The following is a 72089-nucleotide window of genomic DNA, read 5'->3' on the forward strand; positions in this document are numbered from 1 at the left end:
GGGTTATGAAAAGGCCTCGCCCATAACAGAACATTGGCTAGCCTGTTTCAGCGCTTACATCAGGTCTGCACCAGACCCAATTCCGGAAGCTCAGAAGATTCAGATCCTTACACGTGGCTGAGCTCCAATGTCTTTCCACTTATCCAGGACGCGCCGACCTACGAAGATGCCATGGCGCTACTGAAGGAAAACCACGCTCAGCGGACTAACACGCTCTACGCCAGACACATCCTCTCCACTCGTAGCCAACTTCCTGGTGAGTCAGTGGAAGATTTCTGGCGTGCTCTAATTCCCCTAGTTAGAGACTGTGACTGTCAGGCCGTCACGGCCACGAAACACTCAAACTTGCTCACGAGAGACGCTTTTGTTACGGGGATAGGGTCGGACTACATCCGCCAGCGCCTCTTAGAAGGGGCCACGCTCGACATCGCGGCAACCAAAAAGCTAGCGCTCTCGCTGACGGTCGCTTCGTGCAACATCCAGGACAACACCCCCGGCCGCGCGGCCTACCCCTCCTACGCATCATGGACTCCGCAGACGGCCGCCCCATCGGGGACCCCACTCAGCCAACCCCACTCCTGTGCCACGCGGCAGCCAACCAACCCCTTAGGCCCCAAATGTTACTTCTGTGGGCAGCCAAAACACCCCCGACAACGCTGCCCGGTCCGGAGTGCACTTTGCAAGGCCTGCGGCAAGAAGGGACACTTTGCTGCGGAGTGCCAGGCCGGTGCAGTCACTGCTATTGTTCCGACACCCCCCATGTATGGCCAGTGGGCGCCGCCATCTACCCCTCCCCAGACCACGTGCGGCCCGTGGGCGCCGCCATCTTGTTCGACCCCCACCACGTGCGGCCCGTGGGCGCCGCCATCTTATCCTCCCCAGGATCATCAGGCGCCGCCATCTTATTTCCCCAATGACACGTGCGGCCCGTGGGCGCCGCCATCGTACCAGGATCCATGCCCCCCCCCGGGCACCCCATCGTCTGCCACCATCGACGACCAGCCGCGTCTCGCCTCGGTCACGATTGACCAGTCCCGCCCACGCAACCTAGCAACGGTCTCTACCAATGTGAAAATTGATGGGCATGAGATCTCCTGCCTGCTGGACTCCGGGAGCACGAGAGCTTCATCCATCCCGATGTGATAAGGCAAGCTCCCTCGCGGTACACCCCGCCAACCAGAAAATCTTCCTGGCCTCTGGGTCCCACTCCGTGGCGTCCGGGGGTACTGCATAGCCACTCTCACTGTCCAGGGTGTGGAGTTCAGCGGCTTCCGGCTCTACATCCTCCCCAACTTCTGCGCTGCCTTGCTACTCGGCCTGGACTCCCAGTGCAACCTCCCAAGCCTAACATTGAAATTCGGCGGGCCCCTACCACCCCTTACTGTGTGCGGCCTCGCGACCCTAAAGGTCGACCCACCTTCCCTATTTGCAAACTTAACCCCAGATTGCAAACCCGTCGCCACCAGGAGCAGACGATACAGCGCCCAGGACAGGACCTTCATCAGGTCCGAAGTCCAGCGACTGCTTCGGGAAGGCATCATCGAGGCCAGCAACAGCCCCTGGAGAGCCCAAGTGGTAGTTGTGAAAACTGGGGAGAAACACAGAATGGTCGTGGACTACAGTCAGACCATCAATAGGTACACGCAGCTCGACGCGTACCCCCTCCCACGCATATCTGATATGGTCAATCAGATAACGCAGTACCGGGTCTTCTCAACTGTCGACCTAAAATCCGCCTACCACCAGCTCCCCATCCGTAAGGCGGACCTCCCATACACTGCCTTCGAGGCAGATGGCCGCCTTTACCACTTTCTTAGGGTTCCCTTTGGCGTCACCAACGGGGTCTCGGTTTTCCAACGGGAAATGGACCCAATGGTTGACCGGTACGGGCTGCGGGCCACTTTCCCGTACCTAGACAATGTCACTATCTGCGGCCACGATCAGCAGGACCATGACGCCAACCTTGACAAATTTCTCCACACCGCCACTCTCCTCAACTTAACTTATAACAAGGAGAAGTGCGTATTCAGCACGAACCGCTTAGCCATCCTCGGCTATGCGGTCCAGAATGGAGTTCTGGGGCCCGATCCCGACCGCATGCACCCCCTCATGGAACTCCCCCTCCCCCACTGCCCCAAGGCCCTCAAACGTTGCCTGGGTTTCTTTTCTTACTACGCCCAATGGGTCACAAATTATGCGGACAAGGCCCGCCCACTCATTCAATCCACTCTTTTTCCCCTAACGGCCGGGGCTCACCAGGCCAAGGCCACGATGCACGCAGTCGACGAGACGTTACCATTTCAAGTCGAGAGCGACGCATCAGACGTCGCTCTAGCCGCCACCCTCAACCAGGCAGGCAGGCCCGTGGCATTCTTTTCACGAACCCTTCATGCCTCCGAAATTCGGCATTCCTCCGTCGAAAAAGAGGCCCAAGCCATCGTTGAAGCTGTGCGGCATTGGAGGCATTACCTGGCCGGCAGGAGATTCACTCTCCTCACTGGCCAACGGTCGGTAGCCTTCATGTTTAACAACACACAGCAGGGCAAGATCAAGAACGATAAAATCTTGAGGTGGAGGATCGAGCTCTCCACCTACAACTACAAGATTTTGTATCGCCCCGGTAAGCTCAACGAGCCCCCGATGCCCTATCCCGAGGTACATGTGCCAGCGCACAGGTGCACCGACTCCGGACTCTGCATGACAACATTTGTCACCCGGGAGTCTCACGTTTGTACCACTTCATCAAGGCCCGCAATCTGCCCTACTCCGTCGAGGAAGTCAGGGCAATCACCAGAGACTGCCAGGTCTGCGCGGAGTGCAAACCGCACTTCTACCAGCCAGACCGTGTGCGCCTGATGAAGGCCTCCCGCCCTTTGAATGCCTCAGCATGGACTTCAAAGGGCCCCTCCCCTCCACCGACTGTAACACGTACTTCCTCAGCGTGGTCGATGAATATTCCAGACTCCCCTTCGCCATCCCATGCCCCGACATGACGTCTGCCACCGTCATCAAAGCCTTCAACGCCATCTAAGCTCTGTTCGGCTTCCCCGCCTACATTCACAGCGACAGGGGATCCTCATTCATAAGCGATGAGCTGCGTCAGTTCCTGCTCAACAAGGGTATCGCCTCGAGCAGGATGACCAGCTATAACCCCCGGGGAAACGGGCAGCTGGAGAGGGAGAATGGGACGGTCTGGAGGGCCGTCCAGCTGGCCCTATGGTCCAGAACTCTCCCGGCCTCCCGCTGGCAGGAGGTTCTCCCCGACGCACTGCACTCCATTCGGTCGCTCCTATGCACTGCGACTAATGACACACCTCATGAACGTCTCTTTACCTTCCCCAGAAAGTCCACCTCCGGGGTGTCGCTCCCGACTTGGCTCGCAGCTCCAGGACCCGTACTCCTCCGTAAGCACGTACGACTCCACAAGGCGGACCCGTTGGTTGAGAGGGTACAGCTACTCCACGCCAACCCACAGTACGCCTACGTAGCATACCCCGACGGCCGCCAAGATACTGTCTCCCTCAGGGACCTGGCACCAACTAGTTCCACACACACACACAACCCTCCGGCCCGGCGCCACCCTCCCCTCCCCCGGCGCACCCAGCCGCAACCCCCGCTCCAGGACAATCTGTCCTCCCCCTGCCCACGCCCGAGGATGAAAAGGATTTTGGCACGCTCCCGGAGTCACCGAAGTCCAGACCGACACCGGAATCGCCGCCATCACTGCGGCGCTCCCAACGGCAGATCAAGGCTCCGGACCGACTGAACCTGTAACTTGATCGGGACTCTTAAAAAAACATCATCCTTCTGTATAACTCTCCTCCTCCTCCGCTGGACTCAATTTTTTTCCTGTACTTTAAAACATCTACTTGTATATAATTCTCCATCACCCCCGCCAGACTCAATTTTAACAGGGGGTGAATGTGGTAGTCACCACTGATGTATATATTAGGTGCTTTGTGGTAAGGCCTTGTACTACAGGTATGGGGGTAGTTCCCTGCCTGCTGGGCTCCACCCAGTAGGCAGAGTATAAATATGTGTGCTCCTCGTACAGCAGCCATTTCGCCAGCTGCTGTAGGAGGCCACACATCTTAGTGTAATAAAGCCTCGATTGCATCCAACTCTCATCTTTGTGTAATTGATCGTGCATCAGACTCCCTCTCTTAGGTACTGAAATGCATGCTAGTCCATCATAGTGACTGATGCCCCTGTAGACACTTCCATTTTAAAAGGCTTCCCATTTACCTGGAGCATTACAGTAATAGGCTCTATCTTAACTGTTTGAGATTAAACAGAGGATGACTACCAGAATCACGGGTGCTAGGCTCTTCCACGTTGTATACTTGTAACAAGTTAGTTGATCAATTACTCAGCAATCTTGACTTAGCTCTGCACTGCTTTACCAAATACCTTCTTCTGTGACAATAAAACCACTCAACCTCCTTAAACCGAGATGATTTAGGAGTGTGGTTATCTCCACATCCGTAAATTTCACCTTTAAGCATTATGGACTGATTGCTTATTCTGTACCATTTTGTTTTGCGGGTGTCTGAAATTGTTTTCTGCTTTGTGGCTGTTTCAGTTGGTTGCAGATTCCTGCCCTAACCGGTGAGCGGCATCATTTTGTGCACTCTGCAGCTCTTGTGCACCTTTTCCAGCGCTTTCCATGACCAGTCCTATCTCCATTGCTTGTTTAAAATTGATGTTGACTTCTGCAAGCAATCTGCTTTGAATAGCATTGTTGTTCACACCACAAACTAACCTATCCTGTATCATGTTGTTTAGGGTGGCTCCAAAATTACAATACTCCGATAATTGCTTCAGTTTAGCAACATAAGTCGTGATCGATCTGCCTGGGGTTCACACCCTCAAATTAAATTTGAATCTATGGAGGATGACTGATGGTTGCTGTTGCAATTGAGCTTTCACTAAATCCACGTGCTCACTAAACGGTTTGGAATCGGGCACATTTGGGGTGGATTGATCCTAGACTAAGGTCTGAGTTTCACAACACTTAGAAGAATTGATTTGCGTTTTGCCTCCATCCCTATTTCGTTTGCTTGGAAATAATGCCCAAGGTGCTCGATGTATTGTGTCCAGTGGTCTGTAGAGGAGTGAAATGGGTTTATTCTCCCAAAGAGGGGCATTCTGGTGAGTATCCCTTTACACTTCACTCTCTTCTCTATCTGATTGGATGATTCTTGATTTTTTAAAATTAAAACTAGTACGCAAAAATATTCAAAGAAAATTTCAAAAGTCAATTTGTTGGATGTGCCAATTATATTTTCCTCCTGGGTTTACTCACAGTAACATCCTGGAAATTAATATTTAATTCTTGGACCCCCTGCGCTTTTTGTAAAAAGACTGCAGGGAAAAGACGGGAGAATGGCACTAAGCCATAATGCCCGTTTAGAGAACTGGTGCAGATACCATGCGCCAAATGATCTCCTTCTGCACTGCAAAAATTCTGTTATTCATCATGTAGGAGTGGTTTTAAGACCTGTGTATTGAGTCAGCTTTCACGTGGGATTCTTCCCTGTGGCTCAACTCAGTATAGAGAGCAACAGACACATCAACAACCTGGATGAGACGGTTTTATTTTCTCAAGCTTGAGTTCGTGTACACGGAGATGAGATCTGGATGCTTGCCAAGATCTATCTACTAAACGCTGATAAAAACACATCAATATTATAATTTCCAAAAATCAATAGCCCACCCCAGTTGTACTCGATCCAATCCCTGAAGCTGTCATGTTTAAACTTTATCCAATAAAATTGCGATCAACCCATGATTGAGCCCTATCCTGTCAGCTGTGTTTACAAAAGGCTTGACGTCAATCTCAAGTTGTTTATCCCCATCCTAGCATCCTCATTGTTTAAGAGGGCCAGGACGGCAGAACTGGCATCCTCTTTACTCCATGGATTGTTTCAGAAGGACAGGATATCCAAAGTGGCTTCCTTTTCAATTCATAGATTGTTCCAGAGGATATCGGAGGCCACTGATAAAAACTTGCTTCCTATGTAATCTGCTAACCACACATCTCATGTGTCTCAAAAACATGAGCAAGTTAGCTAGCCTAAATCCTATCATGCATTGTCGTCACTGCTTGTAGCCAGAGCTTACATGATTATCACTGCTATGTCCTAAAATACAGGTTTAATGGTTAATAATGATTACCCAGTACACTTTCTATAATTAATCTCACTCCTTAATAAAATAACTTATGTAAAACTACTCTAGTAGCATCCTAGCTATTCAGTTTTAAGAGGTCTCATCGCTCGACCCCCCCCTTCACATCAGTGTTTCTATGATTTGTGGGCAAAACTTTATATTGTATGTGACAGGAATAGAACAATGTTTTTGATAAGGGGCGAGTTGGACTGAACTGGTGGTCTCTGCTGAGAAGATTTGCTGTAGTTTGGATCACTTTAAATTGGATGAGTCTTATTAAAACAGCATGCAACATGTGCGTCCCACTTCCTGCTCTCTGCCAGTACTTCACACACAGATGGACGGTTTGTGGCACCCTTTCACAGCTTAGAATCACACGGCCCTTTTACATATCCCAGCATTTGAAAACCAGGCAGCTGCCATCTGTAGCTGAGAGTATAACAAACAAAAGTGCTCTTTTTTATTAGAGAAATTTGCATCGCTGCCTATTCTGTAGTATTCCTTCCTTCACATGCTTCAAGTGTTTAACAATCAATCATACCTGTACCTGAATGAATTTGTTTGGTAGATCTTTAACTACTACATGGAAACCAATTGTGTGTTGTGGATCAGCCGCCTGTTATGGAAAGTCTAGATCACCATTTTCCTTCATGTCAAGGTTCTATCCTGAGCAACTCTGATTGCTTGGTACCTCTGACAACCCCTCATCCCCCCAATTCACCCCTCACCCCCAACCCTCCAAATAATAAACAGACAAGGAAAAACAAAAGGCACCCTCACCACTCCCTCTGTCGTAGCTGTCGCCAATTCCCCCACCCTGTGTGCCCATATTTTACACAAAACTCCACTCCAAAGTCCAATGTCCTCACACTCCGCCCCGTCCACGGTCTCATAAAGTCCTTCGCCTTCTCCGGCGAGTCAAAATAAAACTTGCTTCTGGTGCGCAACCCACAAGCGGGCAGGGCACAGAACAACAAATTTCATCCCCTTCTTACAGAGGGCAGCTTTGATCCGGTTATACCCGGCCCTCCGCTTGGCCAACTCTGCTCCCATGTCCTGGTGTTTCCGCAGCTCGCTTTCCTCCCAAGTGCACTTCTTGGTCTGCCTCACCCACCTCAAGATCTTCTCCTTGTCAAGGAAACGATGGAGCCTCACCGCCATCGCCCTTGGCGGCTCTCCACCTGCGGCCTCCTCCACAGCGCCCTGTGCACTCTGTGCATCATGTTCATAATAAAACAGATAAATTGTCAGGTCAAATAAAAATAAATATTCATGATCTGATTGCCATTACAGAGATGGGGGTGTAAGGTGACCAAGGCTTGGACCTGGACATTCAAGTGTACTTGGCATTTCTGAAGGACAGGAAGCTAGGAAAAGGTGGTTGGTTAGCTCTGTTAATCAAGGATGACGTTAGTATAATAGTGAAGGATGATTTTATTTCTAAATATCAAGATGTTGAATTAGTTTTGGGTGAAGATGAGAAATAGTAAAGCTAAGGAGTCACTTGTGGGAGTAGCTTATATGCTCCCTAACAGGAACCACACCTTAGAACGGGGTATACAGGAAGAAAGACACATTAATAATCAGGGGTGATTTTAGTCTCCACATAGATTGGATGAATCAGATCATCAAAGGAACTGCAGGATAACTTTGAGTGATTTTGGGACAACTTCTTGGGGCAGCACATTATAGAGCCAACCGGAGAGCAGGCTATCCGAGACCTGGTAGTATGCATTGAGACAGCATTAATTAATAACCTCAGAGTAAAGGAATCCCTAGGTCTCAGTGACCACACATTTTTCAAAAAAATGTTTTTATTGAAGTTTTTCACTTTGTACACTGTACAATAGACAAGGGTATGTGGATCAGACACAATGTGCAATAACTCTCCATTCGCATTAGCCCACCATCCCCCCCCCCCCCCCCCCCCCCTCCTTGATGCCACCCCACCGCCTGCCCTTTTTAGATCACATATTTTACAGTTGGTGATAGTCATCCATTTACAAATGTGCAGCTCAGTTCACTTTCCAGCTCCCCTCCCTATCTGTTCCCGGCTGTTTTGTTGACTCCCGTGTGCCCCCCCCCCCTCCCCTCGCTCTATTGGCTGTTGGCTTTGAACAGGTTCTGGAACAAATTGGTGAATGGCCTCCATGTTTTGTGGATGCCGACCTCTGACCCTTGGATAGTAAATTTGATTTTCTCCATGTGGAGAAATTTCGACACACCAGCCAGCCAGACTCCAGCTGTGGGTGGTGCTGCTGATTGCCAGCTGAGCAGGATTCGTCGGTGGGTGATTATCATAGAATTTACAGTGCAGAAGGAGGCCATTCAGCCCATCGAGCCTTCACCTGCCCTTGGAAAGAGCTTAATCCCAAATCTCCACCCTTTCCCTGTAACCCAGTAACTCCACCTAACCTTTTTGGACACGAAGAGTAATTTAGCATCGCCGATCCACCTAACCTTTTAGGGCAGCACGGTAGCACAGCTGCTTCACAGCTTCAGGGTCCCAGGTTCGATTCCCGGCTTGGTCACTGTCTGTGTGGCGTCTGCACGTTCTCCCCGTGTCTGCGTGGGTTTCCTCCGGGTGCTCCAATTTCCTCCCACAGTCCAAAGATGTGCAGGTTAGGTGGATTGGCCATGCTAAATTGCCCTTCGTGTCCAAAAGGGTTGGGTGGGGTTACTGGGTTACAGGGATAGAGTACAGATGTGGGTTTAGGTAGGGTGCTCTTTCCAAGGGCCGGTGCAGACTTGATGGGCCGAATGGCCTCCTTCTGCACTGTAAATTTTATAGCCTGCACATCTTTGGACTGTGGGAGGAAACCGGAGAACCCGGAGGAAACCCACGCAGAAATGGGGAGAAAGTGCAACTCCAGGCAGTCACCCAAGACTGGAATCGAACCTGGGTCACAGGCGCTGTGAGCAGCAGTGCTAGCTACTGTGCAGAAGAAACATCATACTTGTGTCGCTGCCATTTCCAAATGAAATGACATTGAAATTACATCGAAACGGTTCATTTGGCGCAAAATGCTCCATGATGTTTACGCACCACTTGAACAGTATCCTTATCTCATTGCTCACCCTGTTCCCCAAGCCCTTTAGTTCCCCTTTCTCTCAACCTCCTATGAAAAATATTCCACCGTGGGTAGCTGTTATAACCTGCCTGCTTACCATTGGCTGGGGACTAATGACAATCCCACAATCCTGTGGGAGTATGAGCTTCCCCAATGAGGGTGGCGGAGAAATCATTAGCAGACTGCCTGTATAAATAAAGTTGGCCAGTTTGGAACCAGCAGGAAGGAGTGAGCAGCAAGCGAAGTTGCTGCTGCTGTTGTATATATATGTTATTGTAAATAAATGTTATTTCTTTGTATCCTTAAAACTCGTGCTGGATTCTTTGTGGCCCTCACAAAACTGGCGACGAGGGTTAACGTGAATAGCTGGCTACACTGCTGAAGCCACCTCCCTGGATTTTTGTTGGATACAGGTTGGTAGTTGTTTGTTATTACACCATGCCTCTGTATGGACGTTTGGATGTTTTTGATGCTGCGCTGGAAAGCTGGAACCAGAACGCACAACGGATGCATTACTATTTCCGGGCAGACAATATCACCGAAGACGAGCACCAGGTGGTCATATTGCTCACCGCCTGCGGCCCGCATACGTTTGGGGTGATTAGGAGCCTTACGAACCCAGCTGCGCCGGACACCAAAACGTTTGATGAACTTGTGAATTTAGTGGGGCAACATTTTCTACGATAGTCCAACGTTACCGGTTTAATACCGCTGAGAGGACCCCAGGAGAATCCCTTGCCGACTTTCTATCCAGGCTACGCAGGATTGCGGAGTACTGTGACTATGGTGAGACCTTGTCAGAAATATTACGTGACCGTTTGGTTTGCGGTATTAACAATGCGGCCACCCAGAGAAAGTTGTTAGCTGAGCCAACATTGACTTTTCAACTGGCCATTCAAATAGTATTGTCCCAAGAGAGCGCAGAACGAGGAGTGCAGGAGCTACAGGGAATGGAGGTGCATGCCTTGGGGCACAACCCCTTCCGTCCGAAAACGTCCCCCCGCACTCCTGCGGTACCTTGGGCGAGGCGATGTCCGGATCGACGGCAGTGGCCGTCGGACATTCCTTCCCGAAGGGAGCCTTCTCCAGAACCAATGGATGAGGAGCCATGTCCGTGTCAGACATGTAGGCGCCGACCCCGTCGTGGACGCCGGTCCTGGGGGCGCCAGAGGCCGTCGTCCCGACCAAAACTGGGACCAGACCAGCCGTACCTTCCATGTGGATGAACCTGCGGCGACTACTCCTGAGGACGTGGAGACGGACGACGACTGCTTGCAGCTGCATTGTGTGGCAGCTCCCCGTGTGGCCCCCATTAAGGTGACAGTACGGGTCAATGGTCAACCTCTTGAGATGGAGTTGGACCATGGTGCAGCGGTCTCCGTGATCGCCCGGAGGACATTCGACCGCGTCTAGCAGGGTATACAGACCCTTACATTAACCGACACACAGGCCAGGTTGGCCACCTACACGGGGGAAACCATTGGACATTGCAGGCACTATGATGACCCCTGTTGTTTATGGACGTCAGGAGGGGCGTTTCCCACTTATCGTGGTGCGCGGCCATTGGCCCAGTCTGTTGGTCAGGACTGGTTGCGCCATTTGCCACTATTTCCGGGCACGCCCGGTGCCTTATGCCTTGCTCGAGAAGGTAGAAGGGGAGCTCACTTGTTTGGAGACTTTGGGTATTACCAGGCCCATCTGTTTTGCAGACTGGGCAGCACCAATTGTACCTGTAATGAAGCTAGATGCCACAGTTCACTTGTGTGGCGACTATAAACTTACAGTGAATACGGCTTCCCGACTCGACCGATATTCAATGCGTCGCATAGAGGGTCTCTACGCGAAGCTTGCAGGCGGACTCTCGTTCACAAAATTAGATATGAGTCACGCCTACCTCCAGTTGGAGCTGGACCCTGCCTCCCGACCACATGTAACAATTAATACACACCGGGGCCTGTATGAATATACACATTTGCCCTTTGGAGTATCCTCTGCCTGTGCTATTTTTCAACGCGTTATGGAGGACATTTTGAGAGGTTTACCGCGTGTCACTGTCTACTTAGATGACGTTTTGATTACAGGGACGTCGGAGCAGGAACATTTGGAAAATCTAGAAGCTGTCCTTAGACGTTTTTCGGAGGCTGGAGTCCATTTACATCGCACAAAGTGCGTATTTCAGGCAAAGGAAGTAGTCTACCTAGCTTAGCGGGTGGACCGCGAAGGTTTGCACCCCCGTCGCAGAGAAGGTGCGCGCGATTCAACAAGCCCCCGCCCCGACTGACACTTTGCATCTTCGTTCTTTTCTCGGCCTCGTAAATTATTACGGGAAGTTCCTCCCCAATTTGGCAACTACGCTGGCCCCGTTGCACCTTCTGCTAAAGAAAAATCACACCTGGGTTTGGGGTCAGCCGCAAGAAACCGCTTTCCGGTGGGTAAAGCAACAATTGTCGTCGTCTGGGTCACTAACTCACTATGATCCTTGAAAGTCTTTGCTCGTCACATGTGATGCATCCCCGTACGGTATTGGAGCCGTCCTGTCCCACAAGATGGAGAACGGGGCCGAGCGGCCGATAGCTTTCGCCTCCCGCACATTGACTGACGCGGAAATAAGTACGCGCAGATCGAGAAGGAGGGCATGGCAGTGGTCTTTGCGGTGAAACGTTTCCACCAGTACGTGTATGGCAGCCACTTCACTATTGTGACTGATCATAAGCCTCTGCTGGGACTTTTCAGAGAGGATAAGCCAATACCGCCCATTGCTTCTGCACGGATCCAGCCCTGGGCTTTGTTGCTCGCTGCATACGAGTATTCTCTGGAGCACAAACCAGGAACGCAGATAGCGAATGCCGTCGCACTGAGGCGATTGCCTTTATCGACCGGCCCCATGTCGACCCCCACGACCAGTGAGGTGGTTGCAACCCTAAATTTTATGGTCACCTTGCCTGTCACGGCATCACAGATCCGTTAGTGGACCCAGACGGAGCCAGTCCTGTCAAAGGTTCGGCATATAGTCCGGTATGGTGGGCAGCATAGACAGCTCCCAGGCGAGTTGCGGGCATTTTCCTCCAAGCTGTAAGCGTGGAAGACGGCATCCTCTTGTGGGGGACGTGTGTGATTGTCCCGGAAAAAGGACAGGAGCTGATACTAAGAGACTTGCATAATGGGCATCCAGGTGTGACCAAAATGAAAATGTTGGCCCGGAGTTATGTCTGGTGGCCAGGCCTCGACACCGACATTGAGAAGGTGGCCCAAAACTGCTCCATTTGCCAGGAGCATCAGAAGCTTCTGCCGGCTGCGCCCCTACATCACTGGGAATGTCCAGGGCGGCCTTGGGCGCGCTTGCATGTGGATTTCGCGTGCCCTTTTCAAGGATCTATGCTCTTTCTATTAATCGAAGCCCAGTGTAAATGGCTGGAGGTGCATAAGATGCGAGGCACAACGTCCTGTGCAACAATTGAGAAGATGCGTTTGTCTTTTAGCACGCATGGCCTCCCCGAGGTGCTGATCACGGATAACGGCACTCCATTCACAAGTGAGGAGTTTGCGAGGTTCATGAAGGTGAACGGCATACGCCATATCCGCACTGCCCCTTACCACCCGGCTTCAAATGGGTTGGCGGAGCGCGCAGTGCGGACATTCAAACGAGGCCGAAAGAAGCAGTCTTCCGGGTCAATGGACACGAGACTGGCTCGCTTTTTGTTTTCGTATAGGATCACCCCCCATGCGGTGACTGGGGTAGCTCCCGCAGAACTCCTAATGGGCCGGAGACTTCGCACCCGCCTTAGCATGGTTTTCCCGGACATTGGCGCAAAAGTATGGCGCACACAAGAACGGCAGGGACATGGTTTTTCTCGGCATCAGCCGATTCGGCAGTTTGCGCCCGGTGACCCAGTGTTCGTTCGGAATTTTGCTGGTGGTGCCCAGTGGGTCCCTGGCGTAATCTTTCACCAAACGGGCCCTATATCTTACCAGGTGCAAGCCCAGGGTTGTCTCCAGCGCAAACATGTAGACCACGCTCGGTCCAGAAGACTATCCCTTCCAAAGATTCTCCGCCCCTGGAACTCATTTCTACAGCCACAGAGACCAGAGACAATGGAAAGTAGTCCTCACAATCTTCCACTGGTGCCTCACTCAAAGCCTGCGCAGGTCGTTACAGAACCGCATGGAGATAGAGACGCCAAGATGACGAAGGCAGCAGACTCTGACTCCGAGATGGAGACACAAGACGTATCAGAGGGGGAATTCTCGGGCCCACGGGCCGTGGATGTACAACCGTTACACCATTCATCACGGAAGCGCCGGTTTCCGTCTCGTTACACGCCGCCCGATCCAGCACCTCGTGCAAATGGTGTCTGGCCTGCGGCACAACGAGTCCGACGCCCTCCTTCGCCAGGGTCTTCGGTGGATTCCTTGGACTTTGGAAGGGAGGGATCTTATAACCTGCCTGCTTACCATTGGCTGGGGACTAATGACAATCCCACAATCCTGTGGGAGTATGAGCTTCCCCAATGAGGGGGGTGGAGAAATCATTAGCAGACTCCCTGTATAAATGAGGCTGGCCAGTTTGGAACCAGCAGGAAGGAGTGAGCAGCAAGGGAAGTTGCTGCTGTTGTATATATATGTTATTGTAAATAAATGTTATTTCATTGTATCCTTAAAACTCGTGTTGGATTCTTCGTGGCCCTCCAAAAGTAGCACAGTTGTTAGCCCTGTTGCTTCACAGCGTCAGGGTCATTGGTTCAAATCTTGCTTGGGTCACTGTCTGTGCGGAATCTGCACGATCTCCCCGTGTCTGCCTGGGTTTCCTCCGGGTGCTCCGGTTTGCTCCCACAAGTCCCGAAAGACGTGCTTGTTAGGTGAATTGTACATTCTGAATTCTCCATCAGTGTACCTGAACAGGCGCCGGAGTGTGGCGACTAAGGGCTTTGCACAGTAACTTCATTGCAGTGTAAACGTAAGCCTACTTGTGACACTAATGAAGATTATTATTATTATATGTTGACATTATGATCTCTGCTTCAACCTTTAACTCCAGTCATACCTTCGACAACTTCATAATCAACTTTGCAAAAATGTTTCTGCTGCTCTTTCCTGAATCTTATCTCTATGGCACCTCATTAGAGTCCTCAACCACAAGAAATTATCTTTTCCCAGCTACTGTGTTGTCACTTCATAATTTTAAACATCTCCCTGGAATCAGCATGCATTAAAGCTATCTACCCTAATGTTGCTCCTTGCATCTTGTATTGTTTGTCTGTTTCCCAAAGACCTGTCTTAATTGGCTCATTGTGTTTTTATTTAGCTAAGGAGCTCAGAAAGACGGGAGGAATGAGTTCCAGTTGTTTAAAAATGAAGGGCGTTGTGAGACATTGCTCTCAGTGTCGTGCAGCATGGCCCGTGAGAGGATTAACCACTTGGAAATAGTGAGGGGAAACAGGTGGGTCAGCACTCAAAGAGTTACAGGAGAGAGCAGAGCAGGACCTGTGAAGCAGCTTGTGTTAGCAAGGGGCAACCTACAGGCACTGTATGTCTTTCTACATTCTTGTAAGTGTTACTGGTGTTCATACTGAAACAACATATTGCAAGTCTCTCACATTTATATCCCATATCACATCTGTTCAATCAGAATGACTGCACAGCGGCAAGACAGGCTGATACCTTCACACAATCACTGCTAGAATCAGTTCTGAGGCATTTCAAACCATCTGCCTTGTTACTGTAACCTTCCCACCCCAGCACGAGTCTCTCAGCTTTGGACCAACAGTAACCCGGATTTAGCTGCTACATTAAGTGAATGTTATTTTTTTAACAGCGTCTGTAGTCAAAACAAGTTTACCCTCACTATTTCAACATCAAAAAGCAATACCAATATGTTTTTTAGTCAGGAATTTACTCAAGGAGTTCTGATGGTTCATGTATAGAATATCAGATACCCAGGAGTGAGGTCCAGGCTGGAATTCAGGGATTGGGGGGGGATTAATGTCTAGAATAAAATATATCTTGGAGTGAGTTACAGGCTGTAATTAATTGAGCGGTTTCGGGGGTTTATATATAGAATAAAATATATCCTGGAGTGAGTTACAAGCTGAAATCTAATCCAGGAGTCCAGGGTGGTTTATATATAAAATTGTAGATGCCCGGGATTGAGTTACAGACCGAAAACTAATCGAATTGCTTGAGAACTTTACATGTAGAATAACAGATACCAGAGAGTGAATTAAAGACTGGAACCTAATCAAGGGGTTTGGATGATCTATATATGGAATAACAATATCCGGGAGTGAGTTATAGAATGGAATATTATTGGGTTTCAGGGGTGTGTTATAATAGTGTTTCATGTATGAGGACAGCCATCTTCTTCTGTGTTTTGTCTCAGTGAGAGCCTTTATTGAACTGCTTTAAGATGTCTGTCTCCAATGGCGGCCTCATGGCATAGTCACATGACTACGGAACACAAGTAGCGGAATTCTCTGTTGGCGAGATCCTCCGGTCTGCCGGCAGCGCACCCATGTTCCTGGGATTCCCGAGGGTGTGAGGTGGCCACAATGGGAAAACCCATTGTCCGGCTGTGGGAATGGAGAATCCTGCTGCTGGCGGGGTTGCACCCCCTTGGAAAACGCTGCTGGCAGACTGGAGAATCCCACCCCAGATGTGTCAAGCAGACTGGTTACATTTCAAAACCCAAACGGCATATAAAAAAGATACAAACATCCCCTTTTTCCTAGTGAACAAAAGACACATTTGCGTGCACAATCCTGTGTGACTGTGAGTTACTCAAGTTACCCCATATACACCCATGGTTCTCATGTATCAACAACTGTTTGTTCTATGTGTTCATACATGTGGTGGGATTTTCCGGTCACTCCCATCCTGAGATCGGAAATACCCACCTGAGGTCAATGGACTTTTAAATGATCCATTTCTGTCACTGTGTCTTTCCAGGGTTCGAACGGGGACCTGTGCAGCATTTCGCAATCTTCAGCCCACAAGTGTACCTGGAAGATGGCGGATGATCTGTATGTCTGGACATTTGATATATCATTTTCAATCTAGACCAGGCCCACCAAGGTGCCCAGGCTGCAGGATTCGCCGCCATCGTCAGGATGTCCCAATCCAAGGGGCCATCGATGTCACTGACATCCCCTCCTGAATCTATTGGCTGTGTCCTTTCATCTGCATCAGCTCTGGGATAGCCTTGTCCAGAGGCTCGGCATCTGACTGGGACTCAGCTGAGTCCTGGGATCCAGCAGACCTCCGAATGCTGTCTCCCTTGGATGTTCCTGCCTCCACCTGATGTCATGCTGCCCGCACCGACAGCTGCTGCCACTCCCTTCCTGGCAGCACTACTGACCCTGCTGAGCGTTTAAAAGCAGATCCCCCTTGTTAGTGGTAAGCAGCTGAGGTGCCAGTCAGTCGAATGAGACACTGAGGGAGTCAGGCATGGCAAGGTTCACGCGTGGGTGAATATAGGTCGCGATCTTGCCATTACAGCTGGCGCAAAACACCCCACCAAACCCACCCAAAACAACACTTAGTTATTTTTAGGGTGAATCACGCCCATAGGGTGAATGATGCCCAAAGTCTATGCTGGGTTGATGACTTCCAGATCATGTCCACATTGAATCTGGAAGATTTCACATTCTGGTGTAATATCCTCAACTTTCCTCATGGGGAGTGCTGCTCTCAACAGCAGGTCACAATGTACATCTGTCTCTCCTGCTTGTGTGTCACATCCAGATCATGGGCGGGATTCTCCGGTCTCCCACACCAAAATTACATTTGGCGATCAGCTGGAGAATCCACATTGGCGCCAAAATCAGGTTCCCATTTGTGGGGACCAACACCAAACGGCGCTTGCCCGAGGTCCCCGAGACCAAGGGATTGAATCACAAAGCCTCACGTACCTGGGGAATCTGCACATTAAAGTAAGGCTTACTGCCTCGCTCTCATATGCAGATTCGCTAAAATGTTTTCCTGCCAATTGTTGGGGGGATTCCCCTTGCAACATCTTGCGAGATTGCATTGAATCATGCAAGCCGGGTAGATCCCAGGAGAGGGGTCACCTGGCTTTCACCGGCCACGCTGCACCACAGCGAGATGCTTTTCCGGCGCAGCGTTGCCGGAAGATCTCGCCCAGTGTTTTTCCAATATTCTTCAAGACACTACCATTTTCAGGACCTGTTACTGTTCTCACAGTCTATTAATTTTTGTTGATGATTCCCCATCAGATACTTTCATGCTTTCATGCTTACTGCTTTGTGAGTCCCGGATCTCGTAGATGACTATCTCTGTCAATCCATCAGTCCCGAGAGTCACCACACTCATAATCACCAAATATGTTTCCCAGTCTATCTTTTCGTACCTATTACTGAGATGAAGAAAGTATATGCTCGGACGTGTCTGGGATGTGTGAGCGGACACACACAAAGTGGCTTTCCTCTGAAGAACTAGAAAACAGGCACTTTTAATCAAAATTAGCCTGCAAACATTGGACAAAAACATCCCCTCACCCTCTACAATGCACAGACAAGGAGAAATGCCAGGAAGCAGTAGCACCAGAGGCTGCAAAAGAGACCAAAAGTGGTGTAAAGGACAGGAGAAGCGAGTGAGCGGATCAGCGGACTCATGAGGTGGGTGTCCCCAACCACACCTGAGAGAGGGAGACCAGCAAACCGTAAAATGAGCTATGCAACTCCCCCCCACCAGAAGATGGATGGAAAGAAGCTCCTCATGAAGGAACTGAAGGAGTTAAAAGATGACATTAAGGTCGAAATCAACGCAGTGGTTAAGGTGGCGGTCACAGAGGCACTGGCCACCATCCAGTTGTTCCTCAACAAGGTGGAAAGGAGATTGGAAGCCCTGGGAAGCACGACCTGGAATAAACTTCAACGGACCAGAGTGACTGGATCGTCGCCCTGGAAGCGAAAATAAAGAGGTTGGTGCCAACCCAGGGGAACCTGAAGGGGAAGATTGAGGACGAGGAAAACCGGTCGAGGCGCCAAAAGCCTCAGGATATTGGGTCTGACAGAGGGAACCAAGGGTAGGGACCCGACAGACTACATGGCTCCGATGCTGAGAAAGCTGGTGGGGACGGACAGCTTCTCCAACCAGCTGGCGACTGATAGGGCCCTTATGTCCCTCCCGCAAAACCCAAGGCTGGGGAGCAGCCGATGGCGATCATCACCTAACTGTACCAGGACCGGGAGAAAATCTTACCCTAGGCCAGATAAATGAAGGCTCGCAACTGGGACGGATAAAAGCTCAGGGTGTACCAGGACATTGGGGCAGACCTGGCAAAGCGCAGGGCAGAATTTTATAATGCGAAGTCGGCCCGGTACAGGAGCGAAGTGAACTTTGGGATGCTGTACCCAACCAGACTTGGGACACGTATCAGGGCAGGAAGCATTATTTCATGACCCATGCGGATGCTGACGCGTTCATCCAAAAGAACGGGCTGGACAAACAGCAGTGGAGACAACGGTCAGCCAGACACCAGAGATGCGGAAAATGGTAAGATAATTTGCGCGGGACTGTACCGCCTCATTCTGAACCTGGGAACCAGTGCACAGAAAGGAGGGGCGAGGACAGCAGAGCGCAGGAGAGGGTGAGGAGGAGACAGAGGGGGAATCAAACCAGCGGGCAAAAGAGGGGGTCAGATCAACCCCAGGACAGGGGCCACCACACTAATGGGAAAGCTAGTACCAGGAGGTACGAGTGAGGGGGGGAGGGGCGCAGGGCATCTCCCACTGGGGAGAGAGTGCCTGGTGATGAGGGGGGGTGCACACCACCATCGGGGGCATAGCTAGGAGGGTAGACGAGGAGGGGGAGATCAGAGGGGGACCACAGTAGGGAAGGGGGGAGCAGAAGGGGAGTGAAGCAGAACCGCAGGGGGAACAAAGAGACAAGGGGGGAAGGGCTCTAGGCTGGCTACAATAGGTCACACGAGGTAACAAGGAACAAAATGGCACTGCAAGTAGCCACTTTGCGGTGGAAAATAGTGGATTTAATGAGTGGGCGGGCCTTGTCCGCATAATTGGGGACCCACTGGGCATAATAGGAAAAGAACCCCGGGCATCTCATCAGGGCCTTGGGGCAGTGGGGGAGTGGAAGTTCCAGAAGGGGGCGCATGTGGTCAGGATCGGTCCCTAGGACCTAGTTTTCCACAACGTAGCCAAGGATGGCTAGGCGGGTTGTGCGGAAACGCATTTCTCCTTATTGTATGTGAGGTTAAGGAGCTTGGCGGTGTGGAGGAAATGTTGGAGGTTAGCGTCGTGGTCCTGCTTGTCATGGCTGCAGATGGTGACATTATGCAGATACGGGAACATGGCCCGCAGCCCCAATTGGTCAACCATTTGGTCCATCTCCCGTTGGAAGACCGAGACCCCATTGGTGATGCCGAAGGGGACCCTGAGGAAGCGGTAGAGGCGGCCATCTGCCTCAGAGGCAGTGTATTGGCGGTCCTCCAGGCGGATAGGGAGCTGGTGGTATGCGGACTTCAAGTCAATAGTGGAGAAGACTCGGTACTCCGCAATCTGATTGACCATGTCAGATATGCGGGGGAGAGGAGGGTATGCATCGAGCTGCGTGTACCGGTTGATGGTCTGACTGTAGTCGATGACCATCCGGTGCTTCTCCCCAGTTTTGACGTCCACCACTTGGGCTCTCCAGGGGCTAGTACTGGCCTCTATGATCCCTTCCTGCAGGAGTCGCTGGACCTCCAACAAGATAAAGGCCTTGTCCCGAGCACTGTCTGCTCCTAGTGGCGACGGGCTTACAGTCGTGAGGTTAGCAAAGAGTGGGGGTGGGGCGACCTTAAAGGTTGAGAGGCTACAGATGGTGAGGGGGGCAGGGGTCCATCGAACTCCAAGGTAAGACTTTTGAGGTGGCATTGGAAATTTAGACCTAGTAGTAGGGCAGTGCAGAGTTGGGGGAGGATGTCGAGCTTGAGATTTTTGTACTAGATGCCCCATACTGTAAGGGTTGCGACACACTACCCACGGACTTCTATGGAATGTGATTCGGAAGCCAGGGAGATTTTCTGGGTCACGGGTAAAATTGGGAGGGAGCAGCGTCATACCGTATCTGGGTGAATGAAACTCTCTGTGCTCCTGGAGTCGAAGAGGCAGGTCGTCTCGTGGCCGTTGATCCGGACGGCCATCATAGATTTAGTGAGGTGATGAGGTCGCGATTGGTCGAGGGTGATGGAGGAGAGCTTCGGAAGGTGGGTGGGCTGATCGAGGGTAGCGGAGGCCAGCATACGATCTGGTGAGCAGGGGTTCTGGGAGGCGGCGGGGTTATTCCAAGATGGAGCGCAGAAATTCAGCTTGCGATTCTCCGGGGCGCTGTCGCCTCGTGGCAAGGAGATGCCTCGCGTACACCTCATTGACTTCCTTAACATACGGGCAGCATGGTAGCATTGTGGATAGCACAATTGCTTCACAGCTCCAGGGTCCCAGGTTCGATTCCGGCTTGGGTCACTGTCTGTGCGGAGTCTGCACATCCTCCCCGTGTGTGCGTGGGTTTCCTCCGGGTGCTCCGGTTTCCTCCCACAGTCCAAAGATGTGCAGGTTAGGTGGATTGGCCATGATAAATTGCCCTTAGTGTCCAAAATTGCCCTTAGTGTTGGGTGGGGTTACTGGGTTATGGGGATAGGGTGGAGGTGTTGACCTTGGGTAGGGTGCTCTTTTCAGGAGCCGGTGCAGACTCGATGGGCCGAATGGCCTCCTTCTGCACTGTAAATTCTATGATAGTCTATGATAATCTATGATACTGCCCCTTCAACAGCGTTATCGCATCCTCGTATGAGGTAGCGTCCCTGATAAGAAGGAAAACCTGCGGGCTCACCCGGGAGTTGAGCACTCTCAGCTTGTGGGTCTCAGCGACGGTGGCGGCGGAGGAATCAATGTAACATTCGAAGCAGCTTAACCAGTGTTCAAACATGGCAGTGGTGTCGGCTGCTTGGGGGTCCAGCTCCAGGCGATCAGGCTTGATGATGGATCCATCTTAAAATTTTAGCTGATTAAATTGATGTACCATCAATGACGACAGACGAGAATCGGAAGAGTAAACTGTGGCTTTAATCAGCTAAAAGACACCTGCTGGCAGCCGGTCCCAGAATGAGGGCAGGGCTGGAGGTTAGCTACCTTTATACTTGAGGCCGAGGGGCGGAGCCAGCAGGGACAAACCCAGACATGTAACAAACAGTAAGAACAGTAAGTACCATAAGTAAGAACAGTAAGTACAATATAATACAGTGGTTTACCACAGTGAGGGAACCGCAACCATTTTGGATGGCCCCTAACAAAGGGAAGCCCCTTTGCAGGGGCATCCACAAGGTAAGTATGGTTGATCCCGGAGTGGAGGAGGGGGGGGGGGGGGGCGGGGGGAGACAAAAGCCCCGATCAGAATAGTCATCTGGAACGTCAGGGGACTTAACGACCCAGTGAGAAGATCCAGTGCCTCTGCCCACCTGAAAAACAGAAAGCCGATCAGGGTTTCCTGCAAGAGACGCACGTGAGGGAGAAGGACTGACTGTGGGTAAGGAAGGGCTGGGTGGGACAAACGTATCATTCCTGCTATGGGACGAGGGCCAGCCGAACTGAAAAAGGTCAACAAAGCATTTGAGGCCTTCGACCAGGGACTATACACCTCTGAAAGAAAAAAGAATCACATCAGCTCTCCTTCCTGGTTTTATTTTTGCTGATCACCTGAACCAAAAGTGATTTTGCTGATCACTTTGTCAGCCATTGACCATCGTGAGTTGTCTTCACGTCCTTTGCTGCAGATGACACTACCACGATCATGTCGTTTGCTAAGTCATTGAGTCTGGAGTTCATAGAATCCCTACCGTGCAGAAGGAGGCCATTCAGCCCATCAAGTTTGCATCGACCCTCTGAAAGACCGGAATTGAACCCAGGACCTGGTACTGTGAGGCAGCAATGCTAACCACCGTGTCACCAGAACTGCTCAGTCATTGCCAAGCCATTGTGCCCACGCCGGTAGATGTGACGGGTACAAGTGGCGGTGAAATCTGAATGGCACCACGTGCCAACACACTTGGCAATCCTTCTCTGCTTCCCCTCATCTGTCCACAGTGAAAATAATTCACAGCATAAATCTGCAGGGACAAGGGGCTGAATTCTGTGGCTTCTGTTAAGAACGTGGCTGCCGCTAAACGCTGGATTATTCCAAATTCCAGAAGGAAAACCTTAAGTAGTAGCCTTCAACTGTATTTTGCAATTTGATATAATGTGAGGGAAGGTTGGAAAACCAGAGAATAATTGCCAATAATAGCCAGCTAGCCCTTCCACCTGATTAAATGAGAGTAAATCGCTAACCCACTTACTGCATTGCATTTCAGCCCATCTCTCCCACACAGCTAGATTATCCTCCAACTCACCATGAACACTGTCATGGGAGGGCCACCAATACGTGTGGAGCTATGGGGTATTGTATGAGAGCAGTGTGTTTATTGCTGCTCGTCCCTGTTCCACTGAATGGTTGGGGAGGGAGAGAGGAAGTGTCTTTCTCAGGATTGTTCTGTGAGGAAGCTCAGACTGCGGCAGCAGATGGAGAGGACCCGATGGGACACGTGGATAACTTGTAAAAAGGCTGACACCAGATATGTGCAATCAGACTGAGGGCAGCAAACAGCAGGGGGGTGCTTTTAGGCTGAACGCTCAACTTTTCTTTCCCCCCTGATTGACAACGAGCTTATCTATCGAGATGAAAGTCAGGGTGAATGAAAGTTCAGCTGAAGTAGGGACGGCCTGCAAGAAGCTCAGCAAAGGAACCTGTGGGGGCTGCGAGTCACTGTCTACTCCACAAACAGCAGCGTGAGGCCACCAGCCGGGATTGAACACACACTGAGACCCTGGGACCCTGCAAACTGCAACCACACTGCTGGGATAATTTACCAACTGGAGATTTCAATTCCTATTCACGTCAACAATATGCAACCAAGACTTGCATTTATTTAGCACCTTTAATGTAGTAGAACATCTCAATGAACTTCACTAGAGACCGACTTTAACAGTCAGCTACATAAGGGGCAGGGTTACACAGCCCTGCCTTGGTGAGTCTCACCCCTGGCGGATGCAGTGAGCCACTTTAATCTCCATTCAATTCAGCGGGACTGTTTTATCCTGGCCAAGGTGATACTAGGACAGGTGACCAAAAGCTTATCGTCAAAGAGGTAGGTTTGGGAGGAGTTTATTAATGGTGGGGAGAGAGGCAAAGATGTTTGGGGCAGGAATTCCAAAGTTTGGAGTCACAACAGTTGAAGGGACAAAGGAAGGATAAGGATATTTAGGATGTACAAGAGGCCAGAATTGATGGAATGCAGGCGTTTCAGAGGATTGTAAAGAGATTACAGAGACGCGGGATGAGGCCATAGAAGAATTTTGAAAGCAGGATGAGAAGTTAACATTTGAAGTGTTGCCGAATCAGAAGCCATTAAAGATCAGTGGGCACTGGGCATGGATGAGTGTAACTTGAGACTAGTTAGCGTCGTGTTAATCACCCAGGGGTAACACGGACTGCAACTGGATGCAGTTGAACTTGAAAGTAGACTCCAAACTTTGGTGTTGGTTCAATACGCTTTATTGAACTTGTTAAGCAGTGCACACAGTTCGCTGTGGGTTTGACACTCTGCTAATCTAAGCGTGCTTATTATAACTAACTAGACCAGACTAGCTCTGAGCCACGTGTAGAAGGTGCTAACTGATATATACACCCTGTCTGTCACTCCAGTTGTCACCAGTTGAAAGAGGCAGAGTGCTGATGCCTCGTGTGTTTTATAGTGGGAAACCCCCTTCTAGTGTTCTGCCTGGTGATTAGTTGTGTTCTGTCCTGTGTGTTGATTGGCTGTACTGGGTGTCTGTCACTGCCTGTCTGTATCTCATTATGTGCATGAGTGCATATTATGACAGTTAGGTTACAGCAACAGATTTTGAATGCGGGCACAGGTTGTGTGCAGGCCAGGAGAGCTTTGGGAGAGTCGATTTAAAAAAAAATTATATATTTTTATTGGAGTTTTGACATTTCATAGCGTACGTTCCACAAGACAAAATCAAAACATGTGCTACATGAATTTACAGCAACTGTATTTTTAGCTATTTTACAATGGAAGTATCTTCCCTGTGGTGATATGCCTGTAAGCAATATCATAGATGGATGGCGTGTGACCTCCAACCAGCAGGTGGTGGTGCAAACACACCATGCTGTCTCAAGACCATGGTCATGTGACCAGGGACTCCCATATAAAGGGAGATACATCTGGCCATCACCAGATGGCTGTCGGAGATGGTAGTAAGATATACAGGTGAACAGTCGTGCTAGGTGTAGTTCCAGAGGAGTACAAAGAAACTCCATGATAACTTGCTCTGTAACAGATCGCTATCTTACCACATGTGATTCAATAAAGATCCTGGTTTGGACAAGTCCAGGTGTTCGGTGTATTCCTTTGCAAGGGATAGAAGACCAAGCACAACATTCTCGATATGTGGAGCTGTCATACTAGCTGTCGTACTAGCTACAGTCATAAGGTAATCGAGCAAGATACAGACAAAGCTAATTTACAAAGAAAATGCTGCTGAGTGTTTGCTGGGCCAGACCATGGTATATGGTGTGCCCACTTGGTTGTGTGGGGCTGGTAACTGGCAGTGCTCCCTGGGAGGAAGCTTTTATATAGTTGTGGGGAGAGGGAGGTCCCTGTTTGGGTGTTCCCAATGGTCAGCCAGTGGTTACTGTTGTGGGGCCTATTGCTGGCCCTGGTTGCCTCCTGACACTTAGCCAAGCTGGAGGGAGGGACGTGCGGCGTTGGGCGGGGGGGGGGGGGGTTCCGCTGGGTGCACTCTTTCTTTTGCTGCCCTGTGTTCCTTGTGGCTCTCTCCTCTTCTACCTGCTCTGCCTTTTCCTTTGGTGCTTTTATTTCCTCCCCTCTTCTGACCTAGCTTTCCCCCCGCCCCCCCCCCTTTCTCTTCCTTATTTTGTGGCCTGCCCTGGGTCTCCCGCACCCCTCGTCCCCCACCTCGCCTCCCTCTCTACTTTACTGGACACTGGTTACAAACAGGTCCTGGAACAAGTTGGTGAACAAAGTCTTTCCCTTATCTCCCTGCCTAGTTTTTCCTCCCATTTCTCCCTTGTTTCGTCCAGATGTGAGCGTGTTTCTTCCAATAGTAATTTGAAAGTGAGGCAGCTTGATCCCGCGCAATTGTTCATTTGAGTCCGTTCTCACAGCTGCTGTTGCTCTCCCGGTCCACGTTTGCATATTAACCCGTCTGCCTTGCCCGATGCAGTAAACTAATGTTCCTTTCCCTGGAAGGTTACTCACAGCTTGGCTGGGTACAGCTTCCCGAACCGTAGCATACTTTTGTATAGCGCTGTCTTAGCTGTGTTAGATTTGGCCAGGTTTGCCCTAATGTCCTGATACATGCGGATTGTGTGCTCTTCCCACTTGCAAGACCCGCATGTGTCTGGCCCAGTTCAGGATTTGTTTTTCATCTTGGAACTGGTGGAGCTTGGCGATGATGGCCCGCAATTTGGTTACCCTGGTCAGTAGCTGCCTTTTCGAGCTTCCACACCATCACTTACTGCTCCTCCAGTCGCTGCCCTGTCTTCTCCAGCGTCTCCTTGAAGGGGGCCAGGGCATCTGCGACTGCCTCCTTCACCGCCGCCATCATCTCCTTTATCATGTCCCTGTGTTCAAGGAGCTCCTGTGATTTATTGACGGGTACTGCGGTGTGGGCGTCGGCAACCCGGCTCGTCCAGCTACGTCTGGCTCCACCTCGCTCCGCGTGCCCGCAGCCGCAATCTTTCTCTCCTGGTTCTTACTTGGTTTACCTCCCTTTCGGCCTCCTTGGTTGATTTGGGGGGCATCTTCTTTGTGTCTGTGACATTTGTGGAGGAGGGTGGTGGAATGTGGGGGTAGGTGTGTGAAGGGGGGGGGAGGGGGGGCGGTTCTGGTTCAGTGGCCTATTTCCGGGATAAGTATGCCAAAATCCAAATTTCTAGGAGGAGAGCCACCTTTCCTGCAACTGTTCGGCACATCCCCGTCACTGGAGATCAGCCATAGCCGATTCTAAAGGTAACCAATGCATGGATGAGTGTTTCAGCAACAGATGGACACAGTGATAAATAATGTTAAATGGTCTTAGTGATGAAAAGGATATGGGCCACTCCGGGATCACACAGGATGCTGAGCTGGTGCGTGGCTGGATTCACTCTCAGAGCGATGCCAGGGACAGGGATGGATTTGATGGTTGGAGAATGGAGTTTGTGACTGGAACCCAAGAAAATGGGCGGGATTCTCTGTAAATGGGGTTATGTCCCCGCTCCAAAACCGGCGCCAACCACTCCGGCATCAACAGCCCCCGAAAGTGAGGAATTCTCCAATTTCTCGGGGGCTAGGTTGACGCCGGAGTGGTTGGCGGCGTTCCAGCCGGCGGCGAATGGGTGGCGCGAGTTCGCGCATGCGCGGAACGGCCGATGTATTTCCGTGCATGTGCGGGGGTTCCCTTTTCCCGGCTTGCCCCCGGGGAATACAGCTGCCCGGCGTGGAGTAAAGAAGGCCCCCCACGGAACCAAAGACAATGCTGAGCTGGAAAAGCAGTTCTCCGCGGCACAGTATGGCCGAAGAAAGCCGGAAGACCCCGCTCCCGGGGTCTACCCAGCTTGCAACTCCTCGCAAGATGCAATGCGATTTTGCAAGACGTTATGATGTAACTCCCACCTATTGTGGGTAGGATCACATTTTGGTAAATTTGCATATTAGAGTGAGACAGCTCATCTGAGTCTAAAGTGCGGATTCCAGAGGTACCTGAGGCTGCGGGATTCATCCCTTTTGCCTCAGAACTTTGGGCAAGCGCTGTTGAGCACTGGTCCCCACAAGCGCCCTGGAGCACTGGGGGCCAGATGGGACGGCATTCGTGAGGGTCTCCCAGGGTATCGGAGGTGCCAGCTACATGCCCTTTTGGCAGGATGGTGCCCTGGCACTGCTGGTGCCTGGTGGCAGGGGCACTCCCAAGGTGCCAAGCTGACATTTTTTGTGTGTGATTGGGCTGGGGGTGCCCGATGGGTGTTGGGGGTGGGTGGGGATTGTTTGGGCGGGGGGGGGGGGGGATGTCAGAATCGTTTTGTGATCCTCGGAGATTGGGATGCCATTTAACAATGCTCCCAACTGTACAAAACGGGGCTATGTTCAGGCCCTTATCCAACGGCAGTTGCGTTGAATAGCCATGTGTTTCTTGGCACTGCGAACGCTGGGAAAGACAAGGTTAAAAGCGCACACGAGGGGACATTGTTCCCTTTTGGGAGAATCACACCCAACGGCTTCACTATTCCTGATGTCTAATTAACTAAAATTTCTGACAAGAAATATTGTGGACAAGCAGTCTGATTAATCAGCAATGGTGGAGAGAGGTGGTGAGGTGGAGAAGTGGCTTGTCAGCGTACATGTTAAACCTGCCGTTGTGCTTTCAGATGGTGTCACTGAGGAGCTGATAAATGGGATGATACTTGGGGGCACGCGTAACTTTATGGGGATGGGAAGAGAAGATGTTATAGGTGATTCTCTCGCTGTGGTGGAAAACCACATGTGGTCGTCCAGTAACGAGTAATCAAGAGGCCTGGACTATTCATTCAGGGACATGGGGCGGGATTCTCCCCTACCCGGCAGGACGGGGTGTCCCGGCGGCGAGGAATGGCGTGAACCACTCTGACATCGGGCCGCCCCAAAGGTGCGAAGTCCTCCCACCTTTGCGCCCCGCCGGCCGGCAGGGAAGAGGCTTGGCGCCACGCCAACCGGTGCCGAAGGGCCTCCGCCGGCTGACGCGAGTTGGCGCATGCGCGGGAGCACCAGCGTGTGCTGGCGTCAACCCCGTGCATGCGCAGAGGGCTTTGTTTCCGCACCGGCAATGGCGGACCGCTATAGCTGCCGGGGCAGAAGAATAGAGTGCCCTCACGGCACACGCGCGCCCGCGGATCGGTGGGCCCCGATCGCGGGTCAGGCCACCATGGGGGCACCTCCGGGGCCAGATCCCCCCGCGCCCCCCCCAAGAACCCCGGAACCACCCATGCCACCAGGTCCCGCCGGTAAGGACCTACACCAATTGACGCCGGCGGGACCGGCAAAAAAATGGGTGGCCACTCGGCCCATCATGGACCGGAGAATTGCTGAGGGGGCTGCTGCCAGCGGCCGCCGACCAGCGCGTCGCGATTCCCGCCCCCGCCAAATTCCCGGCGCCGGAGAATTCGGCAGCCGGCGGGAGAGGGATTCACGCCGCCCCCCCGGTGATTATTCGACCCTGCGGGAGGGTCGAAGAATCATCGGGGGGCGGCGTGAATCCCTCTCCCGCCGGCTGCCGAATTCTCCGGCGCCGGGAATTTGGCGGGGGTGGGAATCACGACGCGCTGGTCGGCGGCTGCTGGCAGCAGTCCCCTGCAGCCTCTTCAAGGAGGCCCACTGTACCAATCTTCAATCCGGCAGAGGTGAAGCCAGCAGCGGGCCTTCCACTTGAATCAAGACCCCATGCCTGGCAGAAACCTTGCCTACTAAGTGGTACCAACCAATCAGAGGCTGGCAACTCTCGTGCTCAGCACTGTCACTGCCCAGGTGTAACTGCAAGCTTGCAGTTACACTGGCATTTTTTGCAAGCGCGTGATTGGGCTGGGATGTCATGTGTGGGTGAGGGAATGGGGAAGGTGGGGGGGGCCGGGGTCCTTCTCATAGTACGTTCGGGCTGGGGACGTCAGGATCACTTTGGAGCCTCGGAGATCGGGATGCCATTTAAAAATGGGATCCTGATCTCTTGTTACTCTGAGGAGTTCAGGCAAGCGGGACTATGTGCGGCCTTGGCCATGCGTTCCCCACTGAGGACCCTTATACAACGCGGCTCGTGATGGACAGCCATGTGTTTCTGGTGCTGTGAGTCCTGGGTACATGCTGCTGAACGCGCTCGTTATGGGGCTGATATGCCATCAATAACGACAGAGGACGAGTTGAGAGTGAAACTGTGGCTTTAATTAGCTTAAACATACCTGCTGGCAGCCGGCCCCAGACTGAAGGCAGGGCAGGTGGTTGGCCACCTTTATACCCGAGCCCGAGAGGAGGAGCCACAGGCGGAGCCAGCAGGGGCAAGCCCAGGCATGTTCCATACAGCAGGTATAATACAATACAATACAATACAGTGGTTTACCACATTCACCCCCTGTTAAAAAAAGGAGTCCGGAGGGGGTGAAGTGGACAGGTGAATTATATATAGGGTCAGTTGAGGGCTTTGACTTTCCACTGTGACCGCCGCAGTCCCGGCTGTGGTGTCGGATGAAGTGTTGAGGCCTGTGTGTCCAGGAGCGTGTCGCCTTCTGCGTCACCAAGTGGATGAATGCCTGGCAATGGACCCTGAGGGTCTGGCGTGCCATGCACTGGGACTAGCGGAGTATGCCGTGGCCCTGGTGCACCATGGGTAGCAATGGAGGGAGAAGGTGTAGGGTCGGGGGTAGTGGTGATGGTCGCTGGGGAACCTGCGGGTGCCAAGTCCCGAAGGGAGACTGTGTCCACCCGCCCATCATGGTGTGCCACGTAGGCATATTGGGGGTTAGCATGGAGGAGACGGACCGTTTTGACCAGGGGATCCGACTTATGACTCCTCGCATGCTGCCAGAGGAGGACGGGCCCTGGGACCGTTAGCCAGGACGGGAGCGAGACCCCTGAGGTGGACTTCCTGGGACAAACATTCTCTCATGAGGGGTCACATTGGTGGCGGTACACAGGAGCGACCGGATGGAGTGGAGGGCATCGGAAGGACCTCCTGCCAGCGGGAGACAGGGAGACTTCTAGACTGTAGAGCAAGAAGGACGGCCTTCCAGACCGTCGCGTTCTCCCTCTCCACCTGTCCGTTCCCCCGGGGGTTGTAGCTGGTAGTACTGCTTGAGGCGATGCCCTTGGTAAGCAGGTACTGACGCAGCTCATCTCTCATGAAGGAGGAACCCCCCGATCACTATGGATAGAGTTGGGGAAACCGAATAAGGTGAAGAGGCCTTGCAGGGCCTTGATGACTGGCAGAGGTCATGTCAGGGCATGGGATGGTGAAAGGGAAACGTGAGTACTCATCAATGATGTTGAGGAAGTACACGTTACGGTCAGTGGAGGGGTGTGGCCCTTTGAAATCGACGCTGAGGCGCTCAAAGGTGCGGGAGGCCTTTACCAGGTGTGCTCTGTCTGGCTGATAGAAGTGTGGTTTGCACTCCATGCAGACCTGGCAGTCCCTGGTCATGGTCCTGACCTCCTCGGTGGAGTAAGGCAGGTTGCGGGCCTTGATAAAGTGGAAAAAAACGGGTGGCCCCCGGGTGACAGAGGTCATTGTGGAGGGCCTGAAGTCGGTCTACTTGTGCGCTGGCACATGTACCGCGGGAGAGGGCATCAGGGGGCTCATTGAGCTTCCCAGGTCGATACAAGATATCATAATTATAGGTGGAGCGTTCGATCCTCCACCTTAGGATCTTGTCATTCTTGATCTTGCCCCGCTGTGTGTTATTGAACATGTTGGCAACCGATTGTTGGTCAGTGAGGAGAGTGAATCGCCTGCCGGCCAGGTAATGCCTCCAATGCCGCACAGCCGCCACAATAGCCTTGGCTTCCTTTTCGATGGAGGTGTGTCGAATTTCGGAGGCATGGAGGATACGGGAGAAGAAAGCCACGGGCCTGCCCGCCTGGCTGAGGGTAGCGGCCAGAGCAAAGTCAGACACATCGCTCTCCACCTGGAACGGAATGGACTTGTCCACAGCGTGCATCGTGGCCTTGGCGATGTCTGCCTTGATGCGGTTGAAGGCCAGTCGGGCCTCAGCCGCCAGGGGAAAAACGGTGGATTTAATAAGTAGACGGGCCTTGTCTGCATAATTGGGGACCCACTGGGCATAGTAGGAGAAGAACCCCCAGTATCTCTTCAGGGCCTTGGGGCAGTGGGGGGAGGGGAAATTCCAGGAGGGGGCGCATGCGGTCGGGGTCAGGCCCAAGGACTCCGTTTTCCACAACCTAGCCAAGGATTGCTAGGCGGGTTGTGCGGAAAACGCATTTTTCTTTATTATAGGTGAGGTTCAGGAGTTTAGCGGTGTGGAGGAAGTGCCGGAGGCTTTTGTCATGGTCCTGCTGGTCACGGCCGCAGATGGTGACATTATCTAAGTACGGGAATGTGGCCCACAGCCCATACTGGTCAACCATTCGGTCCATTTCTCGTTGGAAGACCGAGACCCCATTGGTGACGCCGAAGGGAACCCTGAGGAAGTGGTAGAGGCGGCCATCTGCCTCGAAGGCTGTGTATTGGCGGTCCTCTGGGCAGATAGGGAGCTGGTGGTACGCGGACTTCAAATCAACTGTGGAGAAGACTCGATACTGCGCAATCTGATTGACCATGTCAGATATGCGGGGGAGGGGGTACACATCGTGCTGCGTGTACTGGTTCATGGTCTGACTGTAGTCGATGACCATCCGGTGCTTCTCCCCAGTCTTGACGACCACCACTTGGGCTCTCCAGGGGCTGGTACTAGCCTCAATGATCCCCTCTCTTAGGAGTCGCTGGACCTCCGACCTGATAAAGGCCCTGTCCCGGGCACTGTATCGTCTGCTCCTGGTAGCGACAGGCTTACAGTCCGGGGTGACGTTAGCAAAGAGTGAGGGTGGGACGACCTTAAGGGTCGCGAGGCTACAGATGGTGAGGGGAGGCAGCAGTCCACCGAACATTAATGTTAGGCTTTGGAGGTGGCACTGAAATTCGAGCCCCAGTAATAGGGCAGCGCAGAGATGGGGAAGGACGTAGAGCTTAAAGTTAGTGTACTCTACGCCTTGTACTGTAAGGGTCATGACACAGTACCCCCGGATTGCTACTGAATGTGATCTGGAAGCCAGGGAGACTTTCTGGGTCGCGGGTAAAATTGGGAGGGAGCAGCGCCTTACCGTATCTGGGTGTATGAAGCTGTCTGTGCTCCCGGAGTCGAAAAGGCAGGCTGTCTTGTGCCCGTTGTTCCGGACGGTCATCGTGGACTTCGCGAGGTGATGAGGCTGGGACTGGTCGAGCGTGAGGGAGGCGAGCTTCGGAAGTTGATGGGTAGGCCGGTCGGAGGTAGTGGCGGCCAGTGTACGACCGGATGAGCAGGGCTCCCGGGAGGCTGCGGAGTGGTCCCAAGATGGCGGCCCCCATGGGTCACACATGGCGGGTAGGATCGGGGATGGCATCAAAGATGGCAGCCCCCATGGGTTGCGCGTGGCGGGTGGAGTGCAAGATGGCATCAAAGATGGCAGCTCCCATGGGTCGCACGTGGGGGGCGAAATAGAAGATGGCAGCGAATATAGCGGTGCCCACGGGTCGCACATGGCGGGTGGCGCGGCAGCTGGAGGCTGCCCTGACAGACAGCAGGCAGCGCTGTTGGGCCTAGGAGTTTTCGGCAGAGATCGGGCCTGGCAGACTTTTGCAAAGTGGCCCTTCCTCCCACACCCCTTGCAAGTCGCGTTCCGTGCAGGGAAGCGTTGTCTTGGATGCTTCCCCTGGCTGCAAAAATAGCACCTCGGGCTTCCGGCATTGGCGGGCTGCTGCGCGGCACAGGCTTGCGCCGCACTCGAGTCGGATGATGGCGGCGCCCTGCGAGGTCCACGAGGGTGCCGCGCGGTCGGAGGTGTAGGCCTCCATGTTCTGGAAGGCCACCTCCAGTGAGTTGGAGAGCTGCACTGTCTCTGGGAGGCCGAGTGTACCCCCTTCTAGCAATCGCTGGCGGATGTAGTTTGATTTCATGCCTGCGACATAAGCGTCCCTGGCCAACAGCTCCGCGGGTTGGGCAGCCGATTTCACCTGGCAGTCACAGTTCCGGCAGAGTACCCGCAAGGCACGCAGGAATTCTGCTAGTGATTCCCCAGGGCATTGTCGTCTCGTGGCAAGAAGATGTCTAGCACACACCTTGTTCGCAGACTTAACATATTGTCCCTTCAGCAGCATTATCGCCGCCGTATACGAGGGGGCGTCCCTGATGAGAAGAAAGACTTGCGGGCTCACCCGTGCGTGGAGGATCTGCTTCTTTTGGAGGTCGGTGAAGTCTTCGGTGAAGGATCCGAGGTACGCTTCGAAGCAGCTTAGCCAGTGCTCGAATGTTGCAGTGGCATCAGCTGCCTGTGGGTCTAGCTCCAGGCGATCAAGCTTGAGTGATGAATTCATCTTAGATGTTTAGTTTATTAAATTGATATGCCATCAATGAACACACGTCGAGTGGTGAATGTAACTGAGGCATTAATAAACTAAACAGAAAACCTCCTGGCCTCGGATCCCGAACTGGGGCAGCGGCGGAGACTAGCCACCTTTATACCGGGCCCGGGGGGCGGCAGAGCCACCAGGCAGTAGTCCACCACATTACATATAATACAGTGGCAGTTTACCACAATACACAGATTATATACGACAGTGGTTCGGACCCAGCAGGGACAAGCCCAGACATGTAACAGTACAACAGTACAATACAGTGGTTTACCACAATGGTGTTGTATCGGAACCCTGCTGCCTTCCTACCTCCACCAGGATTAAGTTCTGAGTGGGAAGGCCCATGGTCAAACTCCCAACCTGCCATCTTTAAAAAGCCAATTAAGAGGCCAATTAATGACCACTTTGGGGCCTAATCCTGCTGCAACTGGGATGAACCCTATTTCAGGCAGGCCTGTCACCACACGGTATGCACAGCAGCTGAAATCGTGCAGCCAGCTTGCCACCTGTGGGTTGGAGGGAGTGGGGAAGGTGGGAGGGGGGGTTCCCTTGATGAATGGCACTCAGTGTCTGATTGAGTGACTGGACATTTGGAAGGGGTGGAGATCTGCTGAGAGCTAAGCCCATGCTCGTGCTGCTTATCCACCCTAAATCCCTCTTCCCATGATCCCCACCCCCTTAACATCCCTTACCAATAGCCTGGGTCACTCCATAATCCTGGGACTCCTGTGCCTGTTCTTGTGGCAGCAGCCATGTCCTTCCTAGTGGCGCTGCTGAGCATATGAGTTGCCAGCCCCTGATTGGCCAGCAACTCTGGGTAGGCGAGACTTCATCCCCAGAATCTTAGTTCCAGGGAAAGGCCCATAGGTTGCCTCACCACTCACTGCCTGATTGGCTTGTGATTTGACGGGCTGTCCCAAAAAGAGGCAGTGTGGATCTCTCGCTGGCTCTCCAGCTGTGGGCAAGACCCCCGACATCCCAACAGGATCCTGCTGGATGTTACATGTCGATGGCTTGTTTGGATAGATATAAGAATCTCACCAGGCGTGGCCAACCCCATTCACCCAGATAAAGGAAAAAATGTATTGGACAAAAATGATGTGGTCGACTGGCCATAGACTTGTCACTAAAGACTAGGAGGGATAGTGTAACGCGGTTACAAGTTTTGTAGAATTCAATTTGTGAGATTGATAAAGACCGTTAAAGAGCTGTGATGATAACAACAACTTATATTTAGGGGGCACACATTTTTATATTTATTTACGGAGTAAAACCTCCCAAGGTGCTTCACAGGTGAGTTAAAAGGTAAAGTATGATACCGAGCCTCATATTAGGTCAAATTATGGTCGGCGTGATGAAAATTCAGCTAGAAAGTCACAAGACATAAATGATAGGTAAAGTCACCATAGTCCCAGATGACCATAGGCTGCTTTTCCCTTTTGGGGGCAGAGCTGACTGGTGAATATTTAACCTGAGGATCACCACACCTCAGGCGAGGGACAAGGTCGAGAAGGTGAGGCCTTCATGTATAGCCTCAGCCATAGGAATTGAACCTGCGCCTTGCTCTGCACCACAAACTAGCTGGCTAGCCAACTGACCTAAACTAGCCCCTTTTATTATTTTTTTAAAAATTCCGATTATGGGGAAATTTAGTGTGACCAATCCACTTACCCTGCACCTGTTTGGGTTGTGGGGGTGAGACCCACACAGACACAGGGAGAATGTGCATTCTCCTGCCTTCTCCCTATAACCTCTGATTCCCTTATCAATCAAGAACCTATCGATCTCTGTTTTAAAGACACTCAGTGATTTGGCCTCCACAGCCTTCTGCGGCAAAGAGTTCCACAGATTCACCATCCACTGGCTGAAGAAATTCCTCCTCATCTCTGTTTTAAAGGATTGTCCCTTTAGTCTGAGATTGTGTCCTCTGTTTCTAGTTTTTCCGAGAAGTGGAAACAGCCTCTCCACGTCCACGCTATCCAGGCCTCGGAGTATCTTGTAAGTTTCAATAGGATCCCCCCTCATTCTTCTAAACTCCAACGAGTACGGACCCAGAATCCTCAACCGTTCCTCATACGACAAGCTCTTCATTCCAGGGATCATTCTTGTGAACCTCCACGGGACCCTTTCCAAGGCCAGCACATCCGATGGGCCGTGTTCCCAAGGCCGCAGGTCACCCTGTACCTTTACGCCATGAGGCCCTTCCAGGCGCCGAGTGGGGACCTGTCCGGCATCTCACCGACCTCGGTGCACAGGTGCATCCGCGCCGTACCGGAGGGCCTATATGCCCAGTTGGCTCAATATATCCATTTCAATGTGGACCGAGCCCACCAGGGTGCCCGGGTAGTGACGTTCGGCGCCATGCCCCGAGTCCAGGGGGTGATCGACGGGATGCACTTCCCCCTACGAGCACCTGCAGATGACAGGCCGCTCTACACCAACCGAAAAGGGTACCACTCAATGAACATGCAGCTGATATGTGATCATCAGCTGTGCATCTAGCATGTCTGCGCCTGATACCCAGGCAATGTGCACAAAGTCTTCATCCTGGCACACTCGACCATTCCTGACATTGTTGAGATGCCCCCCCTGGCTGGGGGGGTTGGCTCCTGGGTGACATGAGTTATCCACTGCGGTCATGGCTGATTTTGCCTATCCGGAGGCCTCGGACCGACGCGGAGACCCGTTACAACGGCGCTGAGACAGTGACTAGGAGCGTGATCGAGCGGTGCTTCGGCCTCCTGAAGATGCTGGTCAGGTGCCTGGACCGCTCTCGAGGGGCCTCCAGTATGATGCAGAGAGGGTCGCCCGCATCGTGGTGGCCTGTTGCATCTTCCACAACATCGCTCAGCCGGGGGGGGGGGCAACATGCTGGAGGAGGAGAAAGAACACCAGTTCTCGTCCGACGAGGAGAATGCGGGGGAGGGGGAGGATGGGCAACAAATGGGGCCCAGGCAGACACAGGAGGCCGCACGACGTGTGTACCAGGCCCAATGCACACGGGACGCTCTGACCGCCTCCAGATTCATTGACTGGGGGAAACTGGTCAGGGGCACGGACACCGCACCCCACCCCCCGTCCCCTCCCCCCATACACCCCCCGACTGCAACTCCCTCCGTGATACATACCTGCCGCACTACAGGGTGGGGGCCCTGGGTTGGCAGTAATACCGGGTCTGGTCCATGGGATGGAGGATGATGACATCCCACTCTGCGATGAGCTCTGGTGCTCCACATTGTTTGACAATGTCTGACTCCTGCCCACGGTAGCACTTTCCATTGAACACCTGGGTGATCCTTGCTTGCGAGCTGGTCATTCCATCACATGGTCCTACCAGATCCCTGGGGCGATGGTGGTGGGGACGATCGGGGGGGGGGGGGGGGGAGAGGTGGCCCAGGCCACCCACAATATCTGCCCATTCCCCGCCCATCCTGCAAACCCGCTCTCTTGCTGGCCCAGAGCAGCTCACCCCTCACACCCTTCTGATAGAGCACCGAGGCAGGTCGTAACAGTGTGAACAGGTGTTTAATGTGACAACATATATACAGAATTGTGCTCTAGCCCCTATAACTAAACTGTGACCTGCACCCGTGCCAACTTAACTAGTGTCTAACTTTCTGGCTTACGGGCCCTCACAGTACGTCTAGGTAGTTCCCCAGATGGCACAGCAGGAGTGGAGGTGGCCGGCTGCGATTCCCGCCATGTGACCTGGGCCTGGCTGCTGTTCGTTGTCCAAGGTCGCGTGGTGCCGCCCTATTCTGTCCGCTGCCCACCCTGTTCGGCAGCGATGGGGGGGTGGGGGGTGGGGACTCCGAGGTGCTGCAGTGTTGTGGCACCTCCACTGTGGGAGTCACTGGCGCGGGACCATCAATTCTTCCTCCCTCAGGGTGCCTGGTGGCCCCGGGTTACTCCATTGGACAGGGGGTGCAAGCGGAACTATCCCCTGAGGCTCCCCCGCCACCTGTCGCTGCCACTCCTGGAGGCCCGCTCTGGTCACGACCTGGGTCTGCTTACACGGAGCAGATCATTGCCGCCTGGGACTACGACTCTTCACCCATTGACTGTGCCACCACCTTCTGGGTCTGTGCCACATCAGCTAGTGATTGCGCCATCTTGCTCTGGGATTGGCCACCTCCCTCAGTGTCGGCACCACGTCGACCAGCACCTGGGCAATGCCGCCGACCTTCTCAGCCATGGCCTGCGGTGACTGGCCCACGCTCAGAAGCGCTACTGCAATTTCCAGATGACTCTCGTACATGGCTGCCTGTGAGGTGGAAACCCTGTCCTGGACCTCGGCCAGTGCCTGCACAGAATGCCCCAGGCCTGTGACATGGTGATCCATAATGAAACCTAACCCATGTGGGTAGGCCTGGGTGGCACGCATGGTCGGCACCACTTCTGCTGCTGCACACGGTTGGACTCCTCTAACTGCACCTGCAGGTGCTGGATGCTCGCCGACAACCCGTCATGTAGTCCCTAGCTCTGCGACTGCATCTCCACTATGGATGGGACTGTCTATTCCAGAAACCCGAATCTTGTCTGGACAGCAGCTAGTTCCTGGGGTCGACCTGCCCTCCGACCGTCTGCCCCACCTGATGCTCCTACCTCCACCTGCTGTACACGCTCAGCTATGTGGTGCGCACCAGCAAGTGTCCCAGAAGCCTCTTCACTAAAGTGCCCAACCAAGGTGAGGGTCTCTGGGATGGTGGAGGGTGTTGGAGATAGCTATGGCGGAAAGTCACTGTCATCCTCCGACCCGAGCTCCGGGGTGTCCTGAGTCTCGGGTGGGGGCTGCCGTCTGGGCTGCTCTCCCCGTCACTGCTCGGCTCATAAGGGGGCTCCGGCTGTGACACTGGGGATAAGGGTGATGTGGGGGTGGTGTTGGGGGGAGTTTGACTCATGTATCATGGGGAACCGCAACTCAGCAGGGCCTCACTTCCTTGCCCGTAGCCAACCTCCACTCCGGTGACCTCCCGTTCCTCCAGGCTGTCGACTCTGCTCTGCCACGGTGAGGGGCAGCAGGTCAGGCGATCCCCCTCCTGTCTTCTCACGCTCCTGGCAATTGTGCGCAGCCTTCTCCATTGGGTAAACAGGCCGATGCATGCAGCCCCGGGTGTGGGGTGCTGGTGGCCTCAGTGGTCAGGGCACCCGGCCATGGCGGCTGGTATGGGTGCTGGCATGTGGTGCGGGGGGGGGGGGGGGGGTTCGGCCACCTTCTGGGGGTGCGGGAAGTGGTTGGGTTATGGGGTTATGGGTGTGTGGCACGCGGGTTAATGCCAGGGGCACAGTATTGCCTGTTCACCCTGGCCCGCCCTGAGGAGGTTGTGCAGTGTTTTCTGGCACTGCTGGCTGGTCCAGACGGTATGGCTGACGGTGCTGGCCACCTCTGCCACCTGCGCCCAGGCACAGTGAATGGCGGCGGCTGGCACTCTCCTTCCTGGGCCAGGGTACAGGATAAACCGTCTCTCCTCCACCTCGTCCAGGAAGGCCTTCAGCATCAGTGAATCTTGGGGCTGCTCTCCTGGCTGCCATCTTGTTCATAGATTATCATAGAATTTACAGTGCAGAGGGAGGCCACCCGGCCCATCGAGTCTGCACCGGCTCTTGGAAAGAGCACCCTACCCAAGGTCAGCACCTCCGCCCTATCCCCACCCAGCAACCCCACCCAACACTATGGGCAATTTTGGACACTAAGGGCAATTTATCATGGCCAATCCACCTAACCTGCACATCTTTGGACTGTGGTTGGAAACCGGAGCACCCAGAGGAAACCCACGCAGACACTGGGAGGATGTGCAGACTCCGCACAGACAGAGACCCAAGCCGGAATCGAACCTGGGACCCTGGAGCTGTGAAGCAATTGTGCTAACCACTATGCTACCGTGCTGCCCACGGTAGCATTGTTGGCTGGGATGGTGTGTGTGGGGAGTGAAGTGTGTATTTGCGGCTGCAGCTTGTCAGCCTCCTGAGTGTCAATGCTCAAAACTGGCAAATCTTGCACCGTTTCTCATTGGAATCGATTGTGTTCCATGTGGCACCGGTGCTAGCCCCTCAACAGTAGCGGAATCAGTCCAGGTACGGCGGCAGTTTTGTAGTTGTGGAAGTCCACAAATCCTGTGCCGGCGTCAACACTTAGTCACAGGAATGGAGAATTCCGCCCCCCCCCCGCACCACCACCAGATCCTGTCACAATAACAATAACCTCATCATGCCCGGTGGTGCATAGATTTTGACTTTAATTTTTTTGCCAGACAGTGACTCCTGAACCTGAATGTGCTTCTGTCTGATTTTTCCAGTCTGAAGGATTTTTCATTAGTGACATGGAGCATGCTGTGATTGAGAAACCTTTGTCTGGAGTCTGTTGTGCAGGCGACAAACATCTCTTCGGTTAAAATAAACTCCTGCTCGCAGATGGGGTGAGCAACAGGGCAGAGGAAGAAAATATTTCAAAAGATCCAAATTGCTGCAATAATGTCCATGTACAAATTAACCCTTGCAGCACCCAGGGAAAGTGTGAAAGCTGAAATCACTGATCTGGGCAGACATGGGATGCGGACGATCTGTGGCCTTTTACGTGAAAAAAATCAGCAGCCCCCCTTTACCTATCCTGCGACCGGTGAGGGACTAGCAGCTGCGCCGCACAAAACTCACAGCTCCCAAGGTATAAACTGCCGGAGAATGGCCTGGTCCGTGGCCGCGCACTTGCACGACGACGACCTGCAGCGGCCGTCCCCCACCAGTCCCCCCAGCCTCCCGGAAGCCCTCTCGGCCAGCAGCACGACTCCCGCCCGACTGTGCCAGTGCTGGACATTGTCTGCAGCCCCAAGCCAGCTTCCCGACCACTGAGACCACATGCCAACCACGCAGTTGGCATCTCAGCCCATCGGGGGTGGAGCATCGGGGGAGGGCCTTCAGGTGACGCACCAATGCCGTCCCAAGGGTGTGCGGTGCGCGACACAATGATGCCATTTTGGAGGGGGCGGACCATACAAAACCTGAAAAAGAGCCGGCCCTGAGATGGGCAAAGGAGCATCGCGACTACAAATGAGAAAGCCTGGTCATCTGGCTTACAGGATTTGGTGGAGGTGGCAAAGAAGTGGGCAGCACGGTAGCACAGTGGTTAGTGTGGTGTACCACGTATTGCTACTATATATATATTTACCGTTATTCGTTATTCGTCCTACTGTTATCTACCACTGTATATATGTTCACTGTTGTTATTATTCACTGTTACTTACTGTTGTTGTGTTGATGCTTCTGTTGGCCCCGCCTGTGGCTCCGCCCCTCGGGGGAGGTATATAATTGGCAGACTTGTGGCCAGCTCTCAGTGCGGGAACAGCAGCAGGCTGGAATACTTCTTAGCTTACTAAAACCACTGTTCTCTTTTACAACTCAACTTGTGTGAATTGATGGTCCATCAATTTAATAAGCTAAAATATCACAATGGACACCGCTCTTAAGCCTGGCCGACTTGAACTCGACCTGCAGGCAGCTGAAGCCACTGCAATCTTTGAGCATTGGCTAAGTTGTTTCGAGGCCTACCTCGACTCCTCGACCGATGACGCCTCCGGGGCGCACAAGCTACGTCTCCTCAATGCTCGGGTGAGCCCAAAATCTTCCTATTAATCAGAGACGTGGCCTCGTACGAAGAGGCGGTTGCACTATTGAAAGGACAGTTCGTGAGGCCGGTGAATGAGATGTTCGCTCGACATCTTCTTACCACGCGGCGTCAGCGCCCTGGTGAATTGCTGGCAGAATTCCTGCGTGACCTGAGAGGACTCGCCAGGAATTTTAACTGCCAGGCAGTTACGGCAGTGCAACACACGGAATTCATGATCCGGGACACCTATGTGGCCGGAGTCTGGTCCAGTTATATCCTGCAACGACTGCTCAAAAGGGGTGCCCTCGACCTGAAGGACACGGTACAGCTATCTACCTCATTAGAGGTAGCATTCCAGAGTTTGGATGTCTTCACGCCTGACCACGCGGCATCCTCGTGGACGTCGGAGGCGCGGCCATCACCCGACCCGGGCGTGTCCCATGCCTGTGCCGTGCGGCTGCCCGCCAACTCTGGGGGGCCATTCCGCTACCTCTGCGGTCAGGGCCAGCACCCCAGGCACGTTGTCCAGCTCGGAACGCGACCTGCAACGAGTGCGGTAAGAAGGGGCATTTTGCCAAAGTCTGCCTGGCCCGACCTAAAGTTCCTAAATCGAAAGCCTGCCAGGCCCGACCTGAAGCTCACAGATCCCGCAGTGTGGCATCGTGCCTGCCAGTACCGCCCCCTTCTGACGCGTCACCCACCTCCTGCAGTCTGTGGGGCCGCCATTTTGTCCGCCATCTTTAACGCCGCCCGACATGTGCGACTTGTGGGGGCTGCCATCTTGGCTGCCATCTTTGACGCCGCCCGTCACGTGTGACTCATGGAGGCCGCCATTTTGGGACCACCCCGCTACCGCTGACTGGACCAGTCATCCGCAGCTCGGCTCTGTTACACTCGACCAGTCCCGGCCCCATCACCTCAAGAACTCTGTGATGGCCGTCCGGGTCAATGGGCATGAGACATCCTGCCTCTTCAATTCCGGGAGCACGGATAGCTTTGTCCATCCGGATACGGTAAGACGCTGCTCCCTCCAGATTTTCCCCGTGTCCCAAACGATATCCCTTGCTTCCGGATCACATTCCGTGCAGATCCGGGGGTACTGTGTCACAAACCTCATGATACAGTGCGTCGAGTACGCCAAATTTAAACTTTACGTCCTCCCCCATCTCTGCGCTCCCCTCTTATTAGGACTGGATTTCCAGTGTAACCTCCGAAGCCTGACCTTGAAGTTCGGTGGACCAGCGCCAGGGTTCCAGATTTGATTCCCCGCAGGGTCACTGTCTGTGCGGAGTCTGCACGTTCTCCCCGTGTCTGTGCGGGTTTCCTCCGGGTGCTCCAGTTTCCTCCCACAGTCCAAAGACTTGCAGGTTAGGTGGATTGGCCATGATAAATTGCCCTTAGTGTCCAAAAATGGTTAGGAGAGGTTATTGAGTTAGGGGGATAGGGTGGAAGTGAGGGCTTAAAGTGGGTCGTGCAGACTCGATGGGCCGAATGGCCTCCTTCTGCACTGTATGTTCTATGTATGTTCAACAAGGCCAAAACCCTGTTTAAAACTGGAGTCTGACTTGGGAGGTGTACCTGCCGTCCCCAACTGTGGTGGCGCTGGACGCAATCCGCAGCCGCCACGGAGGTTGACAAAGACTCAGAGCACACATGTCCCACGCCGTCGGGATGTCAGCCCATCGGGGGAGGGCCTTCAGGTGCCGTCCTGAGGCTGTTCCAACGGCGTGCGGTGTACTCACCAAAAACAGGCGCCGTCCCCGATTCTGCGTTAAAAGGGATTCTCTACCCGATCGCCGAATACGATTTTGGCGTTATCAAGTGGAGAATCCCGGCCTATTACCCGGCCTATGTCCCAGAGGTGTTGGATTGGTTTGTAAAAAAGCTTGGGATGGGTGCAGGTTGATTGAGGATTTTGAGGCTTTGTTGGTTTTTGGGGGTGGGGTATGCGGACATGGGGAGTTCTTGGGGTTCCTGGTTCATGTTCATGTTTGTATTTCTTTGTTCTAGCGTGGGTTGAATTTTTCTCTCGTTGTACTTGAGTGGTCAATTTATTTGGTCATCTGGAATATCAGGGAGTTGAATGGTCCACTTAAATTTATGGGGTTTTTGATCTATTTGTTATAAATATATTAATAGTGTAAACATATAGCTTCCTGTTGGAGTGCTATGTTTTAAGGGTTTTTTATACTTTGTGTCCTTTTTCTGTTAGCATTTTTCTTCACTCTGGGAGCAACCCTGCTAGCCGCAGCGCTAGCTAACGGAAGTGGTGCAGTGATGGTGACTGCAGCTCATTATATTAATTTTGTTTTAGATAATGAGCTTAGTGTTTTTGCTTTGTTTGAGGTTGGGTTTATTGGAAGTAGATTTGAATGGGTTTTGCTCACCTCACTGTTTTTTGTATGTATATTTGGGTGTGGTATTGTTTGAGGGTGGGTGGGGGGCAGGGGTAGTTTGCTGACAGTGACTGCAGATCTTTCTTTCTTTAGTCTTCCTAGTGGGTTTGGTGGCCATCTGGGTGGGCCTGGTTGCTGTACTTTCTCTGAAACTGTTGGATAATCCCTCTTGGTGGAAATGGTTGACTCTGGATTGAGAGGGGGTGGGAGGCCCACAATTTATCTGGTCACCTGGAATGTCAGGGAGTTGAATGGTCCAGTGAAAAAGTCGAGGGTATTTGCTCGCCTTAAAAGTCTGAAAGCTGATGTAGTTTTTCTGCAGGAAACTAATTTGCGGTGTCATGAGAATGTCGCTTTAAGAAATGGTTGGCTGCTCATGTTACTGCAGTGATGTCAGAGTGTGGGTGGAGCTGAGCTCTGGTTCTGCTTTTTAGTTTCACTTTGAGAAAAGCTTGGTTGTGTCTGTCTTTTGGGTTTCGTTTTTCAGTGTGTTGCAGCTGAAGTCAGCCAAAGCAGCTGTACTGTTGAGCTCTCTGCCATGAAGGACTATCTCTTAATCATATGGTGAATTCAGAATTATAAATGTTTTCAGTATTGAATGTAAATCCTGATGTGCTTCTGTTTAAAGGTTGTTAAGTCTTTTGGATGTTAAAAGGACAGCTTAAAGGATTACTTAGTGTTGTATTCTTTGGGGGTTATCTTTGAATTGATGGTTGCTAAGATATTCACTGTTTGTTTTAAAAAGGTTAACTTGAGTTCATAGAATAAACATTGTTTTGCTTTGAAACGAACGTTTCCATTTCTGCTGTACCATGCTTGTAGAGTGGGCCGTGTGCTTCCCATACCACAATCTATTAAACGTTGTGGGTCAGGTGAACTCCATGATACACTTTGGGGTTCTCTAAACCCTGACCCATAACAGCGGGTCAGACAAGACAAGTGTGGCCATCTAAAATGGCCGCCCGCAAAGGACGATGGGAATTGTGGTCAGGTTGGGACACACAGGCCACAACCTGTATATTGCAAACAACAACTCAGACTTATACAGAAACTCACACCTGCTAGAGACCACTCACAGGTCTTCCCGGGATAATGGGCTCCAGATTGAAACTTACCATAAGTGGCAGACTCGGGGGCGCCTGTTTACCTTATTTGGGTATGCCTACATGCCTTGGACAATAATGGCCATGACTGACTAGGACCCGCCCAGCCATCAAGGTACCCGCCCCTCATTGGCCAGCATCGATTAGGGTGATCGAAATCCTAACGATCCATTGGATCCCTACCTGGGACTGTCCAAAAGAGCGCAAAAGATCGGAGGATAAGAAGAACTGCGCAACCAATATTCTGCCTCTTTTGGACTGGCTCTGTCCACCACCTGCAGCACACCGACCAGCCAAGTTCAAGGACCTGGAAATTCCAGCTAGCCAGGGGGAACGAGCTAAGGTACCTGCAACTCAAAAACGTCCTATGAAGGGAGACAAGGACGTACCACAACCGCCACGACAGACATTACTGGAAGAGTTACTGGACGCAAGCATCCTGGATAAAGGGAACTGTAGCGACATGTATGAACGACTGGTAGAAAGGGCCGACACCGCAACAAGAAAGAAATGGGAGTAAGACCTGGGGATTGAAATAGGGTGGGGACTCTGGAGCGAAGCACTGCATAGGGTCAACTCCACCTCCACGTGCGCAAGGCTCAGCCTGACGCAACTAAAAGGGGTACATAGAGCCCACTTAACAAGAACTCGTATGAGCAGGTTCTTGCCAGAGGTGGAGGATAGATGTGAACGGTGCCAAGGAGGCCCGGCCAACCACGCCCACATGTTCTGGTCTTGCCCCAGACTTGTGGGGTACTGGACAGCCTTCTTTGAGGCAATGTCTAAAGTGGTGGGGTTGGGGGTGGATCCATGCCCGAAAGTGGCGGTCTTCAGGGTATCAGACCAGTCAGATCTATTCCTGGGAAGGAGGGCGGACACCCTTGCCTTTGCCTCCCTGATCGCCCGCCGTAGAATCCTGTTCAGCTGGCGGTCAGCAACACCACCCAAAGCTGCAGACTGGCTGTCCGACCTCTCAGAATCTCTCCAAATGGAGAAAATCAAATTTGCCATCCGAGGGTCAGACGACGGCTTCCACAGAACGTGGGAGCCATTCATCCAATTGTTCCGGGACCTGTTTGTGGCCAACAAACAAGCAGAAGAATAGCTAGGTAGCCAAGAATCAGGGGAGAGTAGCCAAGGCATGAGAGGGAGGGATAGACCGGGGGGGGGGGGGACGGCAGCTAAACCTAAGAGAAAAGACAGACTAACCACAGGAGAAGGGAGGCGGGAAGGGGGGCAGAAGGGGGGGGGAGGGGGGAAAGAGGGAAGAGGGAGGAGACAGGGAACTATAGAGGGGAACCAGAGAGGGGGGGTGGGGGGGCGGGGTGGCGAGGGAATGATAGCCAGAAGGAGAGCACGGGAAACGACAACAAACTTGGCAAATACAGTAACAGAATAAAGAACAAAGAAAAATACAGCACAGGAACAGGCCTTTCGGCCCTCCAAGCCTGTACCGACCATGCTGCCCGTCTAAACTAAAATCGTCTACATTTCTGGAGTCCGTATCCCTCTATTCCCATCTTATTCATGTATTTGTCAAGCCGCCCCTTAAATGTCACTATCATCCCTGCTTCCACCACCTCCTCCGGCAGCGTGTTCCAGGCACCCACTACCCTCAATGTGTAAAAATTGCCTCGGACATCTCCTCTAAACCTTGCCCCTCGCACCTTAAACCTATGCCCCCTAGTAATTGACCCCTCTACCCTGGGGAAAAGTCTCTAACTATCCACTCTGTCTAGGCCCCTCATAATTTTGTAGACTTCTATCAGGTCGCCCCTCAACCTCCGTCATTCCAGTGAGAACAAACCGAGTTTATTCAACCTCTCCTCATAGCTAATGCCCTCCATACCAGGCAACATCCTGGTAAATCTCTTCTGCACCTTCTCTAAAGCCTCCACATCCTTTTGGCAGTGTGGCGACCAGAATTGAACACTATACTCCAAGTGTGACCTAACTAAGGTTCTATACAGCTGCAACATGACTTGCCAATTCTTATATTCAATGCCCCGGCCAATGAAGGCAAGCATGCCGAATGCCTTCTTGACTACCTTCTCCACCTGTGTTGCCCCTTTCAGTGACTTGTGGACCTGCACACCTAGATCTCTCTGACTGTCAATACTCTTGAGGGTTCTACCATTCACTGTATATTCCCTACTTGTATTAGACCTTCCAAAATGCATTACCTCACATTTGTCCGGATTAAACTCCATCTGCCATCTCTCCGCCCAAGTCTCCAAACGATCTGAATCCTGCTCTATCCTCTGACAATCTTCATCGCTATCCGCAATTCCACCAACCTTTGTGTCGTCCGCAAACTTACTAATCAGACCAGTTGCATTTTTCTCCAAATCATTTTTCTATACTACGAACAGCAAAGGTCCCAGCACTGATCCCTGCGGAACACCACTGGTCACAGCCCTCCAATTAGAAAAGCACCCTTCCATTGTTACTCCCTGCCTTCTATGACCTAGCCAGTTCGGTATCCATCTTGCCAGCTCAGCTCTGATCCCGTGTGTCTTCACCTTTTGTACCAGTCTGCCATGAGGGACCTTGTCAAAGGCCTTACTGAAGTCCATATAGACAACATCCACTGCCCTACCTGCATCAGTGATCTTTGTGACCTCCTCGAAAAACTCTATCAAGTTAGTGAGACATGAACTCCCCTTCACAAAACCGTGCTGCCTCTCGCTAATACGACCATTTGCTTCCAAATGGGAGTAGATCCTGTCTTGAAGAATTCTCTCCAGTAATTTCCCTACCACTGACGTAAAGCTCACCGGCCTGTAGTTCCCTGGATTATCCTTGCTACCCTTCTTAAACAGGGGAACAACATTGGCTATTCTCCAGTCCTCCGGGACATCACCTGAAGACAGTGAGGATCCAAAGATTTCTGTCAAGGCTTCAGCAATTTCCTCTCTAGCTTCCTTCAGTATTCTGGGGTAGATCTCATCAGGCCCTGGGGACTTATCCACCTTAATATTTTTCAAGGCGCCCAACACCTCATCTTTTTAGATCTCAATGTGACCCAGGCTATCTACACACCCTTCAGCAGACTGAACATCCACCAATTCCTTATCTTTGGTGAATACTGATGCAAAGTGTTCATTTAGTACCTCGCCCATTTCCTCTGGCTCCACACATAGGTTCCCTCGCCTGTCCTTTAGTGGGCCAACCCTTTCCCTGGCTACCCTCTTGCTTTTTATGTACGTGTAAAAAACCTTGGGATTTTCCTTAACCCTATTTGCCAATTACTTTTTGTGACTCCTTTTAGCCCTCCTTGCTTAAGTTCCTTCCTACTTTCCTCATCTTGCACACAGGCTTCGTCTGTTCCCAGCCTTCTAGCCTGCCAAATGCCTCCTTTTTCTTTTTGACGAGGCCTACAATATCTCTCGTTATCCAAGGTTCCCGAAATTTGCCATATTTATCCTTCTTCCGCACAGGAACATGACGGTCCTGATTTCCTTTCAACTGACATTTGAAAGCCTCCCACATGTCAGATGTTGATTTACCCTCAAACATCTGCCCCCAATCTAGGTTCTTCAGTTCCCGCCTAATATTGTTATAATTAGCCTTCCCCCAATTTAGCACATTCACCCTAGGACCACTCTTATCCTTGTCCACCAGCACTTTAAAACTTACTGAATTGTGGTCACTGTTCCCAAAATGCTCCCCTACTCAAACTTCTACCATCTGGCCGGGCTCATTCCCCAATACCAGGTCCAGTACAGCCCCTTCGCTCATTGGACTATCTACATGCTCCTGGATGCTCCTTACAAACTCTGCCCCGTCCAAGCCCCTAGCACTAAGTGAATCCCAGTCAATATTGGGGAAGTTAAAGTCTCCCCTCACAACAACCCTGTTGCTTTTACTCCTTTCCAAAATCTGTCTACCTTTCTACTCCTCTATCTCCCGCTGGCTGTTGGGAGGCCTGTAGTAAACCCCCAACATTGTGACTGCACCCTTATTCCTGATCTCTATCCATATAGCCTCGCTGCCCTCTGAGGTGTCCTCCCTCAGTACAGCTGTGATATTCTCCCCAACCAGTAGCACAACTCCTCCACCCCTTTTATATCCCCCTCTATCCCACCTGAAACATCTAAATCCTGGAGCGTTTAGCTGCCAATCATGTTCTCCCCTCAACCAGGTCTCTGTAATGGCAACAACATCATAGTTCCAAGTACTAACACAAGCTTTAATTTCACCTGCGTTACCTGTTGCGTTAAAACATATGCACTTCAGGCCACCAGTCATGCTGTTTTCAGCAACATCTCCCAGCCTGCTCTTCCTCAGAGCCATATTGGCCCAATCTCCTAGTTCTCCCTCAATCTTTTCACCTTCTGACCTATTGCGCCGGTACCCACCCCGCTGCCATACTAGTTTAAACCCTCCCGTGTGACACTAGCAAACCTCGCGGCCAGGATATTTATGCCTCTCCAGTTTGGATGCAACCCGTCCTTATAGAGGTCACACCTGCCCGGAAGAGCTCCCAGTGGTCCAGATAACTGAAACCCTCCCTCCTACACCAGCTGTTTAGCCACGTGTTTAGCTGCTCTATCTTCCTATTTATAGCCTCACTGACACGTGGCACAGGCAGTAATCCCGAGACTACAACCCTCGAGGTCCTGTCTTTTAACTTTCTGCCTAGCTCCCTGAACTCCTGCTGCAGGACCTCATGCCCCTTCCTGCCTATGTCGTTCGTACCCAATATGGACCACGACCTCTGCCTATTTGCCCTCCCCCTTCAGGATGCCCGCTACCCGTTCTGTGACATCCTGGACCCTGGCACCAGGGAGGCAACATACCATCCTGGAGTCTCTTTCACGTCCACAGAAGCGCCTATCTGTGCCCCTGACTATAGAGTCCCCTATGACTATTGCTCTTCTGTGCTTTGACCCTCCATGCTGAACATCAGAGACGGCCGTGGTGCCACTGCTCTGGCTGCTGCTGTTTTCCCCTGATAGGCTATTCCCCCAACAGTATCCAAAGCGGTATATCTGTTTGAGAGGGATCAACCACAGAGGATTCCTGCACTGACTGCCTGCCCCTTCTGGTGGTCACCCATTTCTCTGCCTGCACCTTCTCTGCCTGCACCTTTGGTGTGACCACATCTATATAACTGCTATTTATGATGCTTTCCGCCACCTGCATACTCCTAAGTGCATCCAACTGTTTCTCCAACCGAACCATGTGGTCAATGAAGAGCCCCAGTTGGATGCACTTTCTGCAGATGTAGCCATCCGGGAGCTGGAAGCCTCCCGGACCTGCCACATCTCACAGTCAGAGCACTGTTCCCTTGAATTGACATTGCGTTAACTAATTAATAAATTTTTTAAAATTTAAATTAATAAATAAATAAATTTTAAAAAAAGTTACTGTTAACTATATGTTTCCTAGCACTAGAGTTCTAGTAGAAATGTAAATGTTAAATACAGTACTCTCCGGTCTCTGGCTTAGATAGCCCTCTAATTTATGATTAAGTAATTAATTAATTATGTTTAATTAGTTTAACAATGTTTAATTTTGAAATTTAGTGCAGATTCCCTACCAGCCAATCAGGTCACATCTTTCCTGTGACGTCACTTTTCAGTTTTTCCCCCCTCCCAGTCGGATCACTCAGAATAGCAGAATATCTATTACTTACCTGTTCCCAAGCTGCTCCCCGGCTCTCTCTCTCTCCCACTCCCGAAAATGAAGGCCGCTGGAACCTGGGGGGTAAGATTTTATGTCACCTACCTTCCCAGGGTGTTCCTTGGTTTTCTCACTGCTTCCCAGAATGCACTCTGGATCTCTCCCTGCAGATTACCAGTTACAAAGCGAAATGAAGAAAACAGAACAAAAAGGGAAACCCCACCTCCTCCTACTCCGCGCCAAATTACCACACTGTCCCAAATTACCAAGGTCCAATTCCCACTCTGGCTGTGTCTCCTTCATGTGCGCAGCTTACTGAGTGTGCCCTTGATTCCTATCTTATATAGAACTCAGCTAAACCAAGGTGTCTCACACTACTTAAGCTTCAAACAGAAGAATACAATGTACACCCTTGTGCCACTAAGCAGGCTTCAGGTGACTGACAGATAACTGCCTCTCAGCAATTAGGGGGTAGCTTCAGCCAATCAGATACTTAAGCTAGACACTGAACTTTTAACCGAAAAACAGGAAGATTTAAATTCACCACTTATCTCTTTAATTAACACACTGCCCCAAATTACCAATTTCCAATTCCCACTTTCGCTGTGTCTCACTTAGGATGTGTCACCTTCACGTGCGCAAGCTTACGTGACCAAGGAAAATACGGACAAAAGACGGGACGAATGGCCGAAGCGGAGGTGAACGCGCGACGACAACGGCAGCGAAAACCGTCCGGGAGAAGCAAGTGACAACACCAGCACCAGATCCATTCTCGTATTGCCCTCTCTGTACTGGACATAACTAATGTAATTGTTTCTCCGGCACCCAAATGTATATGTACCTCCCCAGTTCCACCCCCCCGACACACACACACACACACACAAACAGGGGGCCTACTTATTTGTTAAACATAATATTGCTAACTGTACAGAGTTGCTGTTTTTGAGCTAGTGCACAACATCATATCAGGGGTTTTTTCTCTTCTATATATATATTTTAATCTGTGTACATAACTGTAAATATACTATGTTCTAAAACCCAATAAAAACATTTATTTTAAAAAAGTTCAAGGACCCGCGACCTCCACCTGAAGACGACATTCAGCTAGATGAGCCAGCTAACCTCCAGCCGCTACACGTGAGGAACCAGATAAAGGCCTTATCTAACCTGCACAGAACCGGTCACTTGGACGTTAAGTAAAGGTCATTTAAACTGCTAGGTATAGTCTAATGTGTAGTAGCTTGTGATTTATTAAGCTTAGAACTAATCCTATGTTCAATAATAAACTATGATTATACTCAATACTTGTTATGTGGTCATTTGTCCAATACACAGAGCACACTGTGATTATTATTAATAGTAATAAAGATAGAAGACAACACAAGGGGCTGGATTCTCCGTTTCTGAGGCTAAGTGCCGGTGCCAATAGGGAAATTGGTTTGAATCCCTCACCAATTCCGCTACCGTTGAGGGGCTAGCACCGGTGCCGCATGGAACACCCGTGGCTCGTGCAGAGAACGGCCGGCGACTCGCTGGATCCTGGGCCACGCATGCGCAGGCCTGACAAGCACTGGTTGTGCCGGGAAACATGACGCTGGCCATGCTGGACCCCGCACCCGCCCACGCCAACCCCACAGCCCATCCCCCACCGCTCCCCCCAGCCCAAGCAGAAGCCAGCAGCACGTATCCCGGTCGACTGTGGCGGAGCTGGACACTACGCAGCTGGCATGCCAGGTTCCCAACCGCTGGGACCACACGTGGCCTGCGCCGTCAGGAACTAGGCCCACCTGGGGGCGGAGCATCACGGGTGGGCCAGCTGATGACGCACCAACGGTGTTGCGACTCCGCGCCATGCATATCTTGGCGGATCTCAATGGTAGACATGTTATTGTTCGTGGGTCTCTGTTGAGCACCTCAATAGTCGAGGTTGAATGTCTACGCTCCAAACTGGGATGGTGCAGATTTTATTTACAAGCTGCCGGCCTCCATTCCTGATTTGGATTTGCATCAGCTTATCTTGGTTGGTGACTTAAACTGTGTTCTGGACCCAGGATGTATCTATCCATGCCCAAATCTCCGACTCCATCGGGGTGGCAAAGGCATTGTTGGGTTTCATGGAGCAGATGGGGTGCAGATCCGGAGTGCTTTTTGCACCCTGGTGATAAAATGTTTCTTTTTCCTTCTATGTGTATTCATGTATTGACTTTTTGTGGTAGATAGGTCTCTCCTCCCTTCAGTGGAGAGGGCAGGTTACTCGCCGATTGTGATTTCAGACCATGCCCCCCTGGTTGTGGATTTGGCACTCATCTCTGGACCTCCCCCAACATCTGCCATGGAGATTGGATACGGCATTGTTAGAAAAAAGAATTTGCGAACGCTTGTCCAACTCCATTGGGGAATATATTAAATTTAATAAAAGTGAGTCTATCTCACCTTCTATGGTGTGGGAAGTTCTTAAGGTGGTTATCAGGGGCGAAACTGAGGGTGGAGTGTCAGAGGCTGGTGCAATCCATCCTTGAGGTGGACCATAAGACATAGGAGCGGAAGTAAGGCCATTTGGCCCATCGAGTCCACTCCACCATTCAATCATGGCTGATTTCAACTCCATTTACCCGCTCTCTCTCCACCAGTACCCATTTGCCCCAACCCCAGAGTTGCTGGCAGGCAGGCAAAAGCTGCAGACACAATTTGAATTACTATCAACGGGTAAGACAGTGGGCCAGCTGCGACGTTTGGGGGGTGTATTTTGTTAACAAGGTGAGAAGGCCAGTCGCCTTTTACCTCATCAGCAAAGGTGGCAGGCAGCTTCCCAGGAGATTGTGCAGATAAGGGACTCGAGTGGCAGTCTGGTTTCCATCCTGCCTAGGGTCAATGCGGCTTTTGAAACATTTAATTGGGATCTCTATAGATCTGAGATAGGTGGAGAGTTTGGCCATGACGGATGTTTTAGATGGGTTATCCATCTCAGTGGTGGGAGGGAGAGGTGGGAAGAGTTGGGAACAGTTGGAATCCCCATTGGGTCCAGAGAAAATTCAGAAATGTACTGGGTTGATGCAGACAGTTAAGGCTCCTGGCTCCCCCATAGAGTTTTATCCGAAGTTTGCAAATTGATCCCTCTAATTTTATGTATGTTTAATGACTCTGTCCTGGGTTTGTCATGTTACACTTGCGCAAGCCTCTATTTCCCTGATCTTTAAGAAGGACAATGACTCTCCGGAATGTGGGCCATGTCAACCTATTTTGCTTTTGAACCTGGACGCTAAGTTACTCGCAGAATTGCTGGCACTGTGGTTGGAGTCCTGCCTCCCAGAGGCGATCTCGGAAGACGAGACAGGCTTCGTCAAGGGTCGGCAATTATTGGCCAATATATTTTGGCTACTAAATGTTGTCCTCTTCCCCTCTTCAGTACCAGAATCAGAGGTCTTCCTGGATGTGGAAAAGGCATTTGATAGGGTGGAGTGGGGATATCTCTGAGATTCTTGGGAGGTTTGGATTTGAGCATAAGTTTATATTCTGGATTTGTTTCTTGTATGGGGACCCCGTACTGCTGGTGTTTGTGCAAATGCTTTGAACTCAGTCTGCTTTCTGCTGAATAGGGGCACGAGGCAGGGATGTCCATTGTCTCCGCTCCCATTTGATTTCGCAATATAACCACTTGCCTTGGCGCTGAGATCTTCTAACAAGTGGAGGTGGATAAATCGGGGGGAGGGGTGAAGCATGGTGTATACTTGTACACAGATGATCTGTTTCTTTATGTTACGGACCCAATTTTCACTATGGATGAGATAATGAAGCTACTTAGGAGCTTTGGCTTCTTCTCTGGGTATAAGTTGAATTTGGATAAGTGGGAATACTTCCCGGTTAACTCCGCGGGGAGGAGAGCGCATCTGGGGATGTTACCTTTTCCTTGCCAGATTAACTTTCGTTATCTGGGAATCCGAGTGGCCCATGATTGGGCCTCACTTCATAAATTAAGTTATACCAGTCTGGTCAATGGGGTCAAATCTGACTTACAGAAGTGGGACAACCTTTGCCGGGCCTTGGCGGTCAATGTTTAGGCGATTCAAATGAATGTGTTCCCAAAATTATCATTTCTTTTTCAGTGTCTCTCCACTTTTCTCCCCAAATTCTTCTTTGTCAGAATTAACAAATTAGCGCCCTCTTTCATTTGGGTGGGTAAGGCCCCAAGGATCTGCAGAGCATTCCTCCAGAGAGATAGACAGTGAGGAGGTTTAGCTTTATCCAATCTATTATTTCATTATTGGGCGGCCAATATTGAGAAAGTACTGGGGTGGTTTAATGATCCGGGTTCCATGTGGGGCCAAATGGAGGTGAGCCCTTAGAGAGGTTCCAGCTTCGGGGCATTAGTGACGGCATCACTGTCCTTCCCTCCGGCAAGATTTTCCTAGAATCCGGTAGAGAGTTCCACCCTGAAAATCGGGCAACACTCTTGGATTCTTAAAAACTACCTCAGTTGTGTCACATTTTGAGGACATGGTGCTTCTAAGATCACTGTCACCTTCTTCGGCTCCTTGTACAAGCCAATAATGTGGCCCAGATAATTTATGGTTTTGCAGACATTTCAGAGTAGCTTCCATTTTCTTAGAGTGTCCCTGTTCACTGGAACCAGTGATGAGAATGTCATCTGAATAACATTGCACCTCATTTAGCCCACTTAGATTTTGATCCATGAACCTCTGAAAAAGAACAGGCGCAGATGTTAATCCAAAAGGAAGACTTCTGTAAGTCTTGTGTGAAACAGGCCTTTGTGTATGTCCTGGGATAATCCAGGGAACTACAGGCCGGTGAGCCTTACGTCAGTGGTAGGGAAATTACTGGAGAGAATTCTTCGAGACAGGATCTACTCCCATTTGGAAGCAAATGGATGTATTAGTGAGAGGCAGCATGGTTTTGTGAAGGGGAGGTGTAGCCACCTAAAATGGCTGATACCCGAGTAAAATGGTCAAACCCCGATCTAAAATGGTGAATGAAAGAGGCTGATGGGAAAATCAGCCAACAGGACTCAAACGGACGGCTGCAGGCAAAACAGTGTATTCGGCTCTGAGGAAGTCGGCCCAGACCGATACCTGCAACCATTAACAGCACATCAACCCAGCCATCTGCATAGTAAGCAGCCATCCCCGGGAACAATTGCTACACATTAGCAACATAAAGCCGATCCAGACTTTTCGGCGCCAGCAGTGGCTGAGACAAAGAAAGGTGGACGACCTCCCCCCGATCAAGGAATCGCTCCATTATTGGACCCAATCGAACCAAGTGATTGGGACCAAGTCCAATCACTTGGAACCAGGTTCAAGGTCCACCCCGAGAGGCGGGAAGCCCCTAGGGACTATAAAAATAGGGGCCAAGTTCAGATCGTCCCTTCTTCTCCTACTCGCAACCTTCGAGACCCTTCGACGAAGAAACCAGTAAGTGTTACTCCAGCGATCGCTACCAGATAGGTGTTCCAGACTATCGACTCGTACCAGCCTTTTTGAATCCCACAGGCCAGACCCAATTCGATAGACCATTCGTTTCCCTGACCTGGTGGGCCATCACCAAAGTTAAGTATTGGCCTTTAGTGGTAGGTAATAGTCTAGAAGTAGGATTATTGTATAAGTATTTATTGCTGTATATAATAAATGATCGTTGATTTAACTTTTACTAAGCTGTGTGCTGCATTATTAATCATGACTTGAGCTTGAACCACGTGGCGGTATCAGAAAGATACCTGGCGACTCGTGAGCAAAGGTGACAGAATTAGAGCTAATAAGACTAAGGCTAATAAGAGCAACATTTTGGCGACATCCTGACGGGACCCGATCTAGAAGTGGAAAACCACTCCGGGAGGACCCAAGAAATGTTGAATTAGAATCCAATTGGAAACAAAAAACCACAAGTGTTCAAGCGGTTCTGATTAATAATTCATAATTCGGAAGTGTGTGTATGCATGCGAAACTAACAGGGCTATAAGGTAAAACTGATAGATTTTTGTTGCGTCAAAACTGTCGGAAGTCTGTATTTTTGGAAATTAGCGCAAGCCGTACCCGCATCTACGACACCACCTTAGCCCCCTGTTCCAAATTTAACCGAAGCAAGCGAATAGGAAAAATGCCCATGCAATGCAGCGCCTCATGAACCCCGAGGAATTTGCGGTCGCAGCGACCAGCAGCAGTAGAGTGGGACAGTGCCCCACTTGGGAAGAGGAAATTTGGAAATACCTCAAGGGCAAAGGATGGCCCATGTGGAATGATTTCTGTAATAATGAAGAATCAGGTCCCGGAAGTATAGGGCGTACTTGGTGGGAGAACATGAGTGAGATACATAAAAAGAACTTAGCAAAAGCTCGCAAGCCGATGGCAATTGTGTCCTGTCTGGCACAATTGCGAGGCACAGAGGAGGTCGTCAGGACGCTCCGCAAAGAAGTAGAGGGCATACATCGTATGAGTAAAGTCGATGTATGCGAGGTGGAGAAAGAGAATCTGGAATTACGGCGAAAATTAGCAGCAAAGGACGAAGAGGTGGCTGACGCCAAACGGGGTCACCAGTCTTGTCTGGCGCATTTGAGTAGTTTCCAGTCCCAGTACGAAAAGGCTTATCAGGGCACGCAGCGTGCAGTCCTGGTAAAGAAAGAAACAGAGAAGCAGGTGGAGACGCCACAGAAACAATGTAGTGATCTCAAGGCAGCCTTGAGAGCGCTCCACGCTGCAACCACGGAACAAAGACAGAGCACCATAGACCATGCAAAGTGCTGGAAGCAAATTGCAGACCTGCAGTCACTGCTTTCTGTCCAAAAGGGATTTCAAGAAACCTTTGGGAAAAAATTAGACCAGGAAGACAGCCCTGATTGGGAAGAATTACAGGAAACAGCGCAGAGATATGTTCAGGGAACATGTGCGCAGGGAAAGCCCCAAAGGAGAAAAGCACCCCCACCCCCCCACACAGCAGGTAGTTCACATAGAATGATACAGCGCAGTACAGGCCCTTCGGCCCACGATGTTGCACCGAAACAAAAGCCATCTAACCTACACTATGCCATTATCATCCATATGTTTATCCAATAAACTTTTAAATGCCCTCAATGTTGGCGAGTTCACTACTGTTGCAGGTAGGGCATTCCACGGCCTCACTACTCTTTGCGTAAAGAACCTACCTCTGACCTCTGTCCTATATCTATTACCCCTCAGTTTAAAGCTATGTCCCCTCGTGCCAGCCATTTCCATCCGCGGGAGAAGGCTCTCACTGTCCACCCTATCTAACCCCCTGATCATTTTGTATGCCTCTATTAAGTCTCCTCTTAACCTTCTTCTCTCCAACGAAAACAACCTCAAGTCCATCAGCCTTTCCTCATAAGATTTTCCCTCCATACCAGGCAACATCCTGGTAAATCTCCTCTGCACCCGCTCCAAAGCCTCCACGTCCTTCCTATAATGCGGTGACCAGAACTGTACGCAATACTCCAAATGCGGCCGTACCAGAGTTCTGTAAAGCTGCAACATGACCTCCTGACTCCGGAACTCAATCCCTCTACCAATAAAGGCCAACACTCCATCGGCCTTCTTCACAACCCTATCAACCTGGGTGGCAACTTTCAGGGATCTATGTACATGGACACCTAGATCCCTCTGCTCATCCACACTTCCAAGAACTTTACCATTAGCCAAATATTCCGCATTCCTGTTATTCCTTCCAAAGTGAATCACCTCACACTTCTCTACATTAAACTCCATTTGCAACCTCTCAGCCCAGCTCTGCAGCTTATCTATATCCCTCTGTAACCTGCTACATCCTTCCACACTATCGACAACACCACCGACTTTAGTATCGTCTGCAAATTTACTCACCCACCCTTCTGCGCCTTCCTCTAGGTCATTGATAAAAATGACAAACAGCAACGGCCCCAGAACAGATCCTTGTGGTACTCCACTTGTAACTGAACTCCATTCTGAACATTTCCCATCAACCACCACCCTCTGTCTTCTTTCAGCTAGCCTATTTCTGATACACATCTCTAAATCACCCTCAATCCCCAGCCTCCGTATTTTCTGCAATAGCCTACCGTGGGGAACCTTATCAAACGCTTTGCTGAAATCCATAATCACCACATCAACTGCTCTACCCTCGTCTACCTGTTCAGTCACCTTCTCAAAGAACTCGATAAGGTTTGTGAGGCATGACCTACCCTTCACAAAGCCATGCTGACTATCCCTGATCATATTATTCCTATCTAGATGATGATAAATCTTGTCTCTTATAATCCCCTCCAAGACTTTACCCACTACAGACGTGAGGCTCACCGGTCTATGGTTGCCGGGGTTGTCTCTGCTCCCCTTTTTGAACAAAGGGACCACATTTGCTATCCTCCAGTCCTCTGGCACTATTCCTGTAGCCAATGATGACATAAAAATCAAAGCCAAAGGTCCAGCAATCTCTTCCCTGGCCTCCCAGAGAATCCTAGGATAAATCCCATCAGGACCCGGGGACTTATCTATTTTCAGCCTGTCCAGAATTGCCAACACCTCTTCCCTACGTACCTCAATGCCATCTATTCTATTAGCCTGGGTCTCAGCATTCTCCTACACAACATTATCTTTTTCCTGAGTGAATACTGACGAAAAATATTCATTTAGTACCTCGCCTATCTCTTCAGACTCCACACACAACTTCCCATCCCTGTCCTTGACTGGTCCTACTCTTTCCCTAGTCATTCGCTTATTCCTGACATACCTATAGAAAGCTTTTGGGTTTTCCTTGATCCTACCTGCCAAATACTTCTCATGTCCCCTCCTTGCTCGTCTTATCTCTCTCTTTAGATCCTTCCTCGCTACCTTGTAACTATCCATCGCCCCAACTGAAACTTCACACCTCATCTTCACATAGGCCTCCTTCTTCCTCTTAACAAGAGATTCCACTTCTTTGGTAAACCACGGTTCCCTCGCTCGACGCCTTCCTCCTTGCCTGACCGGTACATACTTATCAAGAACACGCAGTAGCTGTTCCTTGAACAAGCTCCACTTATCCAGTGTGCCCAACACTTGCAGCCTACTTCTCCACCTTATCCCCCCCAAGTCACGTCTAATTGCCCTTCCCCCAGCTATAACTCTTGCCCTGCGGTGTATACTTATCCCTTTCCATCATTAACGTAAACGTCACCGAATTGTGGTCACTGTCCCCAAAGTGCTCTCCTACCTCCAAATCCAACACCTGGCCTGGTTCATTACCCAAAACCAAATCCAACGTGGCCTCGCCTCTTGTTGGCCTGTCAACATATTGTGTCACGAAACCCTCCTGCACACACTGTACAAAAAACGACCCATCTAATGTACTCGAACTATATCTTTTCCAGTCAATATTTGGAAAGTTAAAGTCTCCCATAATAACTACACTGTTACTTTCGCTCTTATCCAGGATTATCCTCGCCATCCTTTCCTCTACATCCTTAGAACTATTTGGAGGCCTATAGAAGACTCCCAACAGGGTGACCTCTCCTTTCATGTTTCTAACCTCAGCCCATACTACCTCGGAAGATGAGTCCCCATCTAGTATCCTCTCCGCCACCGTAATACTGCTCTTGACTAGCAGCGCCACACCTCCCCCTCTTTTGCCTCCTTCTCTGAGCTTACTAAAACACCTAAACCCCGGAACCTGCAACATCCATTCCTGTCCCTGCTCTATCCATGTCTCCGAAATGGCCACAACATCGAAGTCCCAGGTACCAACCCATGCTGCCAGTTCCCCTACCTTATTTCGTATACTCCTGGCATTGAAGTAGACACACTTCAAACCACCTACCTGAACACTGGCCCCCTCCTGCGACGTCAAATCTGTGCTCCTGACCTCTATACTCTCATTCTCCCTTACCCTAAAACTACAATCCAGGTTCCCATGCCCCTGCTGCATTAGTTTAAACCCCCCCAAAGAGCACTAACAAATCTCCCCCCCAGGATATTTGTGCCCCTCAGGTTCAGATGTAGACCATCCTGTCTGTAGAGGTCCCACCTTCCCCAGAAAGAGCCCCAGTTATCCAGAAATCTGAATCCCTCCCGCCTGCACCATCCCTGTAGCCACATGTTTAATTGCTCTCTCTCCCTATTCCTCATCTCACTATCACGTGGCACGGGCAACAACCCAGAGATAACAACTCTGTTTGTTCTAGTTCTGAGCTTCCATCCTAGCTCCCTGAAAGCCTGCCTGACATCCTTGTCCCCTTTCCTACCTATGTCGTTAGTGCCAATGGGGACCACGACTTGGGGCTGCTCCCCCTCCCCCTAAGGACCCGGAAAACGCAGGCTCCCATGAACCCTGTAACAACCCACCGCACAGCCACATCAGACGAGGCGGAATTCCTATATTCCACCCCCCTCACAGTGACCCAATTACGGGACGCGTGTGCAAAAATCACACCGTTCCTCCCCGCTTCAGACCCACACCATTTCTTTGCCACCGTCAAACATCAGGCGACCATGTACGGCCTGGATGAGAGAGAGCATGTAAAGCTCATGGTTCTAAGTTTGGATCCATCGGTAGCAGCAGCCCTTCCCGACCCACAGAACGTAGGAGGAGGCACCCTTGCAGAAATGCATACCGCGATCCTGGATGCGATCGGGTATAACCGGGGTGACCCCGTAGATGGCCTAAATAAGTGTAGGCAGAAGAAGTCTGAGCACCCCACAGCGTTTGCAGGACGCCTGTGGATTCACTTTGGAGCTGTTTTTGGAGACGTAGACCATGCCCATTTGTCCCCAGACAATATGGCCAAATGGACCCGCACCCTTATCTCTCATGCCACAGAGGCAGGACAGAATGCCTGCAATAGTTCTGATCCCTCGGAGGAGGCTCATAACGAGAAGTGGGTGGTTAAAAGATTGTCCCGCGTTTGGGAGCAGTCTGTTCACAACAGACCCGCCGCTAAAACCACCGAGGAAAAGCAAGCCGCCGCAGACATGCAGGCAGTAAAAGCCACACCTTACAACCCCGCCTGGGTAAATGAGGGAAAGAACAGCCCCCCCAACAAAATCACAAGAATGTTACAACTGCAGACAGTTGGGACATTTTGCAAAAGAGTGCAATGGCCCTAAAAAGCCACCGAGAGCCCAGCAAACAGGCACTCTGAGTAAGAAAAAGGCAGAGCCCATACATAGTGTTAGCGCCCGTTCAGATCAGACGGACCTGACCGGAACGGACTGACGGTGTATGGGCTCCCCCAGTTGGGTCTGCAATACCCTTTGGGATAGGTCAGGACGACCCGTAGTCGCAGCGAAAATTCGGGGACAGCCTATCGAGTTTCTTTGGGACACATGAGGGTCCCGCACCACCAGATATTCCTCCACCCTTTTTCAGGATACGTGGCCCACTACAGCCACTATCACCCTCAGCAGCTTTACAGGCCACTCACAGCACGGACACATCACAGCCCCTGTACCCATTCAAATAGGAAACATAACCACAAAACACCCCGTAGTTTTAGTAGACCTGCCCCACACAGCAGAACACATTCTGGGAATCGACTTTATGAATTCCCACCACCTATCCTTCGATCCAGTCAACCAGTGTGTCTGGAAGATGGCGAAATCCGCGAGAGCCCCTGCAACGCTCAACATAGGGGACTATATGAACAAAATTAGCGCAGTAGGCGAGTTTTGGTTCAACCCCACCACACTCATCACGGACAGGCAGGTTAGGGCAGTCCTGCAAAAGAACAGGGCAGCATTCGTGACCCACAAGCACGACTGTGGACGGATGACTGGCTCCGTGCAAGAAACAGGACCGGACCCTAGACCCCCAAAACAGTACGGATTCCCCCTAGAAGCAGAGGGAGAAATCCTAAAAGTTATAGAGAGCTTATTAGAGCAGGGTGTACTAAGACCGGTAGCCTCTACTAATAATGCCCCGATTTGGCCAGTGAGAAAGCCTGACGGATCATGGCACTTGACCATTGATTATCGGGAACTCAATAAAGTCACCCCCGCAGCAGCCCCCACCGTAGTAACAAGTCCCGAGACCATGCTCAAACAGGGACTCAATTCCCGATATTTCACGGTTTTGGACGTCAGTAATGGATTCTGGTCCATTCCATTGGAAAAGGCGTGCCAGTATAAATTTGCCTTCACTTTTAAAGCGCAGCAGTACACGTGGACATGCCTGCCACAAGGCTTCCACAACTCCCCCTCCATTTTCCACCGACAGCTGGCAAATAGACTAACAAAGTTTCCTCGCCCCGAATGTCTGGTACAGTATGTAGATGATCTACTACTGCAGACAGACACAAAGGAAGAACACATTGAGCTTCTGTCCAAACTCCTGGAATTGTTACATTCCATTGGCTGTAAAGTCAACCCCAAAAAGGCCCAGATATTGGAAGAAAAGGTGGTATATTTGGGTACAGTTATCACACACGGCAAACGCGAGATCGAGCATAAAAGAATTGGCCCGATCGCTAAATTGCCCCTTCCCCAGAACGTTTCAGCCCTCCGGTCGTTTTTAGGACTGGTTGGCTACTAACGAAACCACATCGACGGTTTCGCCAGCAAGGCAGCGCCCCTCTCAGACCTCCTAAAGAAAGGAGCCCCCTGGGAGTGGCTTCCGCAGCATACGGATGCTGTGGAATCATTAAAACAGGCGCTCATAGCCGCCCCCGCACTACAAGTTCCAGACCCGCTTTCCCCTTACGCAATAGAGGTAGCGACCACAGACCGCACCCTTTCAGCTGTGCTCCTGCAGGAACGGCACGACCAGTTAAGACCCGTGGCTTCTGCCTCCCGAATTTTAGATGCTGTGGAGCAGGGATTTTCAGCCTGTAAGAGGCACCTGCTCGCAGTTTTCTGGGCAGTCCAGTACTTTTCCAATATTACCAGACTGAACCCCATCACCATTCTGACCGAGCACACCCCCACCCAACTTTTACTGGACGGACGACTTAAGCACGGTACCGTCAACCAAATACGCGCAGCTAGGTGGACCCTTCTCTTGCAGGGACGGGACATCACAGTAAAACGGACCAAGACACACACATACTTAGCGGACAATTTACAGTACCCGGGAACCCCCCATGAGTGTGAAATCATCTCTCCACACCACAACACAGGCCCCTTTATCGCTAAAACACCCCCCAGGAAAATAGGTAATCCATCTCTGAGCCCCCCTCACCCGGACAATTGTGACGCCATTAAGATTTATATGGATGGATCTTCCACAGTCTTAGATGGGCAACGCATAACAGGTTGCGGGATTTATGTTGCGGACGCACAGGGACGCGCTCTCGAGGAGATAGCATTAAAATTCCCCTGACACTTAGGCGCGCAGGCAGCAGAGCTTGCGGCCATCGCGTACATAGTAGAGCACCCAGATTCCTTCCCCAGCCCAGCAGACATATACTCAGACAGCCTATATGTCTGCAACAGCCTTACAGAATTTCTGCCCCTGTGGGAAACACGAGGATTTGTTTCCGCGGATGGGAAACCCCTCCCCTCAGCCCCATTACTCCGCCATATTTTACAAAAAGCCCTGAACAGGATATTTGGCATCATAAAAGTCTGCAGCCACCATCGTTCCTCCCCCCCTGGAAATGTAAAAGCCGACGCACTGGCTAAGGCAGGATCCAGACATGGGTACTTTTGGAAACCCCCCGAAAGCGCCCCAGTGAGTGCGCCAGTGAGTGCAGTTCAGGTCACGCAGACTAGGATCGAGGATCTAGTAAAGGCCCAGAAGCAGGATAGCGCTCTCACTGAGATTGTGAAAGGGAAGTTTCCAGCCTCCTACGAGAAGTTCAGAAATACACTGACCACACATGACGGTGTGGTGCTAAAGGACACCCTTTATATAGTTCCTGAGCAGGATAGGAACCAATTAATTTGTTTATTCCACGATGGTCATGGACACCAGGGAATCGATCCCACTACAGCCCACCTCAAACAGCTTTGTTGGTGGCCAAATCTCAAGGAAGATGTATCCCATTACATTGAGAATTGCCTTATATGCGTGCAGAACAACCCCGATAGATATGCCAAAAAGGCCCAACTCAGCCACACCCGACCTGTTAACGGCCCCTGGACTAACCTCCAGATTGATTTTATAGGTCCATTGCCCCCTTGCAGGAATGGCTATAAATATGTTCTGGTGGTCATAGACACTTTTACAAAGTGGGTGGAAGCATTTCCAGCCCGCACCAACACCGTGAAAACCACAGCCAAGGTCCTAACCCACCACATCTTTACAAGATGGGGACTCCCCCGCAGTATTGAGTCGGACCAAGGTTCTCACTTTACGGGACGGGTCATGCAGAACGTCCTCACGATATTTGGCATTACCCAAAAATTCCACATTGCGTACCACCCACAGTCGAGTGGTATAGTGGAGCGCATGAATCGGACCCTAAAAACCACCCTCAGAAAAATGGTCCAGCAGAACAACACCACTTGGGACTCAGTCCTCCCTTTTGCGCTGATGTTTTTGCGTAACACTGTTTCCACCTCCACAGGTTACATCACACACACTCTTATGACCGGACGCCCCATGAAAGGGACAGAATACTTGTTAGGTTTAGACCTGACCAGCCCTGAAGTTACGGCCCTCACCCATGTGGCGCACAAAGACTCCGTGAGACAAATAGAGTGAAGTCGATGAGGCTTTATTAAGCGTGTCTGTTCCCCAGCAGCCCGATAGTAAACTGGCCTGCGGGGGAAGGCACCGGCTTCTTATACTTCGCCTTCAGGGCGGAGTATGAGGTCAACGGCCAACCAGGACCCGGGATCTGTCAGCCAATGACATTAGGGCTTCCAGTCCCACATGACCCCCAATACATACTACCACAACCCACGAGAAAGCCGTGGAGCAATTAGTTGCTAATGTAAAAACGACTCAGTTAGCAGCCGCAGTTAAATTGGGCACCAAAAAGAAACAGAGCAAGGCCTGTTTTGATAAGGCAGTGCATGCAACGGAGTATGATATAGGACAGCAAGTGATGTTGTCTGTATATAACCCCAGCACATTCCTGTCTCCAAAATACTCGGGTCCGTACTCCATTACGGATAAAGTAAGCCCATCGGTATACAAAATAAAATACTCAAATGGTAAGACTGCGTGGTTTCATATAAACCAGTTAAAGGCTTTTGGAACACAGTCAAACCACGCCCACCACGTCATGCTTGACGTAGCAGACCACACCCCGCCCACAGCCAACGTAACCAGACCAACCCCCACCACGTCCAGCCCAGCCACAGACTCGCCCTCGACTCCACCCCCAAAACCTGCACTCCGCCCCGGAACGCCCACAGACTGCAGCAGCAGAGACAGCGACTGTGACTCGGACGATAGCCACAGCAAGCCTCCCTGCTATCCCCAGACAACCGGACCCACACCCAGCGACTCCGATTTCGACTCCAGTGATCCCTTCATGATCACTTTTGTAAACAAATCCCACCACCGACCACCGAACCACATGGACGACCCGGACTTTGTCCCCACACAACTCGACACAACTCATTGGCACCGCGACAACTCCTACAGACTCGTTCGCAACGACGAAAGCAACCCCAACTCACACCAAGCAGCCCTTTCAGCCTTAATTCACTCCAGAGTTTGGCACCCGGGAGAAGGGGACGACCTCGAGTCTGACTCCCAAGCCGCCAACCCCTTTGCGACCCTGTTCACAACAGAGAACTGAGGTGTCCACATGATGTTTAAAGGAAACGCTTGGGAGAAGTGTTGTCCTTCCTGATGGAACCTGCAGGATGTATTATGCTGTTCGTATGTTTGTTTTGTGTTGTTCGTCCGACAGGAGAATTTTTTCTCACTGCCACACGCCCATACACCTGAAACCTCTGAGCACTTTCCCTCAGAGACCCACCGTGACCAGACGCTTGTTCAGCGGAACTAGCTTGTCTGCAGACACTTCAGCTGATACCGGTTCGGGTATCAGACGCCCGATCATAACTGCTCTTCTGATTCAAGGATAGAATCACTATAGCAACCCCACCACGATGACTACATTTTTGCCCGTTCTTGTCGGTTGCTCAGGCAGCGGAGAAACGGCGTGAGATCCGCCCTGCCTGGGGACCCCCCTGTTGGTCAAACACACTCGGGTAGGGGAGATACGGCATTGGTAGCCGTCCTACCCGGGGACTCCATCCAAATCTTACCCGTCGTGGCCCATATGCACCTCATTTGGCATTTTTCATTTCAAAAAGTTTTTATTTGTTTCGGCGACCTTTAGGTTGCTGCCAACTGCTATTTACATCCTGGAACATTCGGATGGTAAATCAGCACTGGTCCGTCATTGGGAAGTGTGCCGTGTCCTAAAATTTGTTTTTGGAAAAACAAAATGAGGGAGTCACACATAGTGACCAATTATAAGGGAATAATTGGCCCCAAAAGGACAGACACACTAACATACCGGATATTAAACCAAGGTAGCTACAGATACTATGCTTGTTTTTACAGAACTCCAGAGACTCCAGGACCGGAGAAAACAAAAAAACACAAGAAGGAAAAGGAAAGAGGACAGCCAGGACAGCCATGAGGACTTCTTTCATCGTGCTCAACACTCTTTTTATGGACATTTGGTTGTGCTGGAACGCGGACCCCATTACTTCAAACCTCCCTGCCGTTAATGTTTCACTGCCCCGCAGTACCCAAAGCTCAGTCACCAGCGACACTGCATCTTCCTGGTGTGCCAGGTTCATAACCTGGTACTCCCTGTCCTACGTGATCGAAGCACTGTTAGCGTTGCGATACTCTGCTGTGTAGTGCAGATTATGCGCGTCCGCAAATGGAGAAGGAGAGCGTACCGCGCTCGAACCCCGGTATATCGGATCAGATCCCCTATATTCGGTTATGACCAGACCCCCGACCCCCACGACCTATAACAAAATAATAAAGAACATGCACTTGCGTTATTACTGTAAATAAAAAGATGTACAAAACTTTTCATGAACAAAAAAAGTTGTATGATCCTGAGCTTGACTGCCAAGCCAGGAAAAAGTACATTAAATGTTGTGATTGTTTTGTATGTTTTAGGAAGATAGGGTAATGCAATGTTTAGTGAGTGTAGTGTATTTAGGTAAAATTAGAGGTTCCAAGTTCGTTATTTTGTAAATGCATGCCCCTGCCTGACATAGCGCCCTTACAATTGTTTAGGTAAAAATGTTTTGTGCATAGCTAGGGTCAGAGTAGAGGCCATGTAGGAGGTGTTCCCCCCCCCCACCCCCACCCCCAGTCAGGGAATGGAAAGAAGAAAATTTATGTGATCCTTCACGCTTCGCGTTAGGATCACAAGGAGGGAATGTAGCCACCTAAAATGGCTGATTCCCGAGTAAAATGGTCAAACCCCGATCTAAAATGGCGAACGAAAGAGGCTGATGGGAAAATCAGCCAACAGGACTCAAACGGACAGCTGCAGGCAAAACAGTGTATTCGGCTCTGAGGAAGTCGGCCCAGACCGATACCTGCAACCATTAACAGCACATCAACCCAGCCATCTGCATAGTAAGCAGCCATCCCCAGGAACAATTGCTACACATTAGCAACATAAAGCCGATCCAGACTTTTAGGCGCCAGCAGTGGCTGAGACAAAGAAAGGTGGATGACCACCCCCGATCAAGGAATCGCCCCATTATTGGAGCATATCGAACCAAGTGATTGGGACCAAGTCCAATCACTTGGAACCAGGTTCAAGGTCCACCCCGAGAGGCAGGAAGCCCCTAGGGAATATAAAAATAGGGGCCAAGTTCAGATCGCCCCTTCTTCTCCTACTCGCAACCTTCGAGACCCTTCGACGAAGAAACAAGTAAGTGTTACTCCAGGGATCGCTACCAGATAGGTGTTCCAGACTATTGACTCGTACCAGCCTTTTTGAAACCCGCAGGCCAGACCCAATTCGATAGACCATTCATTTCCCTGACCCGGTGGGCCATCACCAAAGTTAAGTATTGGCCTTTAGTGGTAGGTAATAGTCTAGAAGTAGAATTATTGTATAAGTATTTATTGCTGTATATAATAAATGATCGTTGATTTAACTTTTACTACGCGGTGTGCTGCATTATTAATCATTAGTTGAGCTTGAACCACGTGGTGGTATCAGAAAGATACCTGGCGACTCGTGAGCAAAAGTGACAGAATTAGAGCTAATAAAACTAAGGCTAATAAGAGCAACAGAGGTCGTGTCTCACTAACTTGACAGAGTTTTTCGAGGAGGTCACAAAGATGATTGATGCAGGTAGGGCAGTGGATGTTGTCTATATGGACTTCAGTTAGGCCTTTGACAAGGTCCCTCATGGTAGACTAGTACAAAAGGTGAAGTCACACGGGATCAGGGGTGAGCTGGCAAGGTGGATACAGAACTGGCTAGGTCATAGAAGGCAGAGAGTAGCAATGGAAGGATGCTTTTCTAATTGGAGGGCTGTGACCAGTGGTGTTCCGCAGGGATCAGTGCTGGGACCTTTGCTGTTTGTAGTATATATAAATGATTTGGAGGAAAATGTAACTGGTCTGATTAGTAAGTTTGCAGACGACACAAAGGTTGGTGGAATTACAGATAGCGATGAGGACTGTCAGAGGATACAGCAGAATTTAGATCGTTTGGAGACTTGGGCGGAGAGATGGCAGATGGAGTTTAATCTGGACAAATGTGATGTAATGCATTTTGGAAGGTCTAATGCAGGTAGGGAATATATAGTGAATGGTAGAACCCGCAAGAGTATTGAAAGTCAGAGAGATCTAGGTGTACAGGTCCACAGGTCACTTAAAGGGGCAACACAGGTGGAGAGGGTAGTCAAGAAGGCATACGGCATGCTTGCCTTCATTGGCCGGGGCATTGAGTATAAGAATTGGCAGGTCATGTTGCAGCTGCATAGAACCTTAGTTAGGCCACACTTGGAGTATAGCGTTCAATTCTGGTTGCCACAGTACCAGAAGGATGTGGAGGCTTTAGAGAGGGTGCAGAAGAGATTTACCAGAATGTTGCCTGGTATGGAGGGCATTAGCTATGGGCTAATGGCTTGGAGGGCCGAAGGGCCTGTTCCTGCGCTGTTCATTTCTTTGTTCTTTGTTCTTTGTATCACAATGGTGACTGATAGCTGTGATTTTTCAGCGACAGTCAATTTGTAAATATGCCTGTGATAGATAAATTTTACTTTATTTCTGTTCTCCAGGAAGTCCAGCAAATAAACCTTCAATCAATGGCAGTGGGCAGTGATCTGCCTCCAATACCAGGTTAATAGTTGTTTTAAAATCTCCACCTATTCTCACTGAGCCACCACGTTTCAATATAGGTGTTGCCCATTCATTTGTAGCAAATGGATCAATGATTCCTGTTTGAACTAGCCTTTTTAGTTCTTCTTCGACTTTTGGCCTAATGTCGTATGGTGTGGTTATAGTTTTCAGACATTTTGGTGTGCTGTTTGGCTTGATCTTTAATTGCATTTCAACTCTGGTCATGAAGCCTAGTGAATCTTCAAACACCTTCTCATACTTTACTGGGAGTTGTTGTAGGTTGTTCTCGGACTCCACTAGTTGCTTTACTGCTCCCCAGTTGAGTTTAAGCTTTGTCAGCCATGCTCCACCAAATAGAGCAGGAACATTTCCACATGAAGCGGCAGCTCCGCTGTCTGTCCACTGACTTCTACTTTCACCATAATACATTCTTCTAATGGTACGGCCTTTTTGGTGTACATCCTTAGGATCACATTTGATGGTATTAAAGGCAGATGCTTCAACTTTTGATTATAAATTGTCTCAGGTATTAATGCTGCAGCTACTCCCGTATCCATTTCCATCTTAATTTGAGGATCATCAAGTTTTGGAAATGCCCAGAAAAGTTGAGGATCGCCCCACACCAACAAGATGCCTAGTTTCATCTCCTGAAGTTTCTCGGGTACGTCGTTTTCTGAGTGGCCTTGAACTTCATCTATTAGTTTACAGACACAAGTAGAATGTTTAATTCTGTTTTTTTTCTTGCGCATCCTTGGTGTAGATGTGGTTTTCTGAGCCCAACGTGCCTTGGCAATATGGCCCTTTTTACCACAATTCTTGTACTTATTTTCTGCTGAGTGTCCACCATGTGTACATCAGTGACATGGTTGTCCCCTTGAGATTTGGGCATGGATCAATACATCCTGGGTCCAGAATACAGTTTAAGTCACCACCCAAAATAAGCTGATGGATCTTCACTCCAGCCCTGATCTATGAAGCATCTCTCGTGCTAGCTCCATAGATGTGGCAACTTCCACAACAACTTTGAGAGTTAAATCGCTTGCAGTAAGCAGCTTCTTATGAATAGCTTCACTGCAGAGTCTAAGGGCAGTACGGTAGCATTGTGGGCAGCACGGTATCATTGTGGTTAGCACAATTGCTTCACAGCTCCAGGGTCCCATGTACCATTCCGGTTTGGGTCACTGTCTGTGTGCAGTTTGCACGTCCTCCCCGTGTGTACGTGGGTTTCCTCCGGGTGCTCCGGTTTCCTCCCACAGTCCAAAGAAGTGCTGGTCAGGTGTATTGGCCATGATAAATTGTCTTAGTGTCCAAAATTGCCCTTAGTGTTGGGTGAGGTTACTGGGTCATGGGGAGAGTGTGTAGTTGTGGGCTGGGTAGGGTGCTCTTTCCAAGAGCCGGTGCAGACTCGATGGGCCAAATGACCTCCTTCTGCACTGTAAATTCTATGACACCAGCCCACCACGAAGAGTATCATCAAGTGTTGCACCAACTTGTAATGTTTTGCTAGCCTTGTTAAAGTCACTATGCATTGTAAAATACTTGCACCTGCTTCTCGAATACAGCGGTGGAACTGAATTAATAACCCGCAATTAATAATCAACTAGATGAGAAATGCACTTATAAAATATTCATTAGTTAAATAAAGGACTTATCTCCCAGTTTTGCTGGATTAACTAAAGTTTGTCGCAGCATAAAAGTTTTATACCATACTGAACTGAGAAAAGTTGCAACCTTTAGGTCCTTCTGTTTAATTTGCTATGAAATCTAATTGGAATCTTTCCTGTTGTGAGTTCCAAGTCTCACATTCTTCATGAAGTGCACCCATGGTGCTAATGCTTCCTGTCATTTCGGATCTCAACTCCTAGGGTCTGTACTTCAACCAACTTCCTCCCTTCCAATTCTTTTGAACGAATAGCTCAAGTGATCCCCTTGTCTACAATGCAACGAGAATGTTTCTCTTTTTGCCTGACTGTGGTTTGACTTTTTCCCAAGTAGTGGCCTATACAGAATCGAAGACTTCTGAATTCCCATTCCTGCAGCCCGTTTAGTTTCGCCACATGCATGCTTTCTGCACACCAGACTCTACCCCTTCAACGGCAAGCAAGTATTTGAAATATAGCTCTTCTTTACTCACGGTTGTAGTCAATGTTCTTTTAAAACGTTCCTCATTGTTGGCTTGCTTCATGTGATGTATGTGAGAGTCCGGTCCTGAGAATCTTCTCTGCTCTTGACACCGTCTCCAACGATTTAGTCAATGATATTGTTTTCAGCAATTCTGTTTTCTTGCCTCAATTCTCATCGCCAGTTCCCCCTTTTTTTCATACCTTTGCATTTGCCACAAAGAGAAACAGTATGGAGGTAACCACACACTGGATTCTTATAAATATGATAAGAGGTTTTATTCGGGATGTTGCTCATACAGTCTAAGATGGAGAAATTAATCCCTCGCAAAACACTCTGCTGACGTAACTACACATCACGTGACGTGTCACCAGCAGGGATGTATTCTCTGATACACAACAAGCCTAAATCCCATTCTGGAGAATCAGGGCTACACTCCATCCAAGGCAAATCTTTCTTGAAATGTGATGTCTCAAAATGAGCCCAACTTATAGGATATCGAGGCTGCAAACAGATTCTGAAAGTTTACACATAGAAACTGGAAAGTATACATAGAA

General features: G+C 50.8%; 1 long non-coding RNA gene across 1 annotated transcript; it reads left to right on the forward strand.

The window, feature by feature from the left end:
• The first annotated feature begins 26762 nt into the window (after window positions 1-26762).
• Window positions 26763-51507, forward strand: LOC140428269 (uncharacterized). The gene is made up of 2 exons (XR_011948741.1): window positions 26763-26982; window positions 50824-51507. It is a non-coding gene; the product is annotated as an uncharacterized lncRNA (long non-coding RNA).
• The last annotated feature ends 20582 nt before the right edge of the window (window positions 51508-72089 follow it).

This window comes from Scyliorhinus torazame, chromosome 8 (assembly GCF_047496885.1).
Source record: "Scyliorhinus torazame isolate Kashiwa2021f chromosome 8, sScyTor2.1, whole genome shotgun sequence".
NCBI lineage: Eukaryota > Metazoa > Chordata > Chondrichthyes > Carcharhiniformes > Scyliorhinidae > Scyliorhinus > Scyliorhinus torazame.